The sequence below is a fragment of the Cibotium barometz genome, chromosome 23, assembly GCF_041138505.1.
Source record: "Cibotium barometz isolate CiBa-2024 chromosome 23, ASM4113850v1, whole genome shotgun sequence".
Taxonomy (NCBI): domain Eukaryota; kingdom Viridiplantae; phylum Streptophyta; class Polypodiopsida; order Cyatheales; family Cibotiaceae; genus Cibotium; species Cibotium barometz.
This window is the reverse complement of record NC_141068.1, coordinates 52,356,245-52,428,333: the sequence shown is the minus strand read 5'-3', so window position 1 is coordinate 52,428,333 and position 72,089 is coordinate 52,356,245. Positions and strand designations below refer to the sequence as shown.

General features: G+C 44.5%; 1 protein-coding gene across 1 annotated transcript; it reads right to left on the bottom strand.

Moving 5' to 3' along the window:
• Window positions 1-15,606: 15,606 nt before the first annotated feature.
• Window positions 15,607-55,530, bottom strand: LOC147626080 (short integuments 2, mitochondrial-like). Its single transcript, XM_086817645.1, has 8 exons — window positions 55,021-55,530; window positions 54,734-54,838; window positions 47,189-47,266; window positions 46,951-47,080; window positions 16,568-16,638; window positions 16,395-16,491; window positions 16,066-16,316; window positions 15,607-15,946 (listed from the first exon to the last, which is right to left on the bottom strand). The coding sequence occupies exons 1-8, from the start codon at window positions 55,174-55,176 to the stop codon at window positions 15,674-15,676; spliced, it is 1,161 nt and encodes a 386-aa protein (XP_086673771.1). The 5' UTR covers window positions 55,177-55,530; the 3' UTR covers window positions 15,607-15,673.
• Window positions 55,531-72,089: the final 16,559 nt, after the last annotated feature.

Here is a 72,089-nt window from a genome sequence, read left to right as displayed (position 1 = left end):
AGATTTGGGCATGTAGCATCTCAGACAGGAGATCTACTAGTGGATTTATATTTTCATTGTTGGGAGTGCTGTGTGACATGGAGCAACAAGAAGTAGCCCAGAGTTGCCTTGTTGAGTACAGAGTACAGAGTACAGAGTACAGAGGAGCTGTTATGGCAGCGTGTGAGGTATCGTGGTTAGGCAAGCTACTTGCTGATTTGGGGTTGCATGTGGAAAGAAAGGTTGTCATATATTGTGATAATCTTAGCAGTATATAGTTGGCCAGGAACCCAGTTTTCCATGTGTGGATAAAACATATTGAGGTACACTACCACTTCATCAGTCTTGGCAGGCGCGCGACATCGACTTGGCCTACGTTAGCACACTGATCAGGTCACTGACATCTTCACGAGGACCTTGGGAGGTGAGAAGCTCCGAAGATTTTGAGATATGCTTGGAGTTCACGAGTTGGAGTTGAGCTTGAGGGGGAGTGTTGAGATATCAAGCTCAACATGAGCTAACACTCGCGAGGCACCTGCGTGACCGTTCGACATTTACTTCACTGGTGGGTTTGGTAGTATGCTGGCACTGATATATCTTCTCCAGAGATTCTACAGCTAGACTACACTGACTAGTCCACACCTACCCACTCCACTTTAGCGTGTTCACATTATAGACCACTTGTATATACTCTAGTATGTGTGTTAGTTACTTTATCTCTTTGTCTAACCTCTTTTGTTGAAGAAGAACAACAATTTTCAGCCTCTCACCTTGTGTGATCTCTTCTAGGGTTTGTGAGAGAGTGTGTGTGTATGCTTGCAAGAGCTCAAGCTCCCCTCTCCCTGCATCTTTTCAACTTATCCTCCCTCGGCTTAGCTTTGAGGCTACTAGCTTACTACGACTGAGGACACGTTTTGTGAATGCCCTTGTGGATTCCTTTGTGATGCAGTAGTCCCCATTTGTCTCGTTACCCTTCCCTGCATTTCTTGCTCCTTGACCAAACAAAGAAAAAGTGGAACTTGGTTTCATGGTGGTAAAGGCACTTCTATAGTGGGCTCCTATTGAGAGCCTATGAGGGAAATTATGAGCTCATTTTAGGGCTCTCTAAGGAGTTTCATGCTCTTTCTCTCTTTAGAAAATGGGGCCATGGTGAGCCCTATTAATCTTATGTTAGAACCACTCCATGTGACACATCATTAAGAAGCTTATGGATGAGTAGAATTCAAATATACAATCTCCAACAACTTTCAAGTAGTAATACTCTCAAGATATAGCACAAACAAGATTTATGATGCCAAAATGTAGCGTTACATGCCACATCAATCACTTTTGAAACCACTTTTTGGGGAGCTTCACTGTTCTATGTTAGAACCCCATCATGTTATATACCTTTGGAAATATTTTGAAGAGTACATTCTAAATTTACCAACTCCAAAAAATTTGGGAATGATGTGCTCAAATTTCACCATGGCCCCATTTTTTTAGAGAAAAAAAGAGCATGAAACTTCTTAGAGGGCCCCAAAATGAGCTCATAAGTTTCCTAATCATGACACTTCTGCTTCTTGTGCTATATGCTCTTATTGTTGGGTGTATTGTGGAACACTTGTCCCTAGTGGTATGGCAAAAGAGACATGTATGGTTTGTTGTAACTGTAGTTGTTAGGCTACTTGTTTGCTAGTTGTTACAGTCGGCTTGGGATAAACCTAGCTCAAGATCGACGCCAAATATTATGGTCTCTGACATGGTTTGACCACTTATTATGGGAGCAAACCTAGAGGTTACAGGTCCTCCTTCCGCTCCTTTACTAGAGCTACACCCAAAGAAATGGCGGTTAAATGCCTTCTTCATAAAATTTAAGGTGTTTATAGAGCCAATTGGTGAATTTGGAGTTTAAAGGACCATGGGTGGCTCCTTTTTCTAGGTGTTCCACTTTTCATCCACTCACATATGTGTTTCATTCACTCAATTCTCTCCCAAAGCTCCTCAGTTGAGGTGGATCCCAAAGGAGTCTAGCCTTCTTAATATGGAGCACTCTGTTGAAGGCTTGTGGATTTGATTAGGTGTGGCTTAATGCATTGTAATTAATTGTATCATTATTTGCACTAACAATCAGTCCAAAGCATCAACAGTCTCAAAATGGTTTTGAGAAGTTTTTTTTTTTTTTTTGCTCACGTGCCCAAGTACACGCCTCTAGATTCACATTTATAGGCTCACGTGTTTGCAAGATGTGCATAAGTTTTAAAAAACTCTTCTTCCTCTCGTCGACTCTTTGATGGTTATGTTTTAGTGTTTAGAATCCTAGACCATGTATGGTACATAATCGCCTCAGCCTATGCAGAAGATTAGTAGGTTCTAGGTACCTAGGTGAACATGGGATGCTTGTATAGCCACATGTTGGGCACCATGCGTAGAAGAATATAGCTAGCTGCCTCTACCGCTAGTAGGGCGCAGAGCAAGTTGTGCCAACACCACCTAGTAGTATGGTAGCATAGCACACAGAGAGAGAAGACTACAGGGAAACCATAATAGATTTATGTCAAGGCAGGAGTAGTACTACTATACGATGATAGAGAGCTAGGGCACCCAAAGATTCTAGCCGCTACTCAGCAGATATGCTACCAAGAGAGAAAAGTGTGCCTTTTTATTTTTAGAAGGGTTGCCATCAGTATTCTATAAACAAACAAAGCATGCTATTTTTTTAAAAGTAACCTTCTAAAAAGGCTACTAAGAGGCCACTTTTAGGGAGTTCTAGAAGGGGTACCCATATTTTTAATAGAGAAAAGCATTATAAGTTTTCCTTTTGTTTAGCTTGGAGCACCACCTATTTAAAATAGTACATAGTCTTTCTTTAACCATCTCAGCTTGAGGTTTTCCTACGTTTGGCATGGAACAAAATAGCAAGGAGTAGACTATGCACCTCTCTTCGTATACATGGAGCTCGGGGAACTTTTGGTAATTTTGGTAATTGATTGAATGCGCTATCCTCAAGATTTTTACTTATGGTTGAAGCTTTCCTTCCCCTGCTTTTCTTTGGCATTGAGCTTGCTTTTTTCTCTCTTCCATGTCTCATACCCATGGTGGCGACACCCCATCCCCTCTCCTTTATTGATGATTTATTGGATCATGAGTGAGAATTGAAAGATACAGGAGCAGATGTTATGGTGGAAGAGTTCAGCCGCCACCATACTATCATGGTGGAAGAGGAGGAGATAGTTATGGTTGAGAAAAATTATTTTGACAGCAACGAGAAAGAGACACAAAAACTCCGAGCCGAAGTCTCTCTACCCTAAGGAACCAAGGTAGTGAAATGGCTAATCTAACAAGGAGATTACTGCCTTGCATCAACAGATCACTATTCTATAGAAAGTGGTGGCTAGTACTCTCTCGTGATTATTATATAGGCGATTACAGGGACTATAGTAGCAGCTCTGCTCTTCACCCCAAACCTCTTTTTGGGGGAGAAGAAATAGATAACCCAAAAATTGGTTGATGCATGATTAAATTGGTGAAATGTTCATTTTGCGTTCCATCCTCTCTAGGATGATCAAAGATTCAAATGGTACAGGGCCTCATGAAAGGGAAAGCCTTGTTGTGGTGGAGAGAGCTTCAGAAGAACAAGCCTATTTCTTGGGCTAGTTTTGAGCATATGTTCAAGGATGCGTTCCCCCAAGCGGAGAATGAGGATGACGTGGTATCCAGGTTTACAAAGGTGGAATATGAAGACCATTTCCTTTGACACCTTTTTACACAAGTTCAGAGAGTTGTAAGTGAAAGCAACACATATATGGATGCAATCACCTCCTTGCTTGGTTTTTTTATGTGGGGATTGTCTCGTGATCATAAAGTTCCAAAAGTGAGGAACAAATTGCAAAACACTTGACATTCCAGGAGGAACCGATTAGGGTGGTAATACCAGAGGTGGGTATGGCATTAATGGCTAGTCTATGCATACGTCTTAGTATAGGGTTCTGCTAATTGGGCACTCGATTACACACTGGTTAAGAAACATTTGGTATGGGTAGTATGAATAATGGTTGCTTTGGTGTTGGGAGCATAGGTTATGGTCATATTTTCCTAGTACCAGAAATGAGTTGTCATGGTTCCCAATGGAGGTATCGACAATGAGCACAATATTGTTATTGTTGTCTAGGTCTAAACATCGAACACTCCGTGTGCTTGTATGATTTTGGCAACAATTTATACACTATACCATGTCTGTTCTCTTGGAAATAGGTGTGGGTGTCCTACATGAGGGTGTTCGTTGGGACTAAATTTGAGGTTTCCCTTGGGGTTGAGAAGATTCTCTGCCAACTCATTCATTTTCATGTCCTTAACTAGGACTCTAGCTAGTGCTGTTTGGGACCCTTGGTTGACGATAAGGCTTTGGATGATGTGTCTTTATCTCTTGGTTCGGGTGGACCACTTCTACATCCTTGTCTTGTAGGTTGTGTACTAGGTCTATTGCCTCACGGAAGCACTCTTCAAAGACGCAGTGCCTAAACCTATAGAGAGCTGGTCATGAAGCCTCTTGCTCTTAAGACTGATCATAAATCAATCAATGAGCGATAAGTCATCGAGCAGCACGGTGTTGTAACTTATGTGCAGATACTTGGTTCTAGCAATGAGAGATAAGTCATCCAGTCACACGGTCCTGCATCTCATGTGGAGATACTCGGTTCTAGTAATGTAGTCCCACATGGTTTCTCCCTTATCTTTCTTCTTGAGGTTATAGATATGTGCAATTGGTCTTCCATCTAGCTCCGTTGGGCGAGAATCCCACTATGAAAGTGTGTCTGCCTCGTTAATCCATCCCATGGCCTCATGAATTTGATTGAACTTCTCTAGGTACTAAATGGGACCTCCAATTCCATCAAATTTGGTCATCATCCTTAAGATATATATTGGCTTGGTTTGCCCAAATCTAAGCATTTATGTGCTATGTTTGTTGTAACCCCCCTTCTTCCCATTTCAAATACCATCCTAAGCATGTTCCTACGTATTCAAATGGTGGTGGTGGTAAGTAGAACGTAAGGAGGTGGTGTCGCAAGACCCTTTGTTTCAAGGTATAGGATCTCTTGCCCTATGGGGTTGGGCTACATAGTTTTCCACTGGCACTTGTGTTGAGATGTCAAGCTCAACATGAGCTGACACTCACGAGGCGCCTGTGTGACTGTTCGACATTTACATCGTTGTGGTTGGCAGGTTTGGTAGTTGGCATCGACATATCTTTACTAGAGATTCTATAGTTGGGGACTACATTGACTAGTCCACTATGTTGAAATATACAAGTGAATGGGTGTGTGCGGGAACAAGCCCTTCTGCTATACTGACCATAATTTTGATTACCTGTTCGGCCACCACCTTGGCCACATCCACGACCTCTACCTCGTCCTCTACCTAAACTTATGTAGAAGGCTTCCTACTCTGAACTGTTTTTGTTTTGTGGAGACTGTTGATCTTCACCCAAATTCTTCTCTTTAATGATCAGCATTGACACCAAATCTGTAAAGTTGGGAATTTTTTCTTGAGTCTAAATATACATCTTGAATGCCTTGTAGACATACTTCCACCTTATCATCATCATCAGAAACACCAATAGATATAATAGATTCCACAATGCCCTTGATCTTCAAGGCATAATCATTCACATACATATTTTTCTTCTCCATAGTATGAAGCTCATTCTTCAAATTAATCTTTCATGCCTAGGTGTGTTAGTTTCATACAACTTCACCAAGGTGTCCCATGCTTCCTTGGGTGACTTGGAATCCTCTATATGTCCAATCATGTTGCCCTGTATGCCAATACATGACTTTCCTTGCTCCTTGATTCCAATCCTTGTATTCTTTTACATTTGCAACAGTTGGATTAATCTGCGGTATCTTTGGTGCCTCCTCATGTTCACCTTCAATGTAATCCTAATAGCCTTTTCCCATCAGGAAATTTGTTAATCTAAACCTCCAAGCATGGAAGTTGTTCTTATCAAGCTTTTCTACAACAATATGGTTAATTCCATGATTTGACATCTTGTTTGCAACACAAACTCACCAAAAAACAACACTCTTGTTTGACCTGCATAAATTGTTGTATTCTCTGCGCACAACGGTACTATACTGCACTCAAACTGTCACAACTAGTAACCTCAATTCGCATACATACACCCAATGGCACTTGTAAGAAATATTTAAAGTACACAAAGTGTCTGCACAACCAATCACCCTTCCTGTAGTAGTACTAAAAATAGAATTGTGCAGGGAATCGAAACTCACCTGCAATGCCCCCGTGAATGCTTGCCTGCGAACTGAAAAGCAAAGGTCTAGACGCGCCCAAAATACGTTTTTGGTCGAAAAAAATAGAATCTAATGGAAATTTCAGTTGTCCTTAATCTTCACTCCCGCGCGAAGAAAGCTCCTCAATCAGAGTTCATTTGCCACTGCCTCTCGAAGAACTCCCAACAAGGGTGTAGTAGCTAACACAAAGGGGAAAGAGTAGATGAAGCTCTTACCCTTGTACCGCTTCCTATGCTTCTCTTACGTTCCGCTAAGCTCTTAGCATGAACCAGGCTCTGATACCATGAAAATATGTAGGGGAGAAGGGAGATTGAGCTCTTGCAAGCACACACACACTCTCACAAACCCTAGAAGAGAACACACAAGGTGAGAGGCTAAAAATTGTTCTTCTTCTTCTTCTTCGATAAAAGAGGTCACACAAAGAGATAAAGTGACTAACACACATACTAGACTATATACAAGCGGTCCATAATGTAAACACGCTAAAGTGGAGTGGGTAGTGTGTTAAAATGCAAGCAAAGTAATGAGCTATCATGGATCAAATGCAAGAATCATCATTAGATGATGATTAAGATAAGATTAGTGAGCAATTAACTAATAGCTTAATGTAGGCATGGATACTCAAAAACCAGCAAATTACTCATTAGGTCAATGCCTCAATTTATACAAGTTTGTCCATGATCTGCTCCACTGATTTGTTCCTTGATTTGTGCCACCTCCCCTACATCTGTGAGGGAGACACCTCATCCTTGATTCACTCCACCTCTTTTGCTTCTCTTCTCGGTCCTCTAAGTCTTCAGTTGACCTGAAGTTTGGGTCTGATAATTCTATGTTGTGGAAGCCTTCACAAACCTAAACTTACATTTACGTTTGGATTCTGATTCAGAGTTTCCTGAGCTTTTTTTCTTCTGAGGAACATTCTTCTTATTCTTGTTGATGGTGGCCATTGTTTCTTCATAAAACTTTGCAAAAAATTCATATTAGAACCATATTAGTACATTAGTACTAGTCGTGGTGACTTTGCCAGTCGACATCGAGAGACGAGAATAGGAGAGTGAATTTATACGGATATCCAAAGCAACCCCTCGCCATTGACTATACCTCTCTATTTGAAGCCATAGTGTAACAAAGTGCAAGGTTCCTCAACAATATGGCAAGTAAGCCACTTCTTCAGTGTTTCCATTACAAGGGCCTGCACCGTGTTACTGAGTGTTGTCATATAGCCATCGCACCTAGTGCCCCAACTCCATCCCTAAATCCAATGCCAAACCCTAATGTCATTCCATTATGGAGGCACATGTTACAACAAGTGTGGATTCAAGCATGCTTTCCAAGGATTGTCCTGATAGAGTGACAATCACTAGGTAGGAGCATCACCCACTTCGATGAGCCTTAACCTGTCGAGTGTACAAGGTGGACTTATTGATATAGTCCCCCTTAATGTTATCACAAGGGTCCAAACCAAGGTAGACTTGTTGAATGTACAAGGTGGATTTATTTATACAATCCCCCTTAATGCTATCACAAGGTTCTAAACCAAGTTGAGGGTAATTGCCAAGTCGAGGATAATTGCCAAGGAAACATCCAAGGCAACGAAGAAGCAGAAATCTCAAGCTTCAGCCTTAAAGCCAATAGTCTGAGAACTAAAGGCACAAGCCCCAAAGGCTACAACAACCCCTAAAACAACTAATGAACTAGACTCTAGAATTCTAGAAGAAGAAGACCTCGAAGAGCTCATGGAAACGCAACACACGATCAATTCTTGTCAAAAGAGCAACGATGTCATGACCATTGAAAGTGATTTACATGATAACTCCTCCGAAGCTACCTCCCTTGTGGTGGAGATAGCCATCAGTCTCCCTCTCTTTCCAAAGAAAAGAAGCCCAGAGACTATAGACACCTTTTGAAGAAACTCAAGGAGTACCCCAACCTTGTGTTGGAGAAAGCAAGTGGTTGAGTACGAACCACTGACCCTGCCTGAGTCAATCCCCTAACCCCATCCTAGATCCAGTCATAGAACCATTAAGGGAATGTCAGTGCCAACCAAAGAAAGGTCTTGACAGAGACTATAACCATTCTCAAGAGGCTCGCAAAAAGAGCTAGTTCGAGAGCCTCCAGAGCCTCTACCTCTAGAACCAATCCGACCAGATTCCACATTGCTAGATGCAATGAAGGATGACTCATACTGGAAGGGGAAAGTTAGCCTTCCATGGGTCACCATAGTCACCATAAGTGTTTGGCCTTTTTATTTGGTTTTCTCATGTTATGACCTTAACATACATGATTAGGGATTGTTTTTGAGAGTGCTTAAAATATCAAATGACGGGAATTACAATATAAGTGAAGATGCTCAGGACAATGTGTGCAGAGTGGTTAATATACTCCCCTTCCTAATGTCAATTTCTCATGATCAATTAAAGAAGCTGACTAGGGAAAATGAAGAGGTTGTCGCACATGAAGTGGAAAAGAGTGCTGACATGTTTATTGGTATGTTATCCCTTTGTACCTTTGGAAGAGATGGAGTGGGGTGTTAGTATATATGATGAAGTGGAGACTGTTGACATGTTTAGTGATTGGTCTATTATCCGTTTGTCCTTTTGGGAAGAGATGGGGTGGGGTGTAAGTATGATGAAATTGAGTTATTGGAATTCTAGTGATTAAATGCCCATCTAGTCTAGTCATAGTGTAGGCTTTTGAGATTAGTTTCTTCTTCGATTTGTGGCCCTTGTTATACAACAGACTAGAATGATACACTTATCAATATCTATAAAGATGTAGAGTTAGTTAAATAATTGTACGCAATAGGCAAGGGGGATGTGAAGGAACAAGGACACAACCAAACAAAGTGAATTGCATGCTCCGTTTGATGCTACATGGGTAGCCGAAGATGAAGACATGGATTGGATTTTACATTTGTTGTTGAAGACACATCTCCCTATAAGTTGAGGTCTTTCAGATTGCTAGTGTTTTCTCCCTTTTTATTTTTTTTTGGGCCTTTTGTAGTACAAGCAGTATGTACATGCATACTTCTTGCTTTTTAAAAAAATATTATTTTTTATTCTTTGTTGTACAAGTGTTACTATGTACATGCATACTTCTTCTATTATTGTAGCTCTTGTGAGACTGCTGAGGGCCATAAAGGCTAAACGAGCTAGGGATCCATTCTATGAGATGGTGGGATTTGTTGACAAGTGTGAGGATCCATTGGTGAGAAGCCATAGGAAGTGAGTTGGTGAGGTCATTGATAGTGTGAGCTTAAGTTGCTTTGTGTTGACTTTTAATATATCATTCAAGCATTTACGTGGCATTATGTCGCATGGGGGCACATTGAAGAAGAGGTTTATAAGGGTCATATCACCCTTTGATAAGGATTTATGCCCATAGTTGCAATGCACTAACATAAGACAATTATGAGCAAATGATTCAATTAGCAACATGGTAGACCACACTACGTCTTTGTCAACCCATTGGACGGTATAGATGGAAATAAGGAAAGCCACCATGAATGGGATAGTCATCAATACATAAGTGATGCCTTGGGTTATTATTTGTGTGTCAATTGTAGAGAGCACTTCTGATGGGTTTGTGGACCAAAGTGTTTACTCCTATCATGGGCATGGTAGATCACAAATAGTCTCAAGGGCCTCTGTGGGCAGGTGCTAGTGGTATGGGACAGCAGTGTTGCCTAGCATGTACTTGTGGAGTGAAACCTTAGCCCCTAGCTCGAGGGTGGATCAAAGTATTGATCCTATGGTTGGGTGGTGAGCTTCACCCCTTCTATTTGAGTTTCTTTAATCTTATGTTGGATTGTGTTTAGAAGATCCTGGTTAGATAGGCATGGGTGGCCTCTTACAATGATTCGCTCGGGAGGAATAGGATTTGGGATATGCTCAGGCAATATTAATGGTTCCGACTCAACCACTTGCTCTAGCATTGGCTCTAGCTTAGCCTGCACCTTCCTCTCAAGCTCTTGGGTGGCTTACTTCATTCTCTCTTTCTCCAACACACAATTGGAGTATCCTTGAATTTCGAGAAAGGTTTTTTTTCCTTGATTTGAGTGGAAGATTATTGGCAAGCTCTACAAGGCAGGCAGACCCTCTAAGCTCTCATGCAAACCACTTTAGACGGTCATGTCATCGTTGCCATTGACCAACTGATCTTATGTTGCATTTACACATGCTCTTCGAGGTCTTCTTCTTTTTAACCTCTACCTTTTTAGGGTCTACAGCATCCTTTGGAGCTTACACCTCTAGGTCTTTGGCTACTTACTTTGAAGTTGAAGCCTAGTCTTTCTACTTATAGTTAGACTTGGATATTCCTTTGTTTGCCGCCCTCGTCTTAGCTTGGAGCCTTTTGATGGCATTAAGGAAGACTGTACGAATAAGTCATCCTTCTATGCTGAATAAGTCAAGGATCGTGGAAGTCGAAGCAGATGCTTCTATCCCATGGGGACTGTAGAAAACAATAAAGTGGAGGCTATGGTGATAGAGAAGCATGGCTATGGTGATAGAGAAGCATGACTATGGCTATGGTATAAACAGACACGCGCACACATACACACACACACAGAGAGAAACAAAACATGACTCAATATAAGAATGAAAAAATGATTCAAATGCTTTCTTTGATTATCATTAAGAAGAGTGTCTTTAAATAGACTCCATAGATGCTGCTAATATAGCTTAAGAGTGCCTTTCAATAGGCTCCATACATGCTACTAATATAGTTTAATATTTGTGATTAGATGAGTGATTAGACGTGAGTAGGTGGCTCCATGATTCTCTCCGCTGCCTTGTCTCCTAAATCAACTCCTTGATTCTAAGAGGTAGATGCCCCTTTGACTTTTGCCTTATGATTACTTTCTAAATTTTATCTACTCTCTTTTACAAGAGTGTGTGCACATGCTTTTGTACTTGGATAAGGCATGTTCTCGCAACACTCTCCTTAATCATTATTCTAGTACACACTTTATTTGTATTAATCTATGCCTATGACATAGTTTCACTAGAAGTTACGTGTGGTTCTGTCCTTGGAGTAGAGTTGATGTGTAACGGCTCCCTACAGGCGCTCCCTACAAGAGGCCTATAAATCGAAAAACAAAATACACATTTTTAGATCACTTAACTAATACCAACAATGGACATTATTAGCAACATTAAAACTGAAAATGACCAAGAACACTTCACACCATCATTGGGGCCGGAAAGGACCGGCCCCCCCTCAATACAGTTTGTATTTCTTAGAACATTTATATGTACAAGTGTTCACGGGCCTCATGGCCAGATTCCTCGATAACATGGAGTGAGAACAACTGAAATACAATAAGATTTTGTCCATGAAGAATCAGCTATCAGAGTAGACCAAATCACAGGCAGTCTCCCACCTTCACTCTGTGAACACCTGCCCTCACTAGTCTTCCGGGACCGTGCACCAACAGGCACGCCCGTACTAGCACCTGGCAAGGTGAAGCACCACAGAGAGAGAAATACCACGTGCTCCCAAGTCAGCTTTGCTCCCTGTTTTTCCTCATACCCACATGACCTTCACTCGCTCCTCTAAAGGTGAGGGCGCGGTCAGGGCAATCATGGGAAAAGTCACTATCCTGATGGCCTTCCATGGTGAAGGCAGTTGGGAGTGATGCTTGCCTACACAAAGCTTGTAAAAATAACATTTAACTTTATTTTTATCTGAATTTGAAAGAAAATATAGAAACAAATACCTGGCAAAGATTTAAATTCAAATCTCAACAGAGAAGATCATTCCCTTTTTGGTGTACTCCTAATGGGTGCAAACAGCAGGCACAAACAAGACAGCCAACCAGGACAAAGGTGATAATCAACAGATACAGTCGTGGTAATTGTCGATAGTAATAATCATGTGTTATAGGACTGTAAATAGGTAATCAACAGGCGAGTACAGGTGCTAGAGACAGGTACAGATGCTGGCAGCCGGGTGCAAGTGCTAGCAGCCGGGTGCAAGTGCTGGCAACCGGGTACAGTGCTGCAACCGGGTATAGGTACTAGCAACCGGGTACTGATGCTAGCAGGCAGGTACAGTACTGCAACCGGGTACAGGTGCTAGTATGCGAGTACTGATGTTGCAGCCAAGTACAAGAACAGCATGCGAGTACAAGGACAGCATGCGGGTGCAAAAAACAATAGCCAAATCAACCTCTTTTCCTCAATTCTGTAGTCGCCTTCCTTCATCAACCACCCTCCCACCCCCCCCCTCCCTACTTACCTTCCACGTGTGGAAAAAGAAAAGTTTCCCATGCAATACATGCTTTAAATATTATTAAATCTTATTCAAAGGTTAGCTCTTGGGCACCCACACTAGAAAGTGTCCGATCATTATTTTAAACGTGTGAACATCCAACCCTATAAACATTAAAATTTACATTACTTCTTGGATTTTACAGTTGAAAAGGCCAAAAAGGAAAATACTTACCACCTGTTCACACACCATAACAACTCGTCAAACAGACAGCACACCCACAGTACACTGGGGACGTCCCCATCCAATGTACTGTCACGTCATAACAGGCAAACACACGAAAACAAGTCATGAGAAAACAAGTTTATGCATACAAACATAAATGCATGTGCACATGTAATGGACGAAATCTCCCTTTCATGAAACTTGTACAAGGATTTCTTGTCGGGCACAAAACTAATGCGACAGAAATGTGAAATCTTGGTTTTCCTATGGAGTGATAGTCCCATAGGCAAAACACGCATCATGGCACAACCCTTCCTATGGAGTGACAATCCCATAGACAAGGTCAGCACAAATATCAGTCCTACCATGGAGTGACAATCCCATGGATAAGACGCAATCCTGGTCATACACGGGTGGCAACAAACAAGCTTCCGTCCATATGGCACAATACTGGTCAAATTGGTTCCCGTCCATGTGACACAAGATAACTGACTCTTTCACATGGGCACTGGCCTGGCCACATGTGAACATGGTACAAATCTAGCTGTTCTATGAAGTGAATCTCATAGAAATGGCTCCAAAAATGGAGATGAACCAAATGGTGACATGATGGAAGTCAAGCCAACTTCTTTGAGGTAGACCTTTAAAAGACCTATGAGTCTTCTACTCTGAAAAGTTTGCATTTCGTTGCGGGTTTCTTCATCTTCATGTGTGACATTGGTTTGTGATGCCTTGTGTAAGAAATCCTTCTCACTGTGGTTATATGATTCAACAAGGCTAAGGTAAGCTGTAAGCTTTTGACTTGAACAACAAGAGAGAAGATAAAAGACCTCTTTCCTACTACTCTTGCAAGAGCCAAAACATTTATGAAAGTCCGCACCTTAGTATAAGAAAAAGCACATTAATGATGAAAACCCACGAGCACCTATTAATGTGGTGGACAGCCTTTTAGACTAACGTGTATGCCCTTCCACAACAATGTGTGTACACATACTTCACAAAAGTTTAAACAAGCTTTCGCAATAAAACTAAATATTAAAACAAATACTTTCATATATAAAACTAAACCAAAAGCCCAATAACATGCAGTTTCACGAGCACACCCTAAGGTTGCTTAGTTCCAAGAATCTTCAGCTCCTCTAGATGCATTTACATAGTTCAAGCAGGTGTTGTCTTCAAACATGTTTTAACATTGTGCTCGCACATTGTACTAGAAAATCTCCCAATCTCATAGCTTGTACAATCATTGGACCTTGTGTACAAATACCATCATAAACCCAATAAAAAACTATCGATCCTAGGTACAAAACCATTATATAACCCATAAAAAGTAATGGAGAAATATATTAGTAGTAATAATTCCTATAATAGAAGATCTCTGATGGACATGGATGGTCTCTTGTGTCTGGCCAAGAATGCATGTTTCTTCTAGCAGATAAGGCAACAAAAGGATATCTACATATTACATGCAAATATCCACCTACACACCTACTCTAGCAGAGAACCCTAAGGCATGTATTATTGCATTCATCATCATACCACCCGATTTGTGCTCGTGAGCCCGAAGGGGGCTTAAAATAAGAGGATGCTATGCAAGTAAAATTGGCTTTGACTGAATCGTGGATGATGGAAGAGAGCTATGATGTGAGGATTAAAAATAGATAGTGTGAGATCAAGATCAGAAATGCAATGAGAGATGATCCTCATAGACATGGTCTATATCATGATGGAAATGAATGCGGGTGAAACTAATAGGGGGATAAGTGTGGGTGGCAAAGATGAACAAGCTATGTATGTGTAATCTGAGTGATGGTGGAATGGTAAGATCCTGGACGTGTCGCATCAGAGAGAGAGACCCCGTAAGTAATCCACACTGATTGACCCCCTCCATGTGTGAAGAACATAAGGTTGTCCAATGTCGAGCAACGGGATAAATAAGTAGCTTATGTGTAGCCCCAAGTCTAAAAAGCATTTGCCATGTGTAGTAATATGTCATGTATGTATATATATATATATATATATATATATATACCTAGATGAATCCAAGTACATGCCCAAATTCACCTTTTAGGAACGTGCATGTTATATACTCATGGTAGTCAACCCACAAGACTATGAAACTATCAACTCCATTATGCATAGCATGGACTAGACACTAACGCCATCAGTGCCCAATAGTGGGTGTAGAACTCTGTATCAAGATATGCTCACACGCACTCCACAGGCACACACACACGCACTCCACAGGCACACATAAGAGCATGTATTCACACGAAGGCCTTCGTCCTGAGTTTCTGTCAAACCTCCGGAGATGCAAGGCAGACTCAGCCATAACGAAGCCTAGCACTAGAGGAAGTAGCAAAAAGAATTAGTACAGCAAATAAGTAGTTGATAGGGCAAATGCACCACTAAAGATGGAAAGGATTAGCACAATATCAACTGGCCGCAACTCGGACGAAAACTTCACAATGTGAAAGCTGCATGTGTCTCGAGATGACCATTTGAGCATTTGCCATTGCAATAATACGTCATGTATCTTGAGATGACCATTCAAGCCTCATCTCTCTAGGGTCTATCTCTAAAAGCAATACTGAATCTGCATGAAAATCATACATATGCACCTGCATCCCAACTATTCGTGGAGGATGTTTCCTTGTTAGAGAACTCCATAAAGTTTGCAAACAAAGGAGCATATGAAGACTGCCCATCTTGCCAGCAAATCCTGTGTGAAGGCGGACATCTCAGACGATAAGTAACACATTGCAAGGCCCCCGTACTGTCCGTACGTTACCAAACTAAGAGTGTTTGGTTCACATTAATTTAGGCCTTAACATGCTTGGTTTTTAGATATTTTGGCACCACCTGTAATAAAACATGGTGCATATAACAGAAGCTCAAAGAGTCAAAAGCTAATATTTACATTCAAAAACTTCTGGTCTGCTTTTGGACAACAAAATTGAAGGTACTTACATTCCGCCAAGATTGTCACCCTCAACGTCCTCCGGAAGTACATCTAGTGCATAATGGCCAAGCCTTCCTGTTCTATAAAGGTTGAGCATTTTTTTTGAAACTAGTATCCAGCCTACATCACCTAGATCCATAGAGACTTCCAGCACCTTCCGTAGCTCATGCATTTGTGTGTCCACAAGACCTTCCATTTCACCTTCATCTTCAAGGTTTCCATGGAAGTTTGATAGTGTGTTATACAGTGCCTCACGTACAGATAGCACCACACTGTCCTGTGAAGGGCAAGACATACAAAAAACAGCTGCATCATTTATGGCAAGAATATCATCATTTATGGCAAGATAACATGTGATATTTACATCAGTATCCGGCAAGGTCTTTAAAGCTGCACCTTATTGTGGTTGGTCACCCACTCTTTCTTCTTGCTGGTCACCTTTTTTTGCGCCAAGTAGGCTTGCCTTTTCAGCTCCAACAAGGTTTTGGGTTTTGATTTTTCCATGATTGCTTTCTTTTCTGCCTCTTCTTTAGCCCTAGCTTCCTCTATACCTTTCTTCCATTTGAGAGGAGCTTGGCGGCTATTAAGCAATGCCAATAGAAAACGGCCGAGTATCTCTTCCCCAACAACTGAATCTTTTATTGCTCCTTCAAAAAACATAAGATGTACTTTCAGGCAAACCAGGATGATTTGTCAATATAGTACCTGTCAAGGCAGTGGAGTACCTGTCAAGGCCAGCTTCAATCCTGTGTTCAAATCACTAATGTTGGGAACCAGTACTCCAGGTGTGTCGAGAACACAGATGCTGGGTTGACTGTTGATCTATCACAGCAACAAATTTAGTCTGTCTGGCAAAACAATGATTGTATCCAAAATACGACATTTAAAGTCGTGATACCTTAAATTCTTGCAAGCTCTGAGTGACACCAGGCAATGACCCTACAGTTGCTTTGTTCAGCTTTTCCTGGTCTGTGCAGGAAAAACATCCAAATTTTGATGTAAAATGATTTATTCAATACACTCGTAACTAAAAAAAGGATGTGCTCTAACACAAGCAATACAGAGTAGCTAGTGCTAGTCTAGCCCTAATCATTAGATTTTCACGGAATGAATCCAAAGCAAAGGGGGCTCGCTCCATGGCTAGGCAGCTCTCGAAGAGAGTGCATATGATGGGGCGAAGGGAAAAGCCTCAGTGCGGCCTATATTCCAATCCATGCTTCTAGCCATGAGAGATGTTTGACATATGTGCAAGAAAGTTACCCTGCATGGCCCTGGAGCTGCCTTGAAGGCGCTCCAATTGGCCAGTGAGCATGAATGAATTCTGTCCAGGTGACACAAGCAGACTCAACCGCAGGGCTAGCACTCCCCTCAATGATCTCATAGAACCATGCCTGCCAAACCTCTGGGCTGTGAGGCTACTTAGCAACTTTTGTACCCCAGGTCAAAGACAAGGCTCAAGAACTCACACACCTATCTCACCTCAAGGACGATGATGTGCTGAAACTCCAGGTGGAATAACAAGCACATGCAGTCCTTTTAATGCAATGCGGGGTTCTCTCCATCACCCAGAGCAACTGCTTCCTAGTAGAGAAAAATGAGAACTCAGCCCATCCTACGTGAAGACATGTAGCATCATCTGCATAGCTCGTGTGCTTCAGGCAGTCCACAAAGAAATGATTGCACTAAGACCTATGCTGCTCCACAGCGCCGACAACTGGTCGATCTACCCATCCTAGCCGTCCACGCCCCTACCGCAAGATTCCTATGTCAGCCACAGAAAAAAGAAGATCAGTTTATTATGGCATTGGACTAGCACTCCATTTGTCCTACCATCAAATTAGTTGTTACTGTGGCTCACCCTATACCATCAACTCCTAAGGTGCAAACAACTCCCCATGAACCCTCATGTAAAGGTAGCCAGCAGCTTAGCATTGGCATGGCATATCTATCCTGTGGAATCCATCTGCTCTATATGGACTAACCTCATCCACACTTTCCACCGCCATTGAGAGTGTCTCCGAGGCAATTCAAAACTGTGGAGGGACAGGCATAGCATCTGGAGCTCCGATCCCTTCCTTGCCTAATGCAAGGATGGTGATACATGACATCAAAAGTGTTACATCCGACCGGCCTAGGGTTAGGTTAACCCAAGGCTAGGGACGTGTGTTAACCCAAGATTAGGGTTAGGGTTAATCCTAGATTAGGGTTGAGGCTTAGCATGGCGTGGGGGGGACTTGGAGGGTTCACACGTGGGCTAAGGGCACTAGCAAGATGAGGTCTAGATTGGCTGTGGTCAATAAATAATAGCAAGGGGCTGATTAAAAAGCTTACAAATAAAGCAAGGTTATTGCTATATAAGCGACCTTGGGGGCACTTATAAGTTATTAGAAGTATCCACATGGCAAACAAGATGTCACATGCGGAAGCTCTGGGAGTCTTCTTTCCATAGTCACCAAAAACGAGAAACAAGAACGGAAACGTTCAAGGAATGGAAACGCAGAAACAAGTTTTTAGGGGTGGAAACGGCCATTTCCTGTGACAATAGCACTTGGGAAATGCATGGAAACGGATGGAATCCTGAAACGGAGAAACGCGTTTCTAGGGACTGAAACGGTCGTTTCCTGTGACTATGCTTCTTTCAGCCCTAAACACCATCCTAGAACAACCTGATGCAAAACGCATACAGAAGAGAGAGAGAGAGAGAGAGAGAGAGAGAGAGAGAGCTGTATTAACGTCTACTAGAGGCCGAACTCGACCTATGAGACAAATCAATGTACAACTGTCAATGTCTCCTGGATGTCCAGAAAAAAAAGGACAAAATGAACATGAAATAAAGTATGAAAGTACTGAGCTAGTGGGGGGGGGTGTGATGGATGGAGCACTACTGCTAGAGGCTCAGTATGCAACCTATATGCGTAGGGTATACAAGAATGCAATGCAGATCTGTCTAGCTCTAACCAGTACCATAATGGGGGTGTAATATATGATACATAGGCGATGGCAAGGCAAAAATACCTCGGAGCGTGATCTCCGAGTGTGAGTGTCAGTGAGTTCGCCGCTCTTGGATATGGTGCTGATGTGCGGTAACCCGTACAGTCTAGAAAATTGCTCGATAAACTGCCGTGCTAATTGCGTAGCTGTAATAGTCATCCGGGTCGATAAAAATCTAGCCATTTTTGTCAAACGATCTACCACAACCCAAATAGAATCGTGGCCTTGATGTATTCTTGGCAATCCGGTAATAAAATCCATGGAATACTTTCCCATTTATTACTTGGGATTTGCAAAGGATGCAACAACCCAGCCTGTCTAAAGCGTTCAGCTTTATATGCCATGTGCACAGTGTGTATCTACCGTGTGCTACACGCACGCAAGACTAGCTTCGAGGTTTGGGAAAGCTTGGAGCTAGGCAGGCTGATTGGTGAGCTCAGTTAGGGATAGACTAACCGACGGACACCCAAGTATGGACGGGCGGGCGCCCAAGTGTGGACGCCCGATGACCGACCAAGAGCCTATAAAAGGGTGGCCAAGGTTAGTTATTAGTCATATAGAGAGTCTCCCGAGTTTGTGAGAACTCTATGGTCTTGGAGCCTAGATCTAGTGCAGACGTGCACCTTACTGTTGTTGCTTCACGTACTGCCGACGCCGCCTGTATGAAGGTCGGCGTAGCTGTCTACACCAGCTCGCCTACGTAGGCCTAGCCACAAGGCGGCATAGACCTGGGCACCTGCGTAGGCCTGGCTTGGGCGCCTGCCCACCTGGCTTGGTCGCCTGCGCAGGCCTGGCCTAGGCGCCTGCGTAGGCCTGGCCTGGGCGCCTGCCCGCCTGGCCTAGGCACTTGCGTAGGCCTAGCCAGGGCGCCTACGTAGGCTTGGCCTACTACATGCATGCGCCTCCAACCAGCACACGACCAACTGTCACCAATTGGCCGACCATTTGGTCCATCTCCAGCTTTTGCGTCTCGTTCACTTGAGACCACGCCGGTGTCTCGTGTGAAGAGGCCAGTATTTTGCTGACATGGACGGGAGCCAGACTGGTGCCACCCGTGTGTTAGCAGGATGGTGTCGTATGGACGGGAGCCAGACTGGTGCCACCCGTGTATGACCTGGACTATGTTCGACCCATGGGATTGTCACGCCATGGAAGAGCCAGTATTCGTGCCGTGTTTTGCCTATGGGACTGTCACACCATAGGGAGACTCGTGCCTGGAACTGTATCTTACCTATGGGACTGTCACTCCATAGGAAGACCAGGTTTTTATGTTTTTTATGTCGTGCCAGTTTTGTGCCGACAGATATTTTGTACTTGTTCCATGAACGGGAGATATGTCCATGTTACTATTTGCACATGCACACATGATTTGCATTTTTGAAACTGTTTTCGCATGACATGTATTTTTGTGTTTGCCTGCTTGACGTTTACTTACTGAGCGGGGACGCTTGCCAGTGAGTCGTGAAGTCTGCTCTGTATTCTTACGAGTTTCGGTGCATGTGAACAGGTGGTAGGTATATTGCACATGTTGTTTTTAATATCTTATTTCTAACCTTTTGTTTTATAAGGTTAAGTGTTCACATTCATTTAAAAGTGGGCACCCACTTAAGTGAGTGTGGGGGTGGGCATGGTCACCTACCCACACTCCTCACCTACATGCAAGCGTGGAAATCACTAGTGTAACTCCACCTTAAGTTTTATAAAAAAAACCTTCTCCTTCAAGCGTGGAGATCACCACCCGGCGGATCGCTTCTACCTTGCGCTCGTTCTCTAACCGGCGACCATCCCTTTGCACATGCTTCTCTCTCTCAGGCGACTGTTTCCCCTGCACTACAGGCTGCAACCAAACACCACCCCATGCTCCCAGGCGGCTGCTGAATTATATGTGCTTTTGCTCCAAGGCGGGTGCTGGTGGCTGCGTTAAATCTCCAGCTGGCTGCGTTGAACCTTGCAGGCGACTGTTTATGCTGCTGCTGGCTGCGCCTGCTCTTCTACAGGCGTCCCTTTTCTCACAGGCGGCTGTGTGCACCTCTACAGCCGGTCGTTTCCTTTCTACACAGGCTGCGTTATATCCCCAGCAGGCTGCCTCCATATGGTGCTGCTCTTGTAGGCGCCTGTGTGCTCACGTGCTGCTTATGTCTTCAGTAAGGCTTCCCACCATCTATAAGTGGACTGCCCACTCTCAACAGGCGGCTACCTCTTCAAATCAACTGGTTCCTTCATGCTGTAGCCAGGCCTCTCCTTCCTTGCTAGTGGGTGCTCCTCCTCTCACAGCAGGCGGCTGTGCTTTTTGCGGTTGTATTTATCTTGGTGGCTGCCCTAAGTTCACCATGAGGCGACTGTGCCATCTCAACAAGGTGGCTGTTTCTTCTTCACAAATACCTCGGGTATTGGACTTCCTTCTGTCATCCACAACAAGTAAGTAAATTTTCAGATTTAAATAAAGTACTTTGTGTTAAATCTGCGAAGGGATTCATTCCCTACGGTAACACCCGTTCGGTGCCGGGTTGTCCAAGCTCTATTGGAGAACCTCGGTCCAAAGGTGCTGAGATCGGGAGAGCCAAGCATTAGTACGAGAGCGCCTGTTTGTGCGTGGTCTCGGAACACCAGTGAGGCGCTCTCCGCAGAGTCCAGTGAAAGCACAGGACCGTAGAGACTGGACCACGCTAGTGGTCGTTCTGCTTCGAGCATCTACATCGAATTTCGACTTCGAACCTATTTGTTTGGTACTATTTTCATATGTACATGGCCATCATCTGGTTCTCGGAACCCATGGAGCATTGTATTTGTTAAATACTCCCAATAAATATATCATATATTGAGGGGGGGGATCGGCCCGTTCCGGCCCCAGTGCTGGTGTTCATCTTTCCATTTCATTTCATTTTCAAATTCAAGTTGTATTAAGTTGTTCATTTCAAATTGTGGTTTTAAAGTTGTGCTATTAAGCGTGTGGGTGTCCAACGGAGTCTTCCCACTTGACGGGATCGGTTTCATTGGTATCAAGCTCTCGTATGCAACTCCATGCCCTTCTTGATTTAGGACAGCTCCAATGCAATCACCACAAGCATCACATTCAACCACGAATGGACTTGTGCAAGTCAGGAACAATCAATACTGGGCCATATATGATAGCATGCTTGAGCTGCAAGAAAGCATCCTGTTCCTTTGAAGTCCATTTGAAAGCAGATTTCTTCTTCGTGAGATCATGTAGAGAAGTGGCAATCATAGCAAAATGCCTTATGAAACACCTATAGTACGAACATAATCCCAAAAAAACTACGTACTTGATGTACGTTTTGCAATTCTGGCCAATTGCGAATGGTCGCTATCTTTGCAGAATCCATTGTAACTCCATCTTTGGATACAATATGACCCAGATAATGAGTCTCTAAAAGGAAAAACTCACTTTTCTTGGCATTAATGAAAAGTTTATGCTTCCGCAACTCTTCGAATACTGTGACCAAATGAGTTCTGTGTTCCTGCTCATTCTTGGAGAAAACCAAGATGTCATCAAAGAATACTCCTGTAAATTTGCGATGGGGTCGGAATATCCTATCCATCATACGATTAAACGTAGCAGGAGCATTGGTGAGACCAAAAGGCATTACCAAAAATTCATATAATCCGAAGCTTGTCCTGAATGCAGTCTTATGGACATCTTGTGGCACCACGTGTATCTGGTGATAACCACTCTTCAAATCAAGTCTGCTAAAGCAAGAAGGGTATGCAGTTGCATACGAGAGCCGTCGTTTGCATGATGCTGAGCTTCATATGGATATCTATGAGAAAGAGCTCTTGGCTGTAATTCATGCCTTAAAGATATGGAAACATTATCTTCTTGGGGCTGAATTTGTAGTCAAGACAGATCATCAAAGCTTGAGATACTTTCTATCTCAAACAAAGCTTTCAGAGAAGCAGATGAGAATGGCAAACTTTCTTTCCATGTTTCATTTTCAGATTGTGCATACTCCAGGAAAGAAAAATGTGGTGGCCGATGCACTATCCAGGAGGCCTTATGTAGCTGCAGTCTCAGTGGCCTCTCATGGAGACTTATCCGCTATGAGAGATTTGTATCATTTGGATGCTGATTTTTGCCATATATGGACTGATTTGATGGCTGGTCATTCACATGCCTCTTATGTTATCAACGAGGGTTATCTCATGAAGGATAATTGCCTATGTGTGGTAAAGGATTTGCGTCCAAAGGTTATGGACGAATGTCACGCTCCACCTTATGCTGGTCATCGAGGTATTATGCCTACTACACGCATGATTCAGAGGTATTTCTTTTGGCCGAGCATGCGTAAAGACATTGAGGCTTATGTGCGTGCATGTATTACTTGCCAAAAGGTGAAATTTGATAGACAAAAACCTCCAGGTTTGCTTCAGCCGTCGCCTATTCCCTCGCAACCTTGGGAAAGCATAACTATGGATTTTATTATGGACTTGCCTAGATCCCAGCATGGGAATGATGCTATTTGGACCATTGTGGACAGATTTAGCAAGCAAGCTCATTTCTTGCCCGTCAAGAAAACCATTAAAGCTGATCATATGGTAAAGCTTTTTCTTGCTAATATTTTCAAGCATCATGGTATGCCTAAATCCATTGTTGGGGATAGAGATCCCAAGACTACAAGCCTCTTTTGGAGGGATTTATTTGATAATATGGGTACTAAGCTTGAGTTTTCATCAGCTTATCATCCCCAAACGGATGGCCAAAGTGAAGCTGCAAATTCAGCCATGTTGGATTTATTGAAGTGTTATGTGGCAGATCAAAAGAGTGCATGGGAGAAGTATCTTCCACTTATTGAGTTTGCCTACAACAATACGATCCATGCTTCCACGGGAAAGGCTCCGTTTGAGATTATCTATGGCAGAGTGGTATTACCACCCATCCTTCATACAAAGGATGAGATTTTTGCAGCTGATGAATATGTTCGTGACTTGGATGTTGCCTTTGGTCAGGTGCGGACAGCCATTGCAAGATCTCAGGATAAGCATAAAATGGCTGCTAACAAGCATAGAAGAGACATGGAAGTCAAAGAAGGTGATTGGGTATTGCTAAAATTTGAGAAGGCTAGGCTTCGGAAGAGGCCAGGACGAGAAGGATCATATCCTAAGCTTTCTCCTCGCTATTATGGACCCTTTAAGGTGATTCACAAGATCAATGAAGTGTCCTACAGGCTTGCTTTACCTAGTCATTGGAAGATTCACAATGCTTTTCATGTGAGTCTATTTCGGAAATATGTGGGGCCAGATCCTGATGAGCCTGTCATAGAAGATCCGCCAGAGATTGAAGAGCTTGAGGAGATCCTCCAGCCAGAACAGATTGTTTTTCACAGGGAGCGAAAGCTACCTGCAGGAAAGCTTTCCAGGAGATACCTTGTGAAGTTTAAGAATTATTTGCCTATTGATGCCAAGTGGGTAAATGAGGACTATTTTGTTGATTATCCACAGTTGTTGCAGGCATATCTTGAGGCTTTTCAGTTGAGGACAACTCTTTAGAAGCCCGGGGGGATGTCACCAATTGGCCGACCATTTGGTCCATCTCCAGCTTTTGCGTCTCGTTCACTTGAGACCAGGCCGGTGTCTCGTGTGAAGAGGCCAGTATTTTGCTGACATGGACGAGAGCCAGACTGGTGCCACCCGTGTGTTAGCAGGATGGTGTCGTATGGACTGAGGCCAAACTGGTGCCACCCGTGTATGACCTGGACTGTGTTCGACCCATGGGATTGTCACGCCATGGAAGAGCCAGTATTCGTGCCGTGTTTTGCCTATGGGATTGTCACACCATAGGGAGACTCGTGCCTGGAACTGTGTCTTACCGATGGAACTGTCACTCCATAGAAAGACCAGGTTTTTATGTTTTTTATGTCGTGCCAGTTTTGTGCCGACAAATATTTTGTACTTGTTCCATTAACGGGAGATATGTCCATGTTACTATTTGCACATGCACACATGATTTACATGTTTGAAACTGTTTTCGCATGACATGTATTTTTGTGTTTGCCTGCTTGACGTGTTACTTACTGAGCGGGGACGCCTGCCAGTGAGTCGTGAAGTCTGCTCTGTATTCTGACGAGTTTCGGTGCATGTGAACAGGTGGTAGGTATATTGCACATGTTGTTTTTAATATCTTATTTCTAACCTTTTGTTTTATAAGGTTAAGTGTTCACATTCATTTAAAAGTGGGCACCCACTTAGGGGCCAAGGTGGGGAGTCCCACTTAAGTGAGTGTGGGGGTGGGCATGGTCACCTACCCACACTCCTCACCTACATGCAAGCGTGGAAATCACTAGTGTAACTCCACCTTAAGTTTTATAAAAAAAACCTTCTCCTTCAAGCGTGGAGATCACCACCCGGCGGATCGCTTCTACCTTGCGCTCGTTCTCTAACCGGCGACCATCCCTTTGCGCATGCTTCTCTCTCTCAAGCGACTGTTTCCCCTGCACTACAGGCTGCAACCAAACACCACCCCATGCTCCCAGGCGGCTGCTGAATTATATGTGCTTTTGCTCCAAGGCGGGTGCTGGTGGCTGCGTTAAATCTCCAGCTGGCTGCGTTGAACCTTGCAGGCGACTGTTTATGCTGCTGCTGGCTGTGCCTGCTCTTCTACAGGCGTCCCTTTTCTCACAGGCGGCTGTGTGCACCTCTACAGCCGGTCGTTTCCTTTCTACACAGACTGCGTTATATCCCCAGCAGGCTGCCTCCATATGGTGCTGCTCTTGTAGACGCCTGTGTGCTCACGTGCTGCGCCTGTCTTCAGTAAGGCTTCCCACCATCTATAAGTGGACTGCCCACTCTCAACAAGCGGCCACCTCTTCAAATCAACCGGTTCCTTCATGCTGTAGCCAGGCCTCTCCTTCCTTGCTAGTGGGTGCTCCTTCTCTCACAGCAGGCGGCTGTGCTTTTTGCGGTTACCTCGGGTATTGGACTTCCTTCTGTCATGCACAACAACAACAACAAGTAAGTAAATTGTCAGATTGAAATAAAGTACTTTGTGTTAAATCTGCGAAGGGATTCATTCCCTACGGTAACACCCGTTCAGTGCCGGGTTGTCCAAGCTCTATTGGAGAACCTCGGTCCAAAGGTGCTGAGATCGGGAGAGCCAGGCGTTAGTACGAGAGCGCCTGTTTGTGCGTGGTCTCGGAACACCAGTGAGGCGCTCTCCGCGGAGTCCAGTGAAAGCACAGGACCGTAGAGACTGGACCACGCTAGTGGTCGTTCTGCTTCGAGCATCTACATCGAATTTCGACTTCGAACCTATTTGTTTGGTACTGTTTTCATATGTACATGGACATCATCTGGTTCTCGGAACCCATGGAGCATTGTATTTGTTAAATACTCCCAATAAATATATCATATATTGAGGGGGGGGGTCGGCCCGTTCCGGCCCCAGTGCTAGTGTCCATCTTTCCATTTCATTTCAATTTCAAATTCAAGTTGTATTAAGTTGTTCATTTCAAATTGTGGTTTTAAAGTTGTGCTATTAAGCGTGTGGGTGTCCAACGGAGTCTTCCCACTTGACGGGATCGGTTTCACCAACACGTGTATGCGACCCCACAGAGTCAACCGAATACATCTCTCGCTCTCTCTCTCGTTCTCGTTCAACCCAAAAGCAACCATGCTTTTTTTTTTGTTCTCTCTCTGCTGAAACTGTTTATACAGTTCAAACCATCTTTCCTCTTCTTTGCAAGGCAAACAACCCTTTCTAGACCACAATCGCTATCATAACGCGTTCTTTGATGAAAAAAAGAACACATACTGAATCTGAAAACAGCAGTATGCACAGAAAAAACAGCAAGCTTTTTGAACACATACCTTTCTTCGACCTCATCTTCTCTACCTACCGACTTGCTCGTTCACGAGGCATGCTCTGAAAACAGCGGTATGCACAGAAAAAACAGCAAGCTTTTTGAACACAGACCTTTCTTCGACCTCATCTTCTCTACCTACCGACTTGCTCGTTCACGAGGCATGCTCTCATACCACTGTCAAATCCCCCCCGGATCTCCTCGTGATCGTTCCTCGTACGAGACTCGAATCCTGCAAACAAACGAACAAACAACAAGGGGGTGCAGGCCTGACTCACCACCCAACCATGACAGCCGTGGGCAAGCCCACAGTCTTGGCTGTCCCCACCGAGCCACGAGCTGAGCTAACTAGGTTGACGTACCGACCAATCTCCTCCTCGCGACGTCCCATACCGCCACGAAGCTACCCTCGCGGGCCTCGAGATTGTTGCCGGACGTGAGGCGGCGGGCATGCCTCATCTTCTCCTCCTTAATGGTGGTGTGAATGATTTGGTGTTCTTCCCTTTGAGTCTCCTTCCTCACTTCTTACGGATGTTCTTCTTCACCAGTTCAACCCATCCTGACTGCTGGCTTCGAGTTTTCCCTCCATGTCCTTTGTGATCTTCTTGGAGATCTCTTCTTTGATGGCCATGAGAGTGTTGTCATTGATCTCCCCTTCTTCCTTCTCGGTGTTCTTGACGGCTACCAGTTCCACTTTCAATGCACTCACCTCCTCCTTGAATGCCGTGTTCTCTTGTTCAAGGTCCGTGACCCGTGCATCAAGGACCATGATGTGCCAGTGTAATTTGTTCTCCATTGAGATTGGAATCGGATGTCTTCTTGTTCTCCTTGATTAGTATAACTCGCGGTGCTCGGGAGACCAAGGCCTTTGACACACTTGTTGATACCATCAATGCATATTAAAACATTTAAACATGGCCACAGCCTTAACATATCCATCGTCACTTTGCATAAAACATAAAAGCTGGACAAAACATCCACAAATACTGAAAATGGAGCTTGCATGTGTGACACCGCATAGAGACCGGAATGGGCCGACCCCTCCCCTTGGAGTATTTTATTACCCAAGGAGAATAATATCATGTACAAGCTTTGAGGGCCTTACTCTCCCACGGGAGATGCCGGATTATCCATATACAAATGCCAGAACACAGCCCAACACAAGGCAACCGAACTGGAACACAGACTGTAGGAATGTTGTAATCCATATACCTCCGTGTGGGTACTGATTCTTCCCCAAAAACCACGGGTCTTCATGCAATAGAGTTGGTACAGCAAGTACAACGCTCCATTCAGCCGGTACAGCAAGTACAGTGGCTGGTCCAGCCAATACAGTGGCTGGTACAACAAGTACAACAAGTACAATGGCTGGTACAGCAAGTACAACAAGTATAAATGCTGGTACAGTAGGTACAATGGTTGGTACAGCAAGTACAAAAGCTAGTACAACCGGTACAATGGCTGGTACAGTAGGTACAAGAACAAGGATTGGTACAGCCAGTACAATAGCTGGTACAACAGGTACAAGGGCTGGTACAACAAGTACAATGGCTAGAAATCATAATAAATGATTAATTATCCTTGCCTTCAATATTTCTTCGCAATGGAAGCCTCCAAAACAGTCCCCAACAACCGGTATTCTTCATGGGCAACCTTCAAGAGAGAGAGAGAAAGAGAGTAGCCATCATTAGGGCAGCCTGTAACGGTGGTAGAGGCTAGTGTGTAGCAAGAGAGCCTCCATTAATGAAGAGAGAGGGCTCCAATTTATAGATTTGGGAAATCTATTGCTGGCTCTTGCCCTACATTAGCACATATTCTTCGTTGATAGCATATCTACAACATTTTCCTATAGCAACATACCTTGGGACAGTAGCCCACTCTCTCTGTTACATATCATTAACATTTTTATCCACAGCTTATGGGACAGCAACCCTCTTTGCTACACTCAGCACATTAGTGTTTTTATCCTCAGCTTATGGGACGGCAGCCCTCTTTGTTGCTGCTACACAAAGAACATCAGCGTTTTTATCTTTAGTTCATGGGGGACGGTAACCCACTCTCTACTACATAGTACAACACCTCAGCGTTTTATCATTAGTACACCATTTGGGAAAGCAGCCCACTCTTTGCTACAGTTTATCATCGTTTTTCTTCCACCAATCAAGTATTGCAACTCCCTTATCACCAAAGCTTTCACCACTTCCACCACTCAGGATGGTCGCCATATCTACTCCTCACCACCACTCAGGTATTGCAACACCCTTGTCACCAGAGCTTACACCACCACCACTCGGGATGGCAGCCCTCTCTACTCTTCATCACCATTCAAGTACAATAGCACCATTGTCACCAGAGTCTACACCATCATCGCAACATCACCACTCCACCTTCTGCTGCCCACTACCACCTCGGAGTGCCTTTGTCTCACATCGACGCGAGCCTTCATCACCGACTCTGACATCGTCTTTGCTTCTACACTGGTCTTCTTCTACTACTCCTTAGAGTCATCTCACATCAGAGGACTCTTGTACATATGTTCACTCACCATTATATATAGACTCACTCACGCATTTCATGATGTGTTTTTTTGCTCTGATATCTCGTACATCTAGTCCTTTCGTCCTTTTGCCCTCACAGTAACAATCACTATTCCTATTGTACTAGCCCTTTTGTTGTACCTACTTGTACTTGTTACTGTGGTACCTCAATGGTGATGAAGAGCAGAGAAGGTTGCTGTCCCGAGTGGTGCAAGCTCTGGTGACAAGGGTGATGCAATACCAAAGGGAAAAGAAAACAAATAAATGTTTAATTTATATAAAAGCATTTGAAAAACAAAAATAGGCTATATATAGGGTGGGCGGGGAAAAAAAACTCATATGTTTTTTTCCTCATGATGGAGAGTAAATGTTCTTTCAAAAGATTTTTTTACCTGCTTAGAATAATATTACATCACTTGTGAAAATGGAAAGAGAAGGATCTGATGACAAGTGGAGAGCCACACAAAAGCTAAAGTGACAAGTGTGAGGCCACTTGTCTCACTTTGATCCACTTTCTAACAAGTGTCAGGCCACCTGTCTCACTTTGGTCCACTTTCTTGCCACATGTAACAATCTAAGAGATGGGTCTTTCCATAAACCTTACCTCTAAAAATATCCCAATTAGTAGACATTCTATCATAGACACTTTACCAACTCTTGGTATCTGCTCAATTCCAAATGTAATGACGCGAACAGAATTTCCATCGGAGTTGGGCCAAAAATAGCAACTCTCCTAATTTTAGGAGTGTGGTCCATTGTATTCTAGGATAATACCCCATTCCCAAAGCTTTGTACTTTCCAAATATTTAGACATCCTGGAGTCCACCAAACCCCTTTCATACTAGGAAATGTCCAGGCTGGTGACAATTAGTGCCTTCATTGCCGGCTTGAGAGCCTCGAGCTTCTCTTGGAGACACGGAGCCATTCCTCGAGATCACTTTGCAACACTTCCCACAGGCAAGAAGTAGAGAGAGAGAGAGAGAGAGAGAGAGAGAGAGAGAGAGAGTTATGTTGCTGCCCTGGGGGCCTGAGGAAGGGACTAGCGGATAGGCAAGGTGCGCAGGTGCATGAGGCGAAGAGACTAGCGCACAAGCGGGCGGACAAGGAGACGGGCAGGGTGCGCGCGCGCGCGAGAGAGAGAGAGAGAGAGAGAGAGAGAGAGAGAGAGAGAGAGAGAGAGAGAGAGAGAGATATTAACGTCTACGAGAGGCCAAAGTCAGCCTATTAGACAAAAAATAATACAACTGTGTTCTTCCGGTCATCGAAAGAAAAGAAACAAAAGAAAAAGTGTGCATGTGTCTGGATACAACTGTGAATCATCATGGATCGGTGGAGCCCATATACAAACAATATAAGGGGGGTGGGGATGTGGATGGAGTGCTAAGGCAAGATGCATCTCTATATGCTGAAGGGGTAGTACAAGCATGCTATGCAGATCTATGTCTAACTCCATCCTGTGCCATAAGAGGGATATAAGATATCATACATCGCCGATGCTGAGGCTGTGAATGGCATGAACATGTACCCTGAGTCTGAATGAAAGCGAGCTAGCCTCTCTTGTGTCTCCATCTGGTGTCTCATTCGGATAGCTGCTATCTCTCGGTGACGGAGTCGGGGTGCTCTATGTCCAGACTGTCTAGGTCTCCTCCTGGCTCTCAATTCCTCTGCTCTTTGTGCGGTCACCCCACGTGGTACATCAGCTGGCACTGGCATAGCTCTCTGGAAGAAATCTGTCAGCTGGGACTGTCTCCCACCCCTAGTGGGAGCGGGTGTCTGGAGGAGTCTCTCTCGAGAACTATGAAGCTCCAGTAGTAGTCTGCCAAGCTGTCGCTGGTCCGAGGCCTCCATCAACTGATGTAGTGAAGAGTGCTCCTCAAACAATCCTGCATATCTATCTCTGACCCCCTGGTGGGCTCTACATCTACATACAAAGTGATCCTCAGTCTCCACCACCTCGCGGCACAATCTGCATATCCGCTCAGCTCTAGGAACCCGTGCCGCTCTCCCAGCCTCTATCTCTAGCTGATGTGATGAGACTCATAGTAGCTGTCCAATAGCAACGCGAGAGCTGTGTGGCATGTATACATCCATGTACCGTGGTCGATGTATAAACCCATCCCCTGAGATGCTCATAAAGTGGTCTCTGTAGTACAGCATCTTCGGTGGTAGTGGGCTCTCTGGTGCTGTCCATGTCTCCTGTATGTAGCGCTGCCATATGTCCTGTCTCATCACTCTGTTCCTCTCATTGAGAGAGAGGTAACCCCGTGGAGCAGACTGATCATACTGAAAAGGTGGCAACCGCTCAATGTCTATACCATGATGTGAGAACCACTGTAGCATCTGTGCATACCAAGATCCAGTGTGTCCAGCCTCGGCCAGCTGTCTGGATGCCTCAAAAGCTCGGCGGGATAATCTCTCCATGGGCATCTCCCTCATCCTGTACATAAAGGAGATCGTCTGGAACAATGCCTCCACTGCCATAGGTGGTGCAGCAAACTCAGCTCGAACAATGTCGTGCGGGACAGATGGTTTGCTGCATATCATCCTCGAGAGCATCAAGATCTGTGGTCTCTCCAGCTGTACCCATGTGGAGGCTGCAAGCCCTAGTGCCCAAACCGCTGCTACATACATCAAGGCTGGTGTCACTAATGTATCAAAGAGCCACCCCTTCGTGCGGGGTTCCTGAAAATGTGCCTGATAACACTGACGCTCAAGGCCAGCAAGAGCTGCATACCCCCGGGTCACTCTGTCTCGGACTGCCTGAGCCATGGAGAAGCGTCCAGCTGAGCTAGTAAATGTGATGCCAAGGTGAACATAAGAGCTCACCACCTCGACCCGCCCTCCTGCTAATGTGAGAGTAGTGTGGCTCCTGACTGCGGGTGAAGTGTGGAAGATCATAACCTTGGTTTTCCCAAGGTTCACTGTGAGCCCCTGCTGTGCGCAGAAGTCATCAAGAGCCACAAGGTGTCTTTGAAGCCCAACCTGCGTGTCGGATACCAAGACGTCATCAGCATAAAGCATAACATGGACAGTAATACCTAATAGCTCAACCCCAGAACCTCCTCCCTGTGTGATGTAACCGACCACCTCATCAATATAGAGCCCAAAGAGCGTGGGGAGAGCGGGCACCCCTGCTTCACACCAATGGTGCTAGCAACTGTGTCGGACAAGCCTCCTGGGCATCGGACTCTCCCAAAGACCTGCTCATATAGCCTGTATATGTCCCACATCATGTCTGAAGGTATGCCTAGTGTCTGTAGTCGCCGAAAGAGGCGCTCTCTGGGCACAGTATCAAATGCCTTGCGGAAATCCACAAAGCAACAATAGAGAAGTTGCCTCCGTGCCTTGGCCTGATCAATCAGGCACCTCAATGTAAAAATGTGGTCGATGGTCGAGAAGGCTCGACGGAAGCCTGCCTGGCCTGCTGCTCTCAATCCCCCAACCTCTGCATGAGTGCTCAGCTCTGCCTCCAAAACTGCCCCGTATAGTTTGGCCAATATATGGCCAATCATGATGGTCCTGTAGTTCCCGGGGTCTAGTACATCTCCCGCTTTATGGATCGGCACAATAGTGAGCATCGTCCACTCAGCCGGAAACCCCTCTGACAGAGCTCTGTTGAAGAGATAAGCAAGAAATGGTGCCAATGTATCAATAGCATAGATGAGATGCTCTCCCTGTAATCCTGTATGATCTGTCGCCCGTCAATGTCCCAGTACTGAGCCGCCTCATAAGCTCGCCGCTTACGGCGGGTGAGAGTATGCATCCTCTTGCCTGCCTGCCTCCAAGTGATCTCGCCGCGAGCCCTCTGCACTCGGAGACTGCGGTAAAGGTTTCTGCACTCATCATCATACCATCGGTTCTGGGGCACGCTCCCAGATGTAGGTGGCCGTTATGTCTGTATGTGGAATGGGAAACTCCTCGCGGGTGCGGAGTGAAGTACATGTGAGAGCTGGGAGGTGAGCATGGCCATGGGTGCCGATGGATCTAAGGCAAATAGCTGATCATGAACATGATAGTCGTACACCTCGGCTAGGTCCTGAGTGAAGTGAAAAATAGTGCGTGGTGGCTGTATGATGGGTGGGTGGGTCTCCAATAAGCTCCTGAAAGTGAGGGATAGGTATGTATGATCCGCCCCAATGGGGCATGGTGGTACGGTGAAGTGAGACACCATATCTGCTGCCTCCCGAGATCCCATCACATAATCCACTGTACTACTGCCGCCTCCCACTGGAAAGCAAGTCAACCCACCTGAATCTGGCCACTGAGTCATCCCATTATAAATAACGAGATGGTGTCGGGCCCCAAGCTCCAGCAGATGTTGCCCATATCCAGTGCTGTCAGTCCTCCATCAACGGAGATCCGAGTGGTCCCTGTATCCTCTGTAGCTAGCGGCTCTAGTCGCAAGGGATCCTCAAAGTCATAGATCTCGCACTGTCTGCTCTGAGTCCGTGCATTGAAGTCCCCCATCAAGAAGACTTCTCCCAGTGTCGAATAGTGTAAGATCTCCTCAGATAAGACAGAGTATGGAGACTCACTAGCCTCTCCTCCACCCGGCTCCTCGGTGGTGGCAAACCGCGACCCCTTCGGAGGAAAGTAGCAAAGGGCGATATAAATCCATCTGGTCACTGAGAGGCGTAAGCTAATCCACATGTATCTCGCCTCCGAGTCTCGTGCTACGACTCGAACATGCTCATGTAACCCATGCCTGAAAAGCACTGCAATACCTCCTGAACCTCGGGAGGTGGCCTGTCTCATCCCCTACCGGTGAGCTAACTCCCACTGATAACCCTCAACCCGTGGTAAGCCCCTCTCCGGGCTCTCATGTGTCTCTGTCATCAAGATGATATCCCGGCCCTCCATCACCTCCTCAAGTCTCCCTGGATGTGTCCATAGGACTCCATTACAGTTCCAGATTGCTATGTGTATCTCTTTGTCCTCATGTTGTTTCCTCCGTGTCTCATAGGCCAGATGGCGCTATTCGACCCTCTTCCCATCAATGTAGATGTGACCATCCCTATAATGTGTCTTCTTCCCTTCTTTGCGTTCCGCCTTGATCTTCGGCATGCATAATCTTCTATGCTCCAGTTGCATCCATGTGAGGTCATCATCGAAGTAGATGAGGTCCCCTGGCAAGCTCCTCAAGATAGCCCGTCTTCTCATAAAGCTCATCCTACTCTCCTCGTCCGGGAACTGTAGCACTAAGGCCTTGCCTTTGGTGGAGTCCTTTGGGGTTGTCCTCCATACTCTAGTGAATGGGAGCGGCTCATCCTCCTTTAGTCCTAGCTTGGTACATAGGTTCCGCCCGTCAATCTCGGGCGTGGAGGTAGTGCTCTCTGGTATCCCTGTGACTCGGATGTTGAGGCGCCGGATCCGTCGCATCTTCTCTTCATCAAGAGTAGACTGCATCATGTGTACATCTTCTTGTACCTCCTTCTTGATGTTCTTCTTCATCACTTGTACATCTTCTTGCACCTCCTTTTTGATGTTCTTCTTCATCACTTCTACCCATCCTTCGCGGGCCGCCTCCATTTTCCCCTCGATTGTGTGGGTGAGGGTTTTGGTGATCTCTTCTTTGATCGCCTCTTTGTCCGCCTCAAGAGTCTCTCCTTCCTCCCGTGGACGATTGCGTAAGGATGCCACTTCGCCCTTCAAAAGGTTGATTTCCTCCTGCATGGCGAGCTTTTCCTTCTCCCACTCCTCTTGCATGGTAAGCTTCTCTTCCTTCCATATTTCTGCTTCGGCCTCCAGCTTCCCCATGCGCGTCAATAAGTCCTTCTTGATGGCGGTGATGGTGTTGTCCAATGTCTTCTTCTGGTCCTTGATAAGATCCCTAAGGATATGATCAAGCTGGCTGATTTTGTCATCTACAGACCCTCCCATTGTAGAGGGAGGGAATGTTTGAAATGAGCAAGCAAAGAACAGGCAGTGGGAGAGAAGAAGTGGATGAAATTCAAGTCCCCATTATGTTACTGCCTTGGGGGCCTGAGCAGGGGTGGGAAAAAGTAAGAGAGAGAGAGAGAGAGAGCTGACTATTCAATATATTCATATTGTACGAAAAAGGTAGTACAAGTCTTGCTTGGAAAAGGTGGAAGATCACCTAACTACCCCTAGTCTATGACACAATCACAAGGAGAGATTGAATGAATCACAAGAACTCAACAAGATGCTATTTATAGCCATGAAAAGCCCATCTAGACTAACCAACCTACTATTGGCCAAGTCCCTAGACAAACCCCCTTTCACATGCTGCAACCGACTCAGATAAAGCTCCATAAAAGCTAGCGGACAACCTCCTAGGTTCCTCCTGTACCTTCCCTTACCACACCTAGCTACTACAATTCTTGAATCAAGTCTTGATCTGGTTCTAATCTTATTCTTTATCTTGCTGCCCTTCAAGGAAATAAGCTCGGGTTAAGCCTGCACATGTCTTGCACATGACATCCCCCTCTGCTAAACTTGATGACCTATTCTTGGATGACTCTCATCATCCCATTGTCTATTCACAGAGTCCCGAACATGTCATCCTTCCCTTCCTGGCAACCTTTTCACTAAAAACCTTGCTCGGTCTCCATATCCACTCTAACTCTAATAAAGATCTATGCATTTGTTCCATCTTGTCTCTTTTCCCTTCATACCCTATCCCTGAACACTTTTCTCTGGTCTTCTTTTCCTAAGTATTGAGTCTATGGAACCGTTGCGTGAAAGCCTTTCCTAGTGTGCCGCAAGTGGCACCCGACTCACAAGATTGCCATTCCCCTTGAGCCTTGTGGAACACTACCAACCAACCTCCTGGGAACTTCTTCCATGTCTTGCATTCCTTTCCTTAGACTGTGCACCTTCATTTGGGATTGAATCAGTGTTTAGCCTTGCTAAGCTCGATGCTGTATACCAATGTAACATGCGGAAGCTCAGTGGAAGAATTGGTAACTTCAATGCTCAGAATTCAGCAATCGTTCATGACGAAGATAACACACAACATAGAAGAAGATGTGCAGAAATAGAGAGAGAGAGAGAGAGAGGAGGGAGAAGACGACACAGTATTGGGTCCCGAATACCCTCCGTAGGGCCCCCACCACAAATGGTGTATTTGCTTTATTAGAATGATGTAAATCTGTAAATAAATGTTTAGCCTTGCTGAGCCTGATGCTCTGATACCAATGTAACATGCGGAAGCTCAGTGGAAGAATCGGTAACCTCAATGCTCAGAATTCAGCAATCGTTCGTGTGAAGATAACGCACAACATAGAAGATGTGCAGAAATAGAGAGAGAGAGAGAGAGAGAGAGAGAGATGGGCTGCTGTCCAGGCCTGTGCAGGCTGCTGGGCAGCCCCTGGGCACTGGCTGATTGGTTGCTGGGCAGCCCGCTGGCCTGGCCGACTGGCTGGGCTGGCTCTAGGGCCTGTTGGCTGCCTAGCCAAGCCCCTTGCACTGGCTGACAGCCTGCCCAGCACTTCTATGGGTTGGTGGGCAAGGCCTAGGGCCTTCCTAGCCCCTCTTGGGTAGCCTAAGCATACCCAATGCCATAGTCACAAGGGACGGGGGACGGTAACGGGTGATGGGGACGGGGACGGGAACGGGAACGGGACGGGGGACGGCCATATGTAGGGAACGGGGACGGGGGTAGGAACGGCACTTAAAAATTACTTTGTCAGTACCACCACCTCCATGAGGGGATGGGGTGTGATTGACCTCATCCCACCGTGTCCATCCCGTCGTCCTTCTACATGTAGTTGGAACTTGAAGAGCCACTACCACAAGGAGGATGCCATGGATGATGGATGCCTCCTTGTCACTTGATAGCTTGAGAGAGAGAGAGAGAGGGAGTGAGGCTTGATCCTTGAAAGTTGAGGGAAAACTTGAGAAGTTGAGTGTGAGGGTGGGTGTGTGTGTGTGTGTGTGTGTGTGTGTGAAGCTTGAGAGAGTGTGTGTGTGAGGGAGAGAGTGTGTCTTGAGAGGCTACAGCTTGCTTGTGTGAGCTTGAAACTTGAGACCTTGGCCATTGAGGCTTGCCGCTTGAGGGAGAGAGAGTGTGTGTGTGTGTGAAGCTAAAGCTTGAAGTGTGAGAGGGAGTGTGTGTGTCTTCTTATAGGGAGGGAGGCAAGAGAGAGGCCAAGGCCCAAAGCCTCAAAGGCTCAAGGCCTATGGGCCAAGGCTAAAGGCCCATGAAAAAAAAAAAAAGGTCAATTGTAGAGTGGAACCTTGGTTGACTCGTCCCAAACTGGGCTCACATGGGACTAGTTTCCACTGCAGGTCCTGCACCTTATTCAGATATGTCCACGTGGCATCCAAGTGCAGGATGCACATGACATTCTCTTCGACTTGACTTGACGGAAGCTGCATAGCTTCCAAATAGTCCGTCAATAAAGCCGGATAGTCATCAAAGAAATCTTTGTCAAGCCATATCGCTTCGTGAGTCCCTCGGTCTTGAAACTTCGTGAGAAACTGTCTTTGTCTTCGGCTTGAGCCATGCTTGAAGCGGTGCAAAAGGATTTATTCTAGAACCATTACTTCAGCTTCATCAACTATGTCTGGTTCCGCTTCGTCTTTCACTTCTGAAGGGATTGGACCTACATATGGTTTTAGCCAATTGACATGGAACACATCATGCATAGTCTAGCTCGAAGGTAGCTTCAACTTCATTGAAACCTCGTTGATCTTTCTCTAGACAAGAAAAGGTCCAAAGCTCCGGAACAATCACTTTAGGCATCGCTTGCCCACTTGTTTCAGTCTTTTTTTTTTTTCCGGAAAAAAGATCCTTCTATTAGTTAATGAGAAAACGCCATATGGCTACAAAGCTCACCTCGCAAGGAGGGATAAAACACAATGAACACCTGAGCTCCCCCCCGTGGCCGGCCGCTCTCTGGGGGGGGCTACCTAGTAATACATGAAGGAGGTGAGAAAAGCCAAACTGGCGGCCGATAGTGCCAAATGACATCCTCGTCCCTCGCGGTGAGGAAAGGGCCAGGCTGCCAAGTGCGGAGGAAAGCCTTGCGGCGCCCTCTCATGCGATCCGAGTCTCCCTGGAGTTTCCCCCAGTGTCCTCTCAAGGTGTGGATGATGTCCACCCAGAGGGCCTGTATGACCTCCGCCGGTGGAGTCGTCTGGTGGTCAATGGCCTCCCTGCATCGGGCTCTCCATATGTGCCAGGCCGTCATGCTGCTGATCAACTCCCATCTCTGCCCGACCCCCTCCTGAGAGGCTGCCGAGGAGAAGTCTGGCGTCGGAACCACCGCCATCGCCCTGTCAGAGACCTGGATGGTCACACTGCCAGGAGCGTCCTCATATCCAAGTGCAGGGCCGCTATCCGTGGCCCAAGCTACCGCACCCCATGTCACCAACATCTCCCCTGGAGAACCTGCAAAAACCATCCTGAGAGCGCGCTGCCAGACCTGCTGTGCCTGTGGGCAATCCCATAAGCAGTGCCGCTGTGACTCCTGTGCATGATCGCACCGAGGGCAGGACGCTGGGTGTCTACCAAAAGCAAGCCAAGCCCCCACAGCCAATCCTCTATGCGCTGTGAGCCAGAGAAAAAGTGTCACCTTCCGGGGACGGAAGCTGGCACTTGTCATTTGGAGCTTACTCTTTCCATTCTAGAGCTTTGAAGCCTCAAACCTATGAATTGAAGCACTCCCTTTTCATTTACAAAAAAGGGACGTCTCATCTATTGTAAAGGTTCAAGCACGTTGTGCCCCTGGTTTGATTCAATAAATTCTTGCAAAGGGGGAGGGGCATGTTCCCCTTGTTACAAGTAGTTCATCAATTTTGTCGCTTTCACGTGTCCCTGCGTTACATGGTATCAGAGCTAAGTCTTCTCTTGTGAGAACTTTCTTGGGGTGACAGAATTCTTGGCCAATCCACAAATTACATTCACCATCACAGAAGAAAGAGAGAAGAGCATTCATCAATAGTCTGGAGGTTCTCGACATTCTTTGATAGTGTCTTTTTAGAAGCAAATCCAAAGATTCAAGCTTTGATGGAGAGAAGAGCTAAAGATAAAGTCTTTTGCACATGCACTCTGCACTCAGTGCATGGTGACAAGATGGTTCATCGTCAGCAGTGGAACATTTGTACATTATCAGAACCCAGTAGGATGATATTTCTCATACGCCGTGACCCCATTGTACATCCTCAATCCAGGATAAGTCAGGCACGAGCTACATAGGTCATTCCTCAACCTTAGCGGGTCAGTCATAGCGGGTCAGTCAATAAGTCAAGTCCCTTAACCCACTTGGAGAGAATCATTCATGCATGTAGAGTCAATAGAAGCCTTAGAGTTTCCATCAGAAAGCACTCTGCATCTTGCATAATATGCATTCATATGCTTGTGCATCATTTAGAACATCCCAGAAGCCTTAGGGAATTTACTAAGATTTATCTGGCATTTTTTCCATATTTTATCGTATTTATTTAGCATTTAATGTCATTTATAAACATAAAGTTTATTAAATAAATGACCAGCCAACTTGACCAGCCCCTGGTTAGTATAAATAGGCTTGCATAGGGCTTAGACATTCATTCAGTCTTCAAAAGCTAGGCGCCTTCTTCCTCAGCCTTAGGAGCATCCCCGCCTTCAGCCCTAGACTAATCCAACCCTATTGGAGCTTCTGCTTTTGCTTCTCCACCCTTGGGAGCTTGCATTTTTTCTTCCAACAGCCACTGCAGTTTAACGCAGCAATTCAGCAGTCTCATACAGCAGTTCAGCAGCTCTACAGTCCCTTGCAGATCTACGCGCAGCCATACAAGTCATAGGCGCAGCCAGTCAGCACCTTTTCAGGCCCCAAAACAGCATATACATATGCGTTTCTGCACAGATCAGAGCCGGCAGCTATTCAGTCCAATCCAGCCCTGCGTTTACAGTTCTATAGCAGTCCTACCTGCGTTTTCAGTCCAGCATCAGTTCTACAACAGTATTCTACCTTCTATGCATCATCCATACATGCAACAGTCATCTGGTGAAGGTAACATATCATTCATAAGCATTTACAACATAGTTACATAGCTTAGAACAGTCCACCGCAGTCCTTTCTCAGCCTCAGGTGTGCAGCCCTTCCTCATGCCCTTAGGAAGAGTACATAGGCTCGAGATCAGTTCATTGAGGTGTTTCTGCAGCCGTGTACAGTTCAACCAGGCTTCCGATCCTCCGAGATCTTGCGTTTGGCTTGTCTACAGTCCACAGTCATTCTCTCTAAAGTAATAAAGCAAATACTATCTCGTTATCGGGATAGGGGGCCCTTCAGTGGGTACTTCGGGACCCAATCTGGTGTACAGTTCTCATATATCTCTCTCTCATCTCTTTAAAGTTTGAAGTATTAAAGTGGATTGCTAAACTCACGAAACTCAGGATTCAAAAGACGGTGTGAGCATTTGCATGACAGGATCTTCCAATACAAAGACTTCTGCTGCATATTACATTGGTATCAGATTCAGATTGTCCACATACACCGTATCCTAGCATGGGGGCATCCTTGGATGGTTAGATTGCGTTCCGGCATGACCACCGACTTCAGCATCATGTCTACAGAAGACAGTACTCATCAGCCAGAAGACGTCTCCCCCTAAGGAGACCATGTTCTTCCGCCTACAACGGACACCATAGCTCTTCTTAGAGCTTAGAACCAGCTAGCTGCTCATCGAGCATATCCAACTCTTGGAGGCAGCCGCAGCACGTTCTCCTCCGCCTCTAGCAACACCCGACTACATCTCCCTCTTCTTTCAGATGGAACAACAAAGGAGAGAGGATGAGGCCCGAAGGAAAGAACAGTTAATTAATTTATTCATCAATTTAATGCTCGTTTTCCATTAGCTAGGATCATAGACCCACAAGATAAAGTCCACTTAGCGGATCCCCATCTCAATGGTGAGGCAGTCACTTAGTGGCAGCATTGGTCTAGTATTCATACAGACCAGGCCACAGGTGTCACAGCCTTTGACTAGGACATCTTTGTCCATGACCTGAAGACCAGATTTCTCCCGCCCCAGTACATGACCGGTCTGAAAGATGAGTTCTATGGACTCAAATAGAACGGATCCCCAGTGCTTCAATTTTTTGGAAAGGTTATCACTTTACACAACAGTTAGGGCTATCTGCGCAGGCCAAGATGGAGCAATTCATTCGTGGATTGGATCCTAACATTCGGTTCACAGTTCGTAACTTTGAACCTAGTATATATGACCGGGCTTTGACTCTCGCTCAGAATGAAGAAATGAAGATGAACGGAGGCAAGCCCAAGCAGTCCTCACAGTCTAGTACCAAACCCCAACAGGAAAAAGGGTAATTCGTCTTCTAAAGACACTAAGACAGACACCCGTCCTAGCTCTAGTTCAAGAGGTAAGGAATCCAAGCCTAAGAAGACCCCTGAGAAAAAGGCTCAAGCAGGCATCACTAGAGGCTATCTTCCTCCTAGAGGAGCAAAGACAGTATCAGTCAGAAAACCGATGTTTTTTCTGTCATACCATTGGGCATGGTAAGAAAAATTGTCCAAAAAGGCAAGCGGAGCAAGCCTCCAAAGAGCCTTCTGCCACAGTTGCCGCAGTATCCCCCGCTCCTCCAGACCCGCTTGCTACCACCAATGCAGTTCAGATCTTACCTTCTATGCATTCCATGCCATCCGTCGTACTTGATGCTAAGCAAGAGGGTGAGGCAACAACCACACAGAAAAGCCTGATCTGAGCTTATGGCTCTGCCAAGGGCCGACAATTCATAATCCTTTTTGACATGGGCAGTTCTAAGGATGCCATCTCTACCCAGTTGGCTACCAACATGAGCTGTATCTTAGTGCCCTATCATTTGGAGTTAGACGGGTTTACACCTGGTCTCCACATCCACATATCTCAACAGGCACAGCAGTTTTCTTTTCAAGTTCAAAAGGTCTCATTCCAGCAAGATTTCATTGTCTCTCCTCTTTTGGAATGTGACATGATCTTAGGAATCCAATGGTTTCGTCAGTATTTACCTATTCCCAATTGGGAGCAGGACACCTTTATTATCTCTAAAGGTTTTCCTGAGCCTATCATGATTCGGGGGGATAGGAGCATTCTTGGCGTTCCTATGACTTCTCATCTCCAAGCCCGACGAGCTATGTGCAACGGAGCAGAAGGAGCATTGATTTCTCCTCAGACAGCTTCTATCTCATCGATAACCGCTGTCTCATCATCTTCAGTCCCTCAGTTGGCAGATCTCCTTTCTCATTTAGACATTTTTAAGGATGATCTTCTACCCGGTATCCCACAGTTAGCTTTACCTCCTAGCAAGTTTCCCTCTTGTCTCTTCAAGACTTTCAAGAGCAAGCTAGAACAACATTCAGTTCTCAAACATTTGAAACATGTTCCTTATGGACACATTTTCACAGTCACCACAGACCACCAAGCACTTAAGTGGCTCTCGATGATGCCAAGTGCCCATTGAGTGCTCAGCATAGTAGACAAGGTCAGCTCTTCCAACAGGTTGGATGAATGATTAAGTACATCCTTGGTCAGCATAACCTAGTAGCAAATGTTCTTAGTAGAAAGACCAGCATCCCGACCAGTCAGGAGTCTACCATTCTCAACATCTCTGGAAAAGACTTAGCAAGCATAGAAGATCGGTATGTCGATTCCGCAGAGTTCGGTACTCAACCCAATTCCGCAGAGTTCGGTACTCAACCCAATTTGTCCCTCAATTTTAAGCCTGGCCATTATTCAGTTCACAGACAGACATGTAAGTTTAGACGAGATATCCACTTCAAGGAAGGGGATTGGGTCTATCAGTGCATCATGAAACAAAGATTGAAACAAGTGGACAAACATTGTCCCAAGCTTTCATTCCGTAGTTTTGACCCTTTTCCAATAGTTAAGAAGTTAAGTAATGTCTCCATGAAGTTAAAGTTGCCTACCAGTTGGACAATGCATGATGTTTTCCATGTTTCTTGGCTAAAACCATATGTTGGTCCAGAAGTGTTTGATGTTTCAGATGAACAGCAGCCAGACATGGTAGACGAAGCAGAAGTCATCGAGCCCGCACATATCCTTCTTCATCGTTGGAAGCATGGTTCCGGTCGACGAATACGTCAGTTCTATACGAAATTCCGAGAATGAGGTACCCACGAAGCCGTATGGCTAGACAAGGAGTTCTTTCAAGAGTACCCCCAGTTGTTGGCGGACTACTTGGAAGCCATGAACTTGCCGCCAAGCTAAGCAGGAGGGAATGTCACATGCACTCTGCACTCAGTGCATGGTGACAAGATGGCTCATCATCAGCAGTGCAACATTTGTACATTATTAGAACCCAGTAGGATGATATTTGTCGTACGCCGTGACCCCATTGTACATCCTCAGTCCAGGATAAGTCAGGTACGAGCTACGTAGGTCATTCCTCATCATTCATCCCAGAAGCCTTAGGGAATTTACTAGGATTTATCTGGTATTTTTTCCATATTTTATGGTATTTATTTAGCATTTAATGTCATTTATAAACATGAAGTTTATTAAATAAATGACCAGCCAACTTGACCAGCCCCTAGTTAGTATAAATAGGCTTGCATAGGGCTTAAACATTCATTCAGTCTTCAGAAGCTAGGTGCCTTCATCCTCAGCCTTAGGAGCATCCCCACCTTCAGCCCTAGACTAATCCAACCCTATTGGAGCTTCTGCGTTTGCTTCTCCACCCTAGGGAGCTCGCGTTTTTGCCTCCAACAGCCACTGTAGTTTAACGCAGCAATTCAGCAGTCTCATACAACAGTTCAGTAGCTCTACATTCCCTTGCAGATCTAGGCGCAGCCATACAAGTCATAGGCGCAGCCAGTCAACAAGCACCAGAATAGCATATACATCTGCGTTTCTGCACAGATCAGAGCCGACAGCTATTCAGTCCAATCCAGCCCTGTGTTTACACTTCTACAGCAGTCCTACCTGCGTTTTCAGTCGAGCATCAGTTCTACAACAGTATTCTGCCTTCTGTGCATCATCCATACATTCAACAGTCCTCTGGTGAAGGTAACATATCATTCATAAGCATTTACAGCATAGTTACATAGCTTAGAACAGTCCACCGCAGTCCTTTCTCAGCCTCAAGTGTGCAGCCCTTCCTCATGCCCTTGGGAAGAGTGCATAGGCTCGAGATCAGTTCATTGAGGTGTTTCTACAACCGTGTACAGTTCAGCCAAGCTTCCGATCCTCCGAGATCTTGCGTTTGGCTTGTCTACAGTCCACAGTCATTCTCTCTAAAGTAATAAAGCAAATACTATCTCGTTAGTGGAATAGGGGGCCCTTCAGTGGGTAATTCGGGACCCAATCTGGTGTACAGTTCTCATATATCTCTCTCTCATCTCTTTAAAGTTTGAAGTATTAAAGTGGATTGCTAAACTCACGAAACTCACGATACAAAAGACGGTGTGAGCATTTGCGTGACAGGATCTTCCAATACAAAGACTTCCGTTGCATATTACATCTTTGGAGCTTTCTTACTACGAAAGTTGCTACGATTGATGGTGCTGCAACAACAAAAGCCTACTTCAGTATGAAATGAGTCTGTACTTCAGGAAAGTCAAAGACCATGAAATTTACTTCACCCACCATCATCGGAGAAGGTAATCAAGATGTAACCTCGAAGTCCTACCATACCAAGCCGCCTCAAAATCCTCATAAGGACAAGGAGAAAGCCAAAGAACCACAAATGTCCATGGTGGCTGATTCGCCCAAGGTTGTCACGGCGAATGAAGTAGCGGTTCATAAAGAAACTTCGCAAGTAGCTGCCAAGCACGAGTTCAAGCCCGAAGAAAAGAGCGTCAAGTTTGATGCTTTTTATGGTAAGTCAAAAAGCTGTTTCTTTCATTAGGCAATTCAATGCTGCTTTTGGTATTATTCAGAAAAGTCCAAGATCAAGATGGCGAGAATGCACTTGAAGGATGTTGCCTTTGAATTGGTGGCTCAAGATTGTCCATGAAGAAAGACCTTGAAGGACTTCCAAGGAGATGTTGAATAAGAAGTTTTTACCTTCATACTTTGAAGCTCATGTGCAGTAGAAATGGGATGAATTGAAGCAGAACCAAGGGAAGAATGTTGAAACTTATATCAATAAGTTTGTTGCAACCTCCTAAAAATTCACATCTCTCAATGAAATTCCCTCAAATATGGAGACGAGGAAGTTTATACATGGCTTAAATCCAATGCTTTGACAGGCGATCAAGATGACAAAACCAAACACCTTGGAAGCAGCCGAAGATACAACCATAGAAGCAAAAGAATTGCATATGCCTTGGACAATTCGGAAGTCCTACAAAGAAGAGTTCCAAAAGAAGAAGGCCAAGGTGTTTGACCGAAAGAAGTCAAAACAACAAGAGCAGAAGCAGAAGAATGGTGGTAAACACATCTGCCATCCAGAAGGAAGCTGGCGTATCAAAGGCTTGCAGGGTATACCAAGGAAAGAGGTACATCATAGGAGATTTCCAGCACTATTGGGGTGAAATAGGGCTGCCCTCTTATCACCCACTCTTTTCGGCCTACTTCAACTGTGGAGAAAAAGGACATATGGCTAAAAAGTGCCCCAATAAGCCAAAGAAGGAGAATCAGCCACAAAAATCACCTCAAGTGAATGCCCTCCCTGAAGAACGCTTGCAACAAGAGGATACTTCTTCAAAAAAGAGGAAGCTGTTTATGGCTTAGGACAAGGTTGCCAACCAGTATGTTCTTATCCACTTTGATACTAGTGATACTCACCAGTAAATCCATCTTGGGATCGTTAAAGCTCTCATCAAACTCCCTAAGGAGAGATTTGGCACTCTGGAAATGTTAGGTGTTGCCTTTGAAGGGATGCAATCTCAAAAATCACCCCAATCCTCGAGAAACTTAGACTTGAGATAGGGGAGTATGTAGATCATGAGAATTTTGCTATGGGAAATCTCAGCCATTGTGATATTGTACTTGGTATATGCCTTGGCATAGGAGAGTTGATCTAGCCATTGATTGGGACCAAAGCAAGTTTAAGTTTCCTTTCAAAGGTAAGAATATATCTTTTGATGTGGGAGTGGAAGGAAACTCTATTTCCATGATATCCCAAGTACAAATTTCCAAAGCAATGAAGTCATATGTTTCCTTGTACTTGCTTTTTGTAAAAGACTCTAAAAATAAAGAGTCTGAGCCTAAAGAGTCTCTCTCTAGTTTGGATACGGAGAGGCTTGATTTCTTATAGAGGTATAAAGATTGTTCTGCAAATTCTTTACCCGATGAACTACCACCAGAGAGGCTAGAAGATCATCAAATTGACCTCATTCCTGGGAGTTTGCCTCCAAACCAGCCACCTTACCGCGTAAGCCTAGCCCGGCAGAGGAGGAGAGGTAAATGAGTTATTGGAAAAGGGTTTGATGTTGTTGCTATATAAGTGACCTTGAGGGCACATATGAGTTATTAGAGGTATCCACGTAGCAGACAGGAGAGCTGCTAAGTGTGTGCTAAACCTCAAGGCCATGGAGCTGCAAGCGGTGGCTTGTCCCGGCGGTATGGGACGCCAAGTTGGGGTCATGTCAGCTTGGTAGGTTCGCGGTAATCAAACCTCAGGCTCAAGGGTGGTTCAAGGCATTAAACCTATGGTTGGCTCGTGAGTTGCTAGCCAGAATCTATAGCGATCATGCGATGTGCACGATGCTGGGTTTATGAAACCTTGTTAGGGTTTCTCTCGTATGCGATCAAACCCTAGTCCTCACGGTGTTCTAGGTCACATGATCCTTGGATAGGTCATGTGGGGACTAACAAAAAGCCCCAGCATGGCTCCTACACTCTCCCCTTGTCTACCTTCGAGAACAGCCAGCCATGGCAATTCTCCTCGCTCATTTCATAGTACATACTCAACACCTAAGACGATGTTGTATACATACAAAATATACAAGTAGGAACACAAACCCTTCCTAGTATTTTCAACAAAAACCAATTTTGATTGTGTCCAGCAAGATCATTCAAATCATACCAACCATGGTGACTCAAGGCATACAGTCCATTGATGATTGCTGACTTTCCAACGTTGGGGATACCCACTACCATTATCGACAATGTTGGTTTCTCCATAAGATCTTTGAGTTGATGACGGATCTCGTGAAACAACTTTGCACAAAAAATGAACATTTACTGAGAGGCTTGCATACGTTACACATCCCTAGAAAAAAATCGGTAGTCACACATTAACAAATCCATCTGGGCAGCTAACCTCACCAACTTTATTGAGTCTTTGTTGTGTGCATTCACGAACACAATGGGTTCCTTCTTTGCCTTAAAATAATCTATCCATTTCTGCAACATATAAAAAGTTAAAGCAAAACCAAGCCCTAGTCAAAATAATCAGCATGTAAAAAAGTTAAAGCAAAACCAAGCCATAGAATATATATATACGTATATATTTATATAAAACATGGATGCACCATATGCATACATGCACAAACATGAATACATACATGCTGCTGCTAGAAACAGCAGCCAGCAGATATGCGCAGGTATGCAGCTAGACCTTGGATGTGCAGAATGGCTGTACAGGCCTGTACCAGGATGTACAGAGCCTGGAAACAGCCGTACAGAACCTGCCACAAGCCGTGCAGCACCTGGATAGGCTGTATAGGCCAGGTGGTAGGCTGGCACAGACAGATGGCAATGGGTGCGCGCACGCACGCACGCACGCACACACACACGTGGTTGGTGGGCTGTTTTTGTAGAAAAAGCAGGCTGCAGTCAACTATAATAGGGTAGCATTTTTTTAAAGAAAGCTAATGCTATTTTTTGCTATAAAAAAACCATGGAGGCTGTTTTTATAAAACAGCAGGAGAAGAGAAGAGGGGGGGGGGGGGGGTGGGCAGTTTTTAGCACACAGTTATTCAAGGCCTAGTTTTTGGGGAAAAAAGCACTTGGGTGTTAAGGCCTTAGAACACTTGTACTTAGCCCACGACGGAACTGATTGAAGGTAGCCCGTTGCAGGGATTCTCAGCCGGCTCATCTCTCATGCGTGGAGTACAGGTGGGTCACCTTGTTTTGCATGCTTTTCTCCAGTTTCTTGCTTAAGAAACATATTTTTTTCCCCAAGCTTTTTTGAATTTCAGAATCGGTCACATGGGTATCTTGCAACAACAGACCTTTCTTTCTCTCTATTTCTCCCTTTGCCATGGCAGCACGACTCCACTTTGTTGATGAGGTTTCTGACCATGAGGAAGATCATCCTCAAGGGTCGGGCGAGAAAACTTACTTCAAGATGCAGATGGCACAACTTTGGGCAAGAGTTTCAAGAAGAGATCTAGCTCTAGCGGGTGCAGGTGGTTTTACTTCAACAGGCAGTGATTGGTGCAACCGCTTCCGCGGGACTAGGTCTGGCAACAATAGCTACTTCTTTCACACATGCAGCTTTTGCGGGTGATAAAAAGGCCCAGGAGGTGGTTGACTCTTGGCTCAACCGTTGAAATGTACACTTCAAATTCCAGAAATTCCTTGAAGCCCGAAAGATTCAGATGGTTAGAAGTCTCCTGAAGGGAAAAGCCCTAACATGGTGAAGAGAACTCAAAAATAAACTTGGGCAGAGTTCAAGAAAACATTCCGCGATGAGTAGGTTCATCAAGGAGGAGGATGAATTTGCTATTGTGGCCAAGTTTATGGACTTGGACATGAAGAACTTGTCTTCATGTCCAAGTTCATCAAGAATAAAACTGGGCAAAGTTCGATACACAGCATTGCAAGATGAGTTCATCAAGAAGGAGGATGAATTTGATATTGTGGTCAACTTCACGAACTTGGACATGAAGAACCTGTCTTTCAACACATACTTATTGTTGGAAACATGGCAAGGTCCATGAGGGAGGGAGGGAGGGAGGGAGGGAGAAGATACATAAAATCTAGAAGTTGACAAAGAATCCCTCTTGATGCCAGTGAAGATCCTTTTGCGGCATCGTTTCCAAGCAATGGATGCTTGGGTCATCCTTTTAGGCTCATGGACCAAGGCAGAGCACCCAAAAGTGGATGTGTTAGATGAAGAAGTGAGTGTCAATACCAAACACATATGCCTTGAGACAAGCATCAATGTTGAAAGATCCGATAGCTCCATGAAAGAAGCATAGGATTTAGACCTTGTGGTGGTCTCACCATCATAGGTTGAAGCACTTGGTGGTGGAGCCCAGCCTCCTCCTTGAAGGAAGCAAATCACTGAAAGAAAGATTGATCCATTGAACATCTTACCGAAGAGACATCTAGCAGTTAAAAACAGGTTGATGAAGTAGATGAAGAAAATGTTGATGACAACACACGTGTTGCATTTGCATGCCTTCATGTTGTAGATTAGTGTAGAGGCCCCTTGTTGATGATGACTTTAGAAGGCATCCATGTGTGAAAAACACACGGCTGAATGACTTATGGCTGCAGGTTTATGTCATCTTGTGTAAGCTTGGCAGTGGATACTTCATGATGAGAAAAACGCTGACTGTATGCTGGTCATAGTATGGGACACTTCATGGGAAGAAAACGCAGATCAGAGAGCTTTTATACGAGGACAGAACGTTGATTATAGGCTGGTTACAGCATATGAAAAAGAACGCACCATACATGGCTGACAGGAGGTGGAGATAAGGCAGCTACATGGGTTGCATGGGGCTGATAGGCAGCTAAGAAGAGGTGGCTATATGGGTGAGAAAACACAGCATGTGAAGGGAAAAAAACGCAGCATATGAAGGGGGTGGCTCATGAAGAGAAGGCTGAAAACAGAGAAGTCCTAAAAATGCACAAAAAACACCCCCAAAAAAACCCTAAAAAAGAAAAAACCCTTAAAAATGTAAGTGTGAATGGCGAGAAGCATGGCAATGGATTCAGCCTAGCTCTAAATCCATGTAGGAAATTATGTTGCTAGGCCCAGAAGGGAGTGAGTGAGAGTAGAAGGAGAGGTGAGCCATGGTGTGTTGAAGTATAGACATGGATATGGAAGAGAGAGAGAGAGAGAGAGAGAGAGAGAGAGATGCAATAGACACAAGGAAGCAAGATTGCAAGAACTCAAGTGATACTCATTACTTTGGCTAGAATGAAATACAACCCAAGACCTTGCCTTTTATAGGCACTAGGATTCCCTTATCGTTAATCTCTTAATAAGAGGTGGTTAGCACCTAATGTGTTCACACCAAGACTTAATAACCCTTTTACACTACTGAGACTCTGATTATTCCAACACTTATAGAGATTCAGAGAGTTGCTGCGTAAAGAACAATCATAGCAGGACACTGGAGGATGCCATTTGGTATGTTACGAATTATGAGGAGACCATGGCCGACCAAACTCAAAAGAACGTCTCTCAAAAACCTCAAACCTCAGAAATCTTTGAGCAAACTTCCACGCTTTTTTTAAAAGTCTGAGAAGGTTCCACAGAACCAAACCCAATCTTCAAGTGAAGTTTGAATCCAATCCGAAGAATCAGTAGCACCAGCAAACACCCCAGAACATTAGGGCGGGCAGGTGTTTCTCTTGCATTTAGAAGGGCCATGAAGGTGAGCTATCCGAAGGCAAAGACCAAGAGAGCTCATTTGACCAAAGTAACAAGTAACCCTCAAATTTCTTCCATAGATACTATTGTTTTAGGTCAGAGTGCTTGCATGGAATGTGTTTTCAGCATGGCAATCTTTGGTCCTAATGACTTGGTATGTATGTATGGGTCGGTGTTAGGGGTGATTGTGTCGGAATGCGCAGCAGAATATGAGACACACAACTGAGAGCAAACACGCGCAGGACTCCACGCTGAACAGAGGCCCACGTAGAAGAAAAACGCCAGCCTGCAACAAACTGAATTGGGAGCAGGAGAAGAAAAAATGCAGACAAGAGAGTGGCTGGGTATGAACTCTGTATATACACAAGAATCCCGAATCTATGATACACAATGGCAAGGGCTGTGGGGGTCCATTTTATATGGACCCCAGGCAGCAGTCAGCCTGCTCCAGAGGCAGCCGACAGGGGCAAATCTCCACGACCAGCCCTCATAGACCAGTCGGCCAACAACCTTGAGTCGGCCAAGTCAAAAATAAAGACATGTACAGTCGGCCAGAAGAGATGCGCCTGCATCCCACGACTACCCCCAAAGCCATGGAAAAATGAAAAAAATATGGGGAAAAATACGAAGAGTGGGGAAAAATGAGAAAACACCTAATAAGGGCAGGCACACCCACAAGAGGCCCTGGTGTATATGTATAGACAGGAGATGACTTCTAGCACCCCCTCTCAGTTCCTGGCTGTGAAACCAACCACAGGGAGCTGGGGTGCCGCCTGAGCAAATCCTGAGATAGCGACTTCGTGAAGAGGTCCACCGTACTGTCCTCCGTCGAACAAAACTCTAGCAAGATGTCATCAGCAACGATCTGTTCACGAACAAAGTGCCTCTGGATGACCATGGGTTCCTCCAATGGAAGCCCAATCCTACAATGCAATCTCTGTAACCTCACCACCTCACAAGCAGCATCACAAGCAGCCCGGTACTCTGCCTTTATCAACGACAAGGCAAAAGATGATTGCCTCTTACTACTCCAAAAAATTGCTCCTGGGCCTGAAGTAGATCTCCTCGTGTCTGGATCTCCTCCCCAATCTGAGTCACTCCAACCGTGGAGTCGAACTCCATCCATCAATCCCCCTCCTGTGTAAAAGAGTCCATGATCCTTTGCATGCCGCAGAAACCACAGGATACGCAATCCTGCCTCCCAAAGAGTCATCTGCAACCATGAGCTCAACTGCCTCATCCGGAAGCTCACGTCTAATCTGGTGTCAATCAACCAAATCAATGAACCATTCTGCTTCAAAGTCAAAGAGGCATCACACTGCTCACAAGGATCAACACCTGTTACGGTGCGGCATCAAGCACATGCAGGACAACTATGGACAGCCCATAGCACTCCCACATCAACCTAGGACAACTCAACATCATCGTCTTCTTCCTGTCTGACTCATAGAGCAAGTCAACCAGCCATCAAAGGCTGTTTTCAACAGTCTACCAGCCCTCAGTAGCCTCAAAAGAAATTGACCAACAGCAATACACAAGCTTGCAAGCCCCCGGTCAAAAGGAAAATTGTCCAGATGCTCTCAACCAACCCTTCCTCTCTGTTTTTATCATCTGTCCAGCCTCTGTTCAAGCTGTAAATCAGCCGGCCAGCAGTGGAGAACATGCAGAAGGGGTCGGCCAGCACCTGCCATGCACCTGTTAGGTTTTTGTCGCGGTAGAAAGTTGTAAACAGCCTGTAGAAGCAATCAACCAACTCCCATGCACCAGAAAAAAGCACGCGCCTCACATAAAACTCGAGTCTTACTCAAGATTAGAGCTCCTCCACCAATTTTAGCTCCCACGTGTGCTTTTTTAGGTCCAGAAGGGAGCGCCTACTTATTGTCCAATGCCCAGCTTTTGGCCGCCACGTGTATTAAATAAATCCTGCTAAATGTGTACTCACTTATACGTTGTCCGGCCACTTATAAGTGAGTGTGAACCTGCACCAATAATTACTAGCATGTGAACTCATAAAGCTGTAAATTGAGTTTTTGGGAATACTTACCACCTGCAAAACACATGTAGACCACCTGTCAGTCCCAAATAGGTGTACGCATACACGTCCACAAGGTGCCCAAGCGTCCCCGGCCCCATGACCAACGCAGGCAAAAATCTCAAGCATTTTCCAGGCAAACAAGACAAGTCATTCAAAGATAAAATCAAAGTCATGCACACACATGAGTGCAGCTAGACTGGAAGAAAAACCCATTTGCTCAGCTGTATCCGATAAAATGTCCAAGGCTCATGATCCTTCCAGAACCTTCCCAGAACATAAATACAAAAGATCTCCAGGATAGCTAGTCCCAGGGAATTACATCATGTCAGGCTCCATGAGCCATACATGTACACCATGTCAGGCCCCACCAGCCACACATGTACTATCATGTTAGGCTACACCAACCATACATGTACTGTCATGTCAGGCTCCATATGCCAAACACACACCATGTCAGGCTACACCAGCCATACATGTATGTCATGTCAGGCTCCATATGCCACACAAACACACCATGTTAGGCTACACGAGCCATACATGTATGTCATGTCAGGCTCCACATGCCACACATGAACAGTAGAAAACTAGAAGCTATAAGGAATTTTGTGACAGTTGGATGATCCAACCTGAGTATTGGATCTTGCACGATGAGCCAACTGGGGGAGGACGAGATTGCCCGTCAGTAATCAAAAAATCTCAAAATTGGGATAGATCACGTGGTATATTTTCTTGTGGGAGCTCCAGTAGGGCGAGAATTGTCAAATGTGTGGACGTGTGAATTATTTCACTGTTCTTCCAATGGTTCACCTGTAGGGTGGACCATGACATGGGGCGGAGGTGTAGTGCACCAAGACATAGTTGAGAAAGGATTGATCACCTTGACTCAACGTTAAAAGTCTCAAGAAATTTTCATCTGGTGTGTCTTTTGGGTGAAACACTATTTCGGCCAGGAGGTTACCAACTGTTTCGAGGCTTTAATCATAGAAACATTTCAACCCATTTCAAAGGGACGAAACGCATTTTCACGTGACTATGTTTTGTGTGAGTCCATATTTTCTAACCTTGCTATACCCTATCCTTAAGCAAGTAGTTACCCTATGGTAGACACAATTTACACGAGACTTGACAAGAAAATCGAAAGGGCAATTTGGATGGGGGTGCTAGAATTGGGTGGGTGAATCTTTTATCCAGTTTTGTGTTGGGCTATGTCGAGCTCATGGGCATTTCTTTCAATGCTGGCAATAGGTCTAAGCGAGGAGCTCCATTGATTTAGAACAAGACTCGGGCATTTTTTTTCAAGAGTGTAAATGTCCTAAGTGGGGAGGAATGTTATGTACTTAACACTAACCCTTGGGGTTAGAAACTAATCTAGAAAGGTGAGGGAAGCCCTGGGATAAGAAAAAGCTCACGGATTCAGGTGGCTAAGGTTCAAAATTTAATAAATCCAAAGTTATTATTGGATATTTATGACTAGATTGTTATTTATAGTAGCAATAAGCATTGTATAGGTGAGCCTTGAGTTATTATTGATTCATTGTAGACCAAGAGGCTTACTCCTGCCATGGGGGCACTTTTTCCCTCACTAGAAGATTTTTTCTTCAAGCATGTGAACACCCTGTACTTATTACATTGTGCTTGCACCAACTTACCAACATCATTCAACAAAGTGGAGATGCATGCCCCTCAAATTGGAAAGTGTCTATTTTGACATTTTGGACAACTTAAATTTCTCCACAGACCCTTGGGAAGAAATTAGAGCACTTAACTTAAATTTCTCCGAGGACCTTTGGAAAGAAATTAGAGCGCACTTGGAGAGACTGTTCAAATTCCTCAAGAAAAAAGTTGTACATCAACAAGAAGTCTACCTTCTTTCTTGCGGAGGATTCTTTGTTATTTGAAGTACATGATTGGTTTCCACAAAAATTTCTTTGGACCCTACATAGGTCAAGGATATTGTGGATTGGCTGATTCCTACAATGCTAGCGAACAGCCTACATAGAGAGAAAGGGCGGATATAAAGAGTGTGAGACAAGGAGCCAAAGGATACATGTGAACAAAAAAGAATCGGAAAGCTATGGAGATGACATTTAATTGAAATTTCAAAATAACCAAAGTGTTTGGGCAAAAGAGGCAGAAGTGCTCATAGATTGAAAAGGGGCTTCTAAGGTCTCCATAGATTGGCCCTTGTACCCTGTAAGTGTTCACCTTAAAAGGAGATACTTACAGGCACCATGATGGGGTTGGTCAAGTCGGCTTTGTTGAAGACAATGAGGTGCCGCTTTCTTGATAGAAACTCTTGAAAGTCTTGATTTGCAGAGGAGCAAGGCAACTGCAACGAACAGTGGCAAAGAGATTCTCATTTCAAAAAAAAAAAAACCCAAAATCGTTCCAAAAACAAAAACCAAAACAAATGCTCAGGATGTGTTGATGCTTTTTCAAAAAACAGACAAGGCCAACACAGTAGCTAGATTTTATTCCATTTTTGCTATTGAGAAAAAAAGGGAAATGTACCCGCGAGTCTCTGACTTCCAGGACGAGGTCGATGCGGGGGAGGCGCTCTTGTATGGAGCGTGCTGCGGAGGCCATGTGGGCCGGGTACCAGTTGATGGCCCCCGCCCCAGCTTTGTGTGCAAGCTTCATCAGCACTTTGGGAACGCCTGTTGCCATTGTGTGCTTCTCTCCTCCCTCCAGCAGCAACAGGGAATTTTAGGTCTACGAATGAAAACAGTCTCTTCAAACCAAGTCCGCCGCCCCCAAATTAGGGGCCCTGTGCGATGCCTTTCTACACTAGTTCCGGTTGGATAAGACCTCTTCAGAGGTCTTGGAGAAATTGTGCTATTTGAAATAAAAGAGCTTGCCAATGGAAGATTATACGGCCAAATTATGTACTCTGTGGAGTTGGGTTGATCCCGCCGAATCGACCAACTGAGGCCCTCATGGGAGAATGGTTTGCTCGAGGGCCTGCGGAGGAAGTTGAAACTTTATGTGGTATATGTGGATCTTACGATCAGCAGGTTTGATGGGTTGGTGGAAGAAGCTGCTCAAAGATCTGAGCACAATTTAAGGAAGAGTTCCACTTGGAAGAAGGGGAAAATGAAGCCTCAAGAGGATTCTTTAGAGGATGAGCAAAAAGAAGCCACTTCGGATGATGACTCGGATATGGAGTCAGATTCAAAATCCAAGCACAAGAACCGAAAGAAGAAAGGTCATAAGCCAAAGACAATCGAGGAATGACTTGTGGCGGTGTGGGCTATGCTTTAAGGTGGACGTGCAAGAGGAGCTGGATCTAGGTTGCGATTTGATGTGTAGTATACGAAGTGTTCCAAGCAAGGTCATACCAAGGAATAATGTCACTTGTTCTCTATTGTGCTATATGCTAGACCACCACTCATATTACGGAGGCTTGCCGGTACAATGGCAGAGTCAATCGTCTGCAGCGCTAGACAGTCCGTCGACTCAATGCAACAGTCCGTGGACTCAATGCAACAGATAGCACCAGTCGATAGAACTGTAGAAAACACAAGCGGAGGGGTCCACTTCAACTCAGACTCCAACAATTAATTTAGTGCAAATTCAGTCAATTCCGGAGGAGTTGAAGCCTCCACAAGGTGTCATGGTGGCAGTCACAAGGGTGCAACGCCCAATAGAGCTGATATAAAGAATCGGAATCGACCAAGGACAAAGGATAAACCCTACAATTGGGAGGAGCAGGCATGTCTGAAACCAAGTCGCCAAGTTAGTGCATGAAGCACAGGGTGAGGTCTAGAGCGTGCACATAGCTCCATCGCCAATCACAATAGCAGATTATTCGAAGGAGGCTGTTCAAAGAACACAAGGTGCAGGGAAGAGCCAAAAAGTGCCGAAAGCATCGGAATCAAGAGGAAAGGGTGCAGAGAAGAGCTAGAAACTGTCGAAAGCACTAGAATTAAGCGAAAAAGGTGTGGAGACGAGCCAGAAAGTGTCAGAAGCACCAAAAGTAAGAGAAAAAGGTGCAGAAGAGCCGGAAGTATTGAACCTCAAGAAAAATTTGGAGCGGTGTAGTGTTGAGATATTGAGCTCATCTAGTGAGGCGGTGGACATTGATGACCCGCCTGGGGGATAGGCCCCACACTTACACCACTAGCATGGTTTATGAGATCATGGGTGATGCAGTGGGATGACAGACTGTGTGACAGCCATTCTAGAGACTGGCATAGTTATAGCACTAGCTCATTTAGTTGGGTTCACACTATAGAGAACCCTAGTATGTATTTGGTTGAGTACCTTTTATATTGTGTGCTCTTATCTTTGTATATGGTGTGTTGAGTGTTGGGTACACAGGTGCTGAATGGGCTGGTAGTATCTCATATAGAAGATCTTCTAGTGGCTTCATGTTTTCTTTGGGGAGTGCTGCTATGACTTGGAGCAGCAAGAAGCAGCCTACGGTTACTCTATCCAGTACACAGAGGCCAAGTACAGAGGTGCTGCTATGGCAGCATGTGAGGTAGCTTGGTTGAGAAAGCTACTTGCAGATTTGGGTCTATCAGTGGATAGACAAGTTATCATTTTCTGTGACAACATTAGCAGTATACAGTTGGCCAGGAACCTAGTTTTTCATGCTCGCACGAAGCATATAGAGGTCCACTACCATTTTGTCAGAGAGAAGGTTTTGGCAGGAGACATTGACCTTGTTTATGTCAGTACACAGGATCAGGTCGCTGACATCTTCACCAAAGCATTGGGTACAGAGAAGCTCCACAGATTCACGGCTTCGCTTGGTGTACATGAGATAGAGTTGAGCTCAAGGGGGAGTGTTGAGATATCGAGCTCATCTAGTCAGGCAGTGGACACTGATGACCCACCTGGGGGGGATAGGCCCCACACTTACACCACTGGCATGGTTTGTGAGATCATGGGTGATATGCAGCCAGTGGGATGACAGGCTGTGTGACAGCCATTCTAGAGACTGGCATAGTTATAGCGCCAACTCATTTAGTTGGGTTCACACTATAGAGAATCCTAGTATGTATTTGGTTGAGTACCTTTCATATTGTGTGTACTCTTATCTTTGTATATGGTGTGTTCAGTGTTGGGTGAAGGAGAAGAATATTTTCTGCCTCTCACCTTGTGTGTTCTCTTTTAGGGTTTTGTAAGTGTGTGTGTGCTTGCAAGAGCTCAAGCTCTCTTCTCCCCTGCATCTTTTCATGTAGCAGTGTGGGAATCAAAGAGGAAAGAACAAACCCACTCAAGGGCAAGAACAGAACTTATGGCCTCTCTGACAACCATCTCTCCAAGAAGGGCCCTTTCTTTTGACAAAATCTTGAGGAGGAACTTTGGCGATTCAATGAATTATCATTCAAAATCAAACTACATGACGAACATAAAGATAATGATAACTGAGTACATACATGTTGAAATGAATTCAAAATTAAACAAATTCTTGACGGAAACAAAGATAATTGAAACTAAATACATACATATCATGAATGAGTTCATGCTCCACATCAAGTTCCTCTCCAACGGTTCAAGTCTTTAACTTGATCACTATGAATTGGGAATACATTTTTTGTTGAAGAAGAGCGTACAAATGCAGATAAGATAAGGCATGTCACCTGTGTTACACATTTATTAAGATAATGAAAATAAAGTATTATATGAAATTAGCTTCTACGTAGACTTCTATGCAGAAAGGTTACCTTTATTGCCATTAGTCTCTTTTTTCTTCCCACTAGTTTCTAAGTGCCTCCTCCTCCTCCTCCTCCTCCTCCTGCAGTAGCCATCCTCTTGGCGGAAAATCTAGATTTTGCTTACAAAATGGAAAACTGATTATTTGATAGACAAAAACACAAGCCTTTCTCAGCGATATAAATAGCCCTCAAATGTGGCTTCCAATTTCTATTGGCTTTTGCTAGGGTTTTGACCCTTTCATATAAGTACATGCTTATAAACATACAAAATTTTGACCCTTTAAAGTTCATATAAGTACAAGCTTATAAACATCCAAAATTTAGCTCTTTTGGTGCTATGCTTCTTTCAGTTTAAATGAAATGGTGTTTCTACCAAGTCTTCTGCGTGTTCTATTAATTGATTAACTACGTATTACTGAAAATGTGATGATGTGGGGGTTGTGTGTTATGAATATGGCATTCCACATGCTACTCTGCAGGTGTGATGGTAGGTATGATCGTGTCTTTATACCATATTGTGCTCACATAGCAGTAATATGCAGGGATTAATTTTATGTGTGATTTTTGAATGTGCTCAATGTTCTTTGTAATTTCCAGCTTGTAGACTTTTGTCTTCCATGTGTTACTTATTTGCCACTGATATGTTGCTGTGGATTAGTGTAGCCGTTGACATATATTTTGGTTAATTACATGGGATCAACCCTCTCATGCCATGGCTGGTGGTCCTTGGTAGGCTAGCAGGACCTCGGTCAGCTCTGTTTGGAGAAGTCTGTAAGCTGTCTCTATGATGATCCTCTAGCTAGGCCACCTCGTATGAGAGACTCTCTATGTTTGCAAAGCTCTAATAGGAAAATCCCTAAGCATCTCTAATTTGTGAACTCCATGATCATGGAAAGAGGTACGAACCCGTCTATGAAAAGATAGTGAAATCGCCCTCTGATCTCGTATTATCCGGGGCATCGACATATGTACTGCTCCTCTATCTCGGGCTCCAAGTGGCATAGCTACCAAATGCACTCCTTTGGTGGTAGTCTATTGGGCCCATAGCAACCTGTTGGCTGGAGTTTTTTTTGAAACCTTTTTTCTCTTTAGGGTGGTGCTAAGAGCTAGCACAAACAACCTTAATAATGGGTCGATAATGTGAAGGATATTCTCCTACTAAAAAAAGAAATGGTCGCGCAGCGGGAAGCGTGGAGAGATCGCAAGGCAAGTCCCTCTTTTAGGAAGGAAGGTAAGAGAAGGTTGGGAGGCCTTTTGCTTCGATGAGAGAAGGAGATTTTGTTTTTTATATCAGAAAGACTTTGGTTTGGAGTCGTGTCAAAGAGGAAGATGGAATGAAGATTGATATATGCAGCAGTGCAGACAGGCAGATGAGGGAGAAAGAAGGGACCAGAAGATGAAGTGCTTGTGTTTGAGGAAGATGACTATGAGAGGGACCAGAAGATGACTGTGAGAGGGAGTAAGAAAGAGAAAGGAAATCTGTAGATATTGGCTACAGAATTTGAGAGAGAGGCTTGATGTTGTGGGGGATGAAGATGAGGATTTCAAAATTTGATGCAGAAAGCTATCTGTTAGGTTTCCTCTATTCTATGTTGTTTCTTCTTTCTTATTGGGTTGTTGGGACTGGATTTGTATTGCAAATATGAAGAAAACAGAGTGTTTTGGTTTGAGTATGTTATGAGTGGATGTTAGAGTTTGTGATTTGATGTTTAGTTATGATGGATATGTTGTTTTGAATGAAATTGTTGAGGGAAATCAATTATGTGTGAAGAATTAAACTCCCATTAAACTCTGCTCTATCAGCACTGAATTAGTTGATGTCATATAGAGCTAGCTGTGTCAGTAGGTCCAAATGATTGTCAGAAGAAGTTAGTTAAAGTTGTAAGAAAGTAGATATAATCTTTTTGAGTTGAAAGGAAGCTATTTTGAATAAGTCTATAAGTTTTGACAGTTTAAGGTTAGTTTGACTCAGTCACACAGTTTTTGTGTGTTGGGGGACATCAAAGTCAGCTGTGTGTAAGCTATTTTGAATTAGTCTATCAGATTTGACAGTTAGAGGTTAGTTTAATTCAGTTAGACAGTTTTTGTGTGTTGGGGGACATCAGAGTCAGCTGTGTGTCAGGATTGAAGTTTAGAGCTGTTGGGAGTCAGATATGACCTAGGAGGACATTTAGATGGGTTAATTGATTAAGATTGAAAGGATTCAGGTGACCAAATCAGGAGTTGTCAAGATCAGGAGTTGTCTAGAGTTGCATTAAAGCAAAGACCATTGAGCTAGAGAGGGGCAAGCCAAGATCTTCAGTTTTTGTGTGTTGGGGGACATCAGAGTCAGCTGTGTGTCAGAGGAAGTCAGATGTGCGTCAGGTGATAGGATTGAAGTTCAGAGCTGTTGGGAGTCAGATATGACCTAGGAGGACATTTAGATGGGTTAATTGATTAAGATTGAGAGGATTCAGGTGACCAAATCAGGAGCTGTCAAGATCAGGAGTTGTCTAGAGTTGCATTAAAGCAAAGACCATTGAGCTAGAGAGAGGCAAGCCAAGATCTTCAGTTTTTGTGTTGTTTTGTTTGGTGTTTGGGGGTGGCGCCTTATAGACCTGATCTTATTTTTCCTTCTTGTAGTGCTAGCTAGCTGTAGCTAGAGTGAGAGCTAAAAAATCCCTTAATGTCTCAATCTCAATTGATGGGAAGAGGTGTGGAACTGGCCGATCGCACATCGGGCCCCATGAGATAGGTGGGGTATCCAGATATCTTGGTCGGATTATGATGCCGTCCTCTGTGAGATGTAGAAGATGGTCTCGGTAGAAGGCCATCTTCGTACCCAAGGTGTAGGTGAGCTCCATGTCCTTTGAGTGTCCACTCCAATAATATTCTGTCTGATTACTCTATTGAGCTCTGATCGACTGAGGTTAAAGGAGGGAGCCTCAATAGAATACTGAAATGGGGGTAGTGCGTCCACGAGGATCCTATTGTCAATGGAATTTTTGGGACAAATGGAGTCAAGCCAAGAGAAGGAGAAGACAAAGCGTAGAAAGATGGCATGGTTTGGATGGCCTTGGAAGGATGAAGGGGTAAAAGACATGGGATGGTATGTGAACCCATGATAGAGTGGTTAGGGATGACATAATGATGATTTTGTGCATGAGGTTGTTGCATGGTTGTGTGTTCTCAGTCGTAGATCACATGGAAATCCATGTGGCAGGAGAATGATGGTTAGTCACCAACAAAAGGCTGTCACCTAGAAAGAGAGAAGGTTCAATGTTTCCATACTTAGCATGCATGTTTTTCTCCAGTTTTTGGCGGTGGTGAGTTTGTTGAAGATGGGGGAAGAAGCGATTAGAGGAGAGTGTGTGGTGAGAGTTTGAGGGTTTTACAGAGTTTGAAGGTCTACATAGGCTTGGAGGTTTGCAGGTGTGAGGTCTTGTAGTGTTTTGCTGGGTTTTGTGAGCTGAGGATTGCAAAGGCGATAAAGAGAATCTTTGAGGGAAGAAAGATGCGACAACGCATAGAGAGGAAAGAAGCAAGTAGTGTGAGAAAGTTTGGGTAAATCCATAGTAGGGGGTGTGCAAAGGAGAAATAAGAGGATGTAGAGAAGCCCTAGGATCTCTGTAAGAAACTCTGTTAGAACTTGGTTTCATCCAAAACTTTGCTCAACTGTTCCTTTGTGTTTGAAGAAGAAGGCCTGCAGAGATGGCTGCTGTAGATTCCATCATTAAATCTTGAAGTTGTGGACTTGAAGATGAAGATTTGAAGGATTCTTCCATTTTTGAAGGTTCCCCTCATTTTTATGTTTCTGTTTTCCTTTTGTTTGAGCCTAATGTCTCAGGGATGTCGAGACTATAGTCTTATTTTGCAAGTTTGGAGAAAACAAAGAGTTTGGCTTGAGTCTGTTGTGTATGGGATGATAAAGTTTTATGATGTGATGCTTTGTTTGGGCTGGATATGTTGTTTTGGTTGAATTTGTTGAGAGAAATCAGTTGTGGGTGAAGATCTGAGGTTTGAGGAGTCAGGGTTGAGTTGGATATGAAGTTAGCTAAAAGTTAGCAATATCAGCTGGAGTTACCTGTACATGAGGGGAAGTCGGCTTAAGGGGTAGAGGGGTATATATGTTTTGTTTGGGTTGAGAGGAAGTTGTTTTGGGTCAAGTCTATTAGTCAGAGGATTGTGAGGGTCAGTCAGACAAATGTGGGTTGGATGGTTTCAGTGTTAGTAGTCTGTTGCTATCAGTTTAGGGGCTGTTATTAGTTAAGCTAAATCTTTGTAGGATCTTGAGTGTTTAGGAGTTTGGCAGAGTCAGAGGACACATAGGTGAGGAATGCAAAGTCAGCTGGATAGATTGAATCATTAGTTGTTAGGATTCAGTCAGGTAGGAGTCAGCAGGAGGTCAATAGAGAACAGTGACATGTTTAGTAGGGTTCTAAGGCCAGGAATCTGAGGTTTGCTAGATTTGGAGGAAGGTTTGAGGGTCTGGAGGACAAGAGATAGACTGAAAGTTTGAAACTGTCAGCTGGGTGGTGTCAAGGTGTGGAAGATGAGGAAATTGTCAGTTGGGTGTCATACAGAAGTCAGCTGGAGATAGATTAAGTCAGCAGATGTTTAGAGGAGGTTAGATGGGGTGTAAGGGTGGAAGATTAGGATTGTAGGAGGTTAGATTTGACCCGGGAGGATATTTTGAGGACAATAGATTTAGATAGAAGGTGGTTCAGGTGTCTAGTTGTGTCAGCGAAGTAATAGAGAGTAACAAAACATAGTTGATTGGTGCCTTGGAACTGGGATTTTGGAGTCCCCCAGTTCTGATTCCTATATCTTTTCTTCTTATGTGGCTGCTAGTGGTGTTATAAAGGCCATCACCCAAGACCAACACACCGTGTCGCCCAAACCACGTGGATCCTGTGTAGCCCAAATCATGTGGTGGCCTGCGCATACTAGCAACCGTTGTCTCCTCTCTACTCTGCCAACTGTCTTGAGGATTCCACAGCTAATCCCATAGCCTATGTAAATAGGTCACTATATGGAAGATAGCCGCTGTGACTATGGGTGTAGCTCCGAGCTTTGCTCGTGTGATCTCATGTGGCACTGAGGGCTTACTCCTGATCAGTCTAAAAAGCATCATCACTAATGGTCTATCCATCTACCTCCACACAAAGTCTTGTAATATCTCCAAATGTCTCTGTATCCCCTCCAAAGTGTTCGTAAAAATGAGGACTCTATCATCAGCATAAAGCAGTGGTATCCATACTCCTGCCCCAGTGGTGCTCCTCGTCCACCTCCTTGGTCAATGAAATCAGAGATCTTATCTATGTATAATCCAAACAAGGTCGGAGAGAGCGAGCAGCCCTGTTTCACCCCAATGGTGCTCTGTATCAAATCTGACTCTCCCTTTGGTGTCCGCACTTTGCATGTTACAGTCTCGTATAAAGCTACGATCCCCCAAAACATCTCATTGGAAACTCTCAAGTCTTGCAGCCTCTGCATAAGTTTGGATTGTGGTACTACGTTAAAAGCTTTATGGAAATCGACAAATTAGCAGTAAATCCTCCTCCCATGTGCTCTCCCCTCCTCAATGACGTCTCTCAATGTGAAGATATGGTCCAAAGTCCAAAATCCTCCGGTGAATCTCACTTGACTTGGCGCTCTCATGCCATGGCTCTCTACCCACTTGCTAAACTCATGCTCAAGAATGGATCCATAGAGTTTAGCCAAAATATGACCAATCATGATGGTGCGGTAGTGACTGGGATCCATTGGGTTGTCGGATTTCAAGATGGGTAGTACAGCTGATGGGAAAGACCTCACAAGTAGCCTTGTTAAGCATGTGTAAACAGGGGTGCCAACCTATCTCTCACATAGGAAAGATGCTCAACAACTAATCCATCATGGTTTGGGGCTTTTCCTGCCTATAGCCTATCAATAGCCTCCTGCACCATACTTAAATGGAAGGGGGTGTGTTAGCCACCATGGAGTGCATGCACTCCATGTGAACCTCCCTTAATCGCCATAACCCTTCACCTACCCTTAACTGCTGCTACACTTCACCTAGCCTTAACGGCCACCCTTCACCTACCTTATGTTTTTTGGGCATTCACAACTATGGATTCTGAGCTGCAATGGAAATCTCTTTCTTTTTTATGTGTTTTCTCTTCTTTGCAACTAGTTTCCTGTTAGGGCTAAGGTGACCCTAACACATTTGGCGACCCACGATGTCAAGAACCTCTTGTTGGAGATGAAGCTCACGAAGAAGGCGCTATTCATGGACTGATGAAGGTGCTCGCAGCTCATAAACTAGATTATCCTATTCTTTGGGAGGTCCTCGAGCAAACGTAAATGAAGTCCAACTTACAAAAGTGAGGTGGGTGTTGCAGTAGGTGTAGGGCGTAATCAACGTCCAGTTGCTAGCGTAGGGAGCCTATTATCTATCTATCTATCTACCCGAGTGATAGCAAAGTCTAAGTCTAACTCTTGCAAACAAGTGCTGTCGAGTGCCTAGAAGTCGACATTGGGGCCCAAGCTTATTTGAGTAGCATATTGGAGTGTGTAGTGTTGGGCGGAGCGGGTCTATCTAAGTCAGAGACCTAATCCAGATCTATTTTCCGTTACAAGGTCGTCATCCAGAAGCAACCTCGATCCCTGGGCAATCCGTCTTGTATTCGGCGGGAGTCTACAACCCGATTTGGGGGGTCTCAAGCCGGAGCATCTAACTAGCGAACCATCAGATCATTGGCAAGGAATCAGGCTGGCGGACCATCCAGCCATGGACCATCTGACCGACGGGCGGGGAGTCAAACCATCGACTTCGTCAATGAAGCTGCCATTTCGTGTGGATGCCATTGTTGCAAAGATGCGACTGATTGGAGTAGTCCAGATTGGCTTAACTAGAAGCCAAGGTGGACAACCACATTCAACCAAATTAGGATGCAAAGGTGGTGCTAAGTTTACGGCCGAGTAGTCGGATGGTGCTAATTTGATCGGAGTCTAGTCCGACATCCGTGCGGCATTCTATGGATTCACTATATGTTGCATCAGAACTGTTAAGCCATGTAGACTTGGGTGATGGGTCAGAGAGCATGCAAGTTCTGTGGCATTAAGGAGCATCAGTCGAGTCAGTGTGTGCCTTGTGTTCATCGTGGGGCAAATACAACCATGACAAAAATAATTTTCTCTTCCATGTGTGCGGTAAATGCAAAGCTCAAGGTTAATGTTCTCATTGTGCCCAAAGGGGTACTTGGAACAGTTTGATGCTCAGTAGACAAGATGGGTGAAGCGGAGGGAATCATTGACCTTGATCGTCTGCTAAAGAGTAAGCAGGAATTCAAACAATTACTCTAGGCTGCCAAACAGGCTATAGAGTGGCATGTTCAGCGTCCTCAATGGGGCAATTCTTTGCAAGATATTGAGTGGGCAGCATATGCAACAAGATAGCTCTTGTCCGATGTGAAGCATGCGATTGCATACCTCGAGGATGAGGACAGTAGTTCGGAGAGCAGCTTAGAGAGTGTGGATTTGGATGCTGCTTATGTTTTCCATGATAATGGAGTGGATTTGGCTATGATTGAGCATGCACAAGAGGGGCTGTTGGGTGGAGTCTTCCAATAGGGCAGTTCCTTGGATGTACTTGACCATGTGTCAATTGTGCGTGACGCTTTGAAAGTTAGTCATGCCTCTAATTCCTCTCTTAATTTTGTGGGTAGAGCACTTCGTGATGTCCTAGCCCCAAGGAAGACCTTGTCTGATATAGGTTGTGTGGAGAGTGTTTCTCTCTTACTTTTGTGGGTAGAGCACTTCGTGATGTCCTAGTCTTTGTTGGTAAAAGGGCCGAGTTTGATGCAGATGTCCTTGGAGAGCTCAGGGGTTCACCTCAAAAAATGTTAGTGTACCACATGAGTTCAGTAAGAGGGGTTTTTTAATTAGATACATTGAGAAAATTTAACAGGATTACATTAACAGGAAGGGTTTTTTTATTCAACTTTAGAAAACAATCCGTTAGTTTTTCATTAGTCAAGAGGGGTTGTTATATTGGGGGGAAAATTTTAGTTTAGGGGTTTTTTAAATGCCTTCTCAAAGCTACCATTTGCTTCTCCACATCTATCGGATGAACCACTAGGTCATCGGGAGCATTATGAACCACTTCATGAGAATTTACCACTACTGCGTGCAATCGGGGCATCTCTTATGGGCTACTAGTGGCATCGGGTTATTATCAACCAAATTGAAAAGATCGAAGGGAGGCCAAACCTTCCCCACATACATCATGTGCATTTGCAGCAAGAGTTGTCTCCTCTAGATCGTCTAGTAGATCTCCCATCAACTGTGCATAGGATAAAGACTTTGCTTTGTCTCCTTGTTGGCCACCACAGCTTGGTCATCATGTTTGACATGCTCTTCATGATGAACATTGGAGGATTGTATGCCTCTGGCAACATCTTCTCTAGGGCTGATTGTTGGTACCCCAATCCAGATCAATCAAGAGGATGCCGATATATGGGAGATATAAATCCTACAGCTGGGAACATCTTGGCAAAACTGGTCATGGCCACCACCACCCAACCTGGTGAGAACATATGCCATACATCTAGCGCAACATGGCCACCATCAATGTCCTCATCTGATGCCTCATCTACAAGAGGTTTGGGATGCTCATTCCCTTTATGCCGTCTACCATCATTGACATACAAGACATAATCAAGCTATTGTTGTGCGTCATCATGTACATCTATATGCATAACTAAAGCATCAAGAGAAACACTCTCCACACAACCTATGTCAGACAAGGTTTTCCTTGGGGCTAGGACATCACGAAGTGCTCTACCAACAGAAGTAAGAGAGAAACACTCTCCTTACAACCTATGTCAGACAAGGTCTTCCTTGGGGCTAGGACATCACGAAGTGCTCTACCCACAAAAGTAAGAGAGGAATCAGAGGCATGACGAGCTTTCAAAGCCTCACGCACATTTGACACATGCTGAAGTACATCGGAGGAGCTACCCTCATGGAAGACTCCACCTAACAGCCCCTCTTGTGCATGCTCAATCATAGCCAAAACTCCATTATCATGGCAAACATAAGCAGCATCCGGATCTGCACTCTAACAGCTGCTCTCCGAACGACTGTGTCCTCATCCTCCAAGTTTGCAATCGCATGCATTACATGGGACAAGAGCTATCTTGTTGCATATGCTGCCGACTCAATATCTTGCAAAGAATTGCCCCATTGAGGACGCTCGACATGCCACTCTGTAGCCTGTTTGGCAGCCCAAAGTAATTGTTTAAACTCCTTCTTACTCTTTAGCAGACGATCAAGGTCAATGATTCCCTCCGCTTTACCCATCTTGTCTACTGAGCATCAAACTGTTCCAAGTACCCCTTTGGGCATAATGAGAATAGTGACCTTGAGCTTTGCATTTACCGCACACATGGAAGAGAAATTTCTTTTTGTCATGGTTGTATTTGCCACAATGAACACAGGGCACACACTGACTCGACTGATGCTCCTTACTGCCACATAACTTGCATGCTCTCTGACCCATCACCCAAGTCTACCTGGCTTTACAGTTCTAATTGCAGCATATACTGAATCCATAGAATGCCGCACGGATGTCAGACTAGACTCTGATCAAATTAGCACCATTTGACTACTCGGCCGTAAACTCAGCACCACCTTTGCATCCGAATTTGATTGAATGTGGTTGTCCACCTTGGCTTCTAGTTTAGCCAATCTAGACTACTCCAATTAGTCACATCTCTACACCAATGGCATCCACATGAAATGGCAGCTTCATTGACGAAGTCGATGGTTTGACTCGCCGCCCGCCGGTCGGATGGTCCATGGCTAGATGGTCCGCCAGCTTGATTCCTCGCCGATCGGATGGTTCTCTAGTCAGATGCTCCGGCTATAGGGTGCTCGAGACCCCCCCAATCTGGTTGTAGACTCCTGCCAAATACAAGACGGATTGCCCGGGGATCAGGATTTCTTCTGTATGACGACCTTGAAACAAAAAATAGATCCGGATTGTGGGTCTCTGACTCAGATAGACCCGCTCCGCCGAACACTACACACTCCAATATGCTACTCAGGTAAGCTTGGGCCCCAATATCGACTTCTAGGCACTCAACAGCACTTCTTTGCAAGAGTTACAGGTGGGGAGCCTTAGACTTTACAGGTGGATAGATAGATAGATAGATAATAGGCGCCCTATGCTAGCAACTGGATGCCGATTACGCCCTACACCTACTGTGGTGGGCTTCCCCCAACACCCACCTCAATTTTATAAGTTGAACTTTGTTTACGTTTGCTTGAGGGCCTCCCAAAGAATAGGATAATCTAGTTTGTGAGTTGAAAGCGCCTTCATCAGTCCATGAATAGCGCCTTCTTTGTTGAGCTTCATCTCCAACAAGCGGTTCTTGACATCGTGGGTCACCAAATGTGTTCAAGAAACTAGTTGCAAAGAAGAGAAAACACATAAAAAAGAAAGAAATTTTCATTGCAGCTCAGAATCCATAGTGATCATGAATGCCCAAATAACTTAAGCTAGGTGAAGTGTGGCCGTTAAGGCTAGGTGAAGGGTAGCAGCAGTCAAGGGTAGGTGAAGGGTTATGGTGGCGACTAAGGGTGGTTCACGTGGAGTGCACGCACTTCACGGCCAACACACCCCCTTCCATTTGAGTATGGTGCAGGAGGCTATTTTGACAGGCTGTAGGCAAGAAAAGCCCCAAACCATGATGGATTAGTTGTTAAGCATCTTTCCTATGTGAGAGATACGTTAGCACCCCTGGTTACACATGTTTAACAAGGCTACTTGTAAGGTCTTTCGCGTCAGCTGTACTACCCATCCTGAAATCCGACAACCCAATGGATCCCAGTCACTACCGCACCATCATGATTGGTCATATTTTGGCTAAACTCTATGGATCCATTCTTGAGCATGAGTTTAGCAAGTGGGTAGAGAGCCAGGGCATGAGAGCGCCAAGTCAAGCAAGATTCACCCGAGGCTTCTGGACTTTGGACCATATCTTCATATTCAGAGACGTCATTGAGGAGGGGAGAGCACATGGGAGGAGGATTTACTGCTTTGTCAATTTCTATAAAGCTTTTAATGTAGTACCACAATCCAAACTTATGCAGAGTCTGTAAGACTTGAGAATTTCCAATGAGATGTTTTGGGGGATCATAGTTTTATACGAGACTGTAACATGCTGAGTGCAGACACCAGAGGGAGAGTCGGATTTGATACAGAGCACCATTGGGGTGAAACAGGGCTGCTCGCTCTCTCCGACCATGTTTGGATTATACATAGATAAGATCTCTGATTCATTGACCAAGAAGGTGGACGAGGAGCACTGCTTGGGCAGGAGTAGGGATACCACTCCTTTATGCTGATGATAGAGTGCTCATTACGAACACTTTGGAGTGGAAACAGAGAATTTGGAGATATTACAAGACTTTGCATGGACACCACAATTAAATGTTGTTATCTTCTTATCTATTCGCTCCACTCGAAAGCGACGAGACCACATGACCAAAGTGCACCAAATTTGCGATACTGCAAGCAAAAGAAGATCATGAAATCGTATCAAGAACAAAAAATTATACAAGACTGTGTCTTACAGTTTCTTGTGTACATATAAAAATTCACTTACAAGGTAATCACAAGCATATGTAAGATCCTCCTAATAACTCCCTTTGCTCATGTGGCTGCATGATGCTATGCTTTGCTCTTGCTTGGCTTACTCACTCCCTATCTCTTCCTTGTGCTCTTTCGAACCACATTTCCCAACAAAAAGGTCATGAAATTACATAATTGTGATCCTCTAGTGTAATAAAAAATTGGGTACTATTTTCGACCCAAGTTTGGCTTTTTTTTAATTCAAAATTTTAAAAATTCCCAAAAATGGCTGAAAACAGCGCATAACATGTCAACTTTGAGGGGCTCACAAAGTTGTTAGCTTCTACATAATTTATCTCATATCTATATAAATGGATCACATATATATAGGTATATTTTTCAAAAAATGGGCTTACTAAAAAATTATTTGAAAAATTTATGGACAAAAAACTCAAATCAAAGAGTATGTTTCTAATGATGCCTCCTAAAAGTAAGTTTTCAAACCTTCTTTTAATTTTTTTTCAACTACTTACTTGTGTTAGGTATAAATACCTAGAAGGAATTTCTTTGAACCTATCTATTTAAAGAGAAATATATTTTTTACAAACATGTCCAAATAGCCACAAAAGTGACTTTATTTTTTTACAAGACTAGTGTTATAGGTTCGTTGATAAGATGATTACTTTATAACCATGATGATTATTGTGTGTTGACTTATCATGCATTCATTATGATGATGAGAAATTGTGGAACACATGTGACTATGAGGAAATTGTGAAACAAGTCGTATGCACCCACTGGGTGGTAGACTTGAGTATGACATCCGAGGTAGTGACCCCCCTTAGACAGACATAGGGTGTGCTCACAGCATGACCGGGTGAGGAACACCAAAGCGGCCCTTGAGTGGATAGGATTGATGGTCTAGCCTTTGGAGAGCAGCTCATAGATGGGGGGATCCTATGAGTTTAGGGAGCCTAGATGACCAAGCTTTCGGCGGCCCAAGTGGTGGAACATACAGGTAGGGTCTCACACCAAAATAAAATATGGGGCCCTAAATTTAAGTAGCAACAAAGAAAGGATCTTGTATGATAAGATTAATACAAATAACAATCTTTTTCATAAGATCTTTTTCCTACCTATAATTCAGGACATCATGAGTCATGATAACCAAGGTAAGCCCATTGCAAGACTTGTTGTTAACCCATTTCTAGGGTTTAACAAGAGCTACTGCCATTATTTTACACCAAGGAGTCAAGGTAAATACACCAAAATGTCATACATTTCTAGGGTTTAACAAGAGCTACTGCCATTATTTTACACCAACAAGGAGTCAAGGTAAATACACCAAAATGTCATACATTCAGGTCAAAGCATGGACATGTGGTTAAAAAAATCCACTTTTTTGGTGGTTCAAGAAATGGTAGTTTCGGGGCGGGAATTAGAATGAAAGATACTTTTGCATGAGAAAAAAAACTAAATTATTTCATGAGTATCATTGCAGGGAGCCACTTCTTGATGTTTATAATCTCACACGTCTGAAAGTTAGAATTTTCCCCCTCATCATTTTCATCGCGCAACAAATCTCCTTCTCTAGAAACCTTTCTTCAATTTCAAATCTTCAATTTAAAAAAAAAACAACAATCTATGCTATCACCGAATCTTTTCTCTACAACCTACATGCTTGTCATGCCCAACCGTCTCTCTACAACCTTTCTCTAAACAGAGGCCTATCCTCAACATCTTTAGCTTAGGAGTAGTCTTCTTTGAGGGCAACATGGGAAGGACGCACACCCCGCAAAAGAAGCCGGTTGAAGAAACCTCGCCATTGCAAACACCCAGTAGCACACAAGAGGAGTTCATATTAAAGATGGGATCTTGTTCTAAAGGTATGTTTGTGCTTTCATGGCTTGATTGTTCCTCTCTTTCTTTCAACAAAACAAAGATTGTGTGCTTTTTTATGTGTGTTTGTGTGTGTGTGATACACACACACACACACACACACACACACACACACACACACACACACACACACACACACACAAACACATGCACACACACAAACACAAACACACAGATAGATTTTTGCAAAATCTATGTAGCTTGATATTGATGATTAGAGTTATATTCTTGCTATAGGTACTGGTAAAGCTCTCTTTCTTTTTAGCAAGAAACAATGTGTGCTTTTGTGTGTGTGTGTGTGTGTGTGTGTGTGTGTGTGTGATTATGTGTGTGTGTGTGTGTGTGATATATATATATATATATATATAGAGAGAGAGAGAGAGAGAGAGAGAGAGAGAGAGAGAGAGAGAGAGAGA

What these genes read in the sequence shown, in the direction of transcription:
- LOC147626080 (XM_086817645.1), bottom strand. Translation starts at nt 55,176, where the DNA reads ATGGCAACAGGCGTTCCCAAAGTGCTGATGAAGCTTGCACACAAAGCT. An exon ending in TGGAAGTCAGAGACTCGCGG is followed by an intron (nt 54,839 to 55,020) that starts GTACATTTCCCT and finishes TGTTCGTTGCAG; the next exon opens with TTGCCTTGCTCCTCTGCAAA. An exon ending in AGAGCTTGCAAGAATTTAAG is followed by an intron (nt 16,492 to 16,567) that starts GTATCACGACTT and finishes TTGCTGTGATAG; the next exon opens with ATCAACAGTCAACCCAGCAT.